This window comes from Heterodontus francisci, chromosome 29, assembly GCF_036365525.1.
Source record: "Heterodontus francisci isolate sHetFra1 chromosome 29, sHetFra1.hap1, whole genome shotgun sequence".
Lineage (NCBI taxonomy): Eukaryota > Metazoa > Chordata > Chondrichthyes > Heterodontiformes > Heterodontidae > Heterodontus > Heterodontus francisci.
The window spans coordinates 57603429-57675517 of record NC_090399.1 but is presented as its reverse complement, the minus strand read 5'-3'; the positions used below and the strand labels follow the sequence as shown (position 1 = coordinate 57675517).

The 72089-nt window shown below is 47.5% G+C and overlaps 1 protein-coding gene across 1 annotated transcript; it reads left to right on the top strand.

Annotated features, from left to right (window-relative positions):
- The first annotated feature begins 24270 nt into the window (after positions 1 to 24270).
- Positions 24271 to 35446, top strand: LOC137345863 (probable G-protein coupled receptor 139). Its single transcript, XM_068009111.1, has 5 exons — positions 24271 to 24375; positions 30274 to 30284; positions 32334 to 32410; positions 33099 to 33976; positions 35378 to 35446. Exons 1-5 carry the CDS (start codon positions 24271 to 24273, stop codon positions 35444 to 35446), a joined length of 1140 nt encoding a protein of 379 aa, XP_067865212.1.
- Positions 35447 to 72089: the final 36643 nt, after the last annotated feature.

The following is a 72089-nucleotide window of genomic DNA, read 5'->3' as shown; positions in this document are numbered from 1 at the left end:
ATGGTGAGCTGATCCTAACAGACCAGCAATAAAAGCACAGATTACTGGGTGATGCTAAGTTGGTGGATCTCAGCCGGAGCATTGACCCGGTTGGCAGACTCTGTAATTGGCCTCAGTACCCAGGTACTACAGAGGGGAAACTCACAGTTGCTGCTCCCGATCACTACAACCTGCTGCAGAGTGTGAGAGTGAGGACAGGATCGGGAATTCCTTCAGTCCCTTTTCCCCACACTGACTGTGCAGTCTCACAGGTGAAGGATGGTGAATTGGGAGCAATACTGGAGGTGTCTGTGGAATCAATCCCCAGACATGAGTCAGTTTTTCAAAATATGTGGGGAGGAAATGGGAGTAAAAGGGTTTTAAACAGGTTTATTTAATTTTATTAATACTGCAGCTTTCATAGAGATGGGGATGTGAGAACATGCATTAAGTAGATGTGACAAGTGGTGAAATGATCCATTGTCAGTAACTGGGTGTCAGTCTGCCTCAGTTGGGTGTTGAGTGAACAAGTTGTGGGTTGATGTCCCACTCCAGTCTATACAGTCCAGCACTGGGGGAGTGCTGCTCTGCTGGAGGTGTCATGTTTTGGATGAACCATTAACTGGAGACCCGACTGGGACATCATTTGAAGAGCTGGGAGTTCTCCCGGTGTCCTGAACCAACATCACTCTCACAACCAACATGACCAGAAACTCCCCATCCTGTCAAATCTCATTCACTGTTTGTGGGACTTTGCTGGGAGCAGATTGACTGCAGAGTTTCCTATAAAACAGTGTCGGCTCTTCAGAAACAGTCCATGGTCTGTGAAACTCTTTGGGCCCTTCTGGTGATGGGAAAGGTTCTATATAAATGTCAGATCTTTCTTTTCTCTGTCTCTGGTCTCAGATAGTGGGTGTGGTGGGGTCCACTCTGAGGAAAAGCCCTTGGGCTGCCCTTCAGGACAGAGAGTGAGTCTGTACAGGTCAGGGGGAGGGAGGGAGGTGCGGGGTTTTATTAAATACAAAAGAGCTAAGGTTGATGTGTGGTCCAGAGTCAGTCCCAGTAACACTGACAGACTCAGCTTCATGTTTTCTCATTGTTCTCCCTCCCTCTGTGTACAGAAACATCACTCAATTCATTCTTCATTTTGGATTTTAGGCACATGCGGAGTGATTGGAGGAGAGTGTCGTCATGGTGGCTGTAACACAGACCAGGAGTCTGTCAAAGGGCACTGCCCCAATCATCTCCAATGTTGCGTACCGAAATAGTGAAAGATCCAGAGAGGGATTCCCACCAGCCCGAGCTCTCCAAGTTCTCACTGAATGAAACCTTTGTTCCTGGGAAACAGGCTCTGTTTGATTGTTTAGGTCCTGTAACCCCTGACCCTGTATGACTGCTGTCTGAATAATGGGCTGTGCTCAGAAATAAAACTTACTGCATTGATCACTGCTTCATATCTGTGTCTTGTTTCTCTTTCGGATCAGTGTGTGTGAGGACAGGGTGTTTGAGGGTGGATTGAGGTTGGGAGAAGATGTGGGAATTACAGGAAATGGGAAGAGGAGATCACTGCAGGGAATCTCTGAATGTTCAGAATAACACATTCAGAAAGAGACTGAGATAAGACAGGGGTCCCAGAGTGACAGCACTCTGACCCTTCGAGATTCAAGATATCTCACTGAAATGAGTCTGTTCAGCCAGATTGGAAGCTGATATACTGGCCATTATACCCCAGGCCCCTTACATTTTTGTTGAGGTGGCCTTTATTCCCCAGTTCCCCATTTATTAGCATTGCATCAAATAACTTTATTCAAATCAAATAAATAAAACAAAACTCAAATTAAAATGGCATTTTCAGCATTGATGATGCTTTCCAGCCCCTGCGGTGCCCACCGGTCACAAAAGGCCTCAAGCAAACCGGCGGACTCCGCACGCTCCTGCTCCAGGAAAACCCGGGTGTGAACATAACCTCGGAAGAGGGAGAGGCAATCCCGGAGGGCAGACCCCTTGACGGCCTGCAGCCTGGACCTGTGAATTGCCACCTTGGCCATACCCAGGAGCAGACCGACGAGGAGATCCTCTTCCTGGCCCAACCCCCTCCGCACCGGGTGTCCAAAGATCAGGAACGTGAGGCTGAAGTACAGCCAAAACTTTAGGAGTAGCCCCTTTAAATACTCAAAGAGGGGCTGTAACCTCACACACTCCATATAAACACAGAACACTGACTCGTTCAGGCCGCAGAAGTAACAGGTGGCCTGGGAGTCCGTGAACCTACTGAAAACTCTATTGCACGGGACTTCCCTGTGCAGCACCCTCCACCACAGATCCCCGATGTAAAGGGGGAGGACTCCCGTGTAGACAGACCTCCATCAGGGTTTCCCATCGCTGCCAAATGGCAACACAGATCACTACAGAGTGTCCGGGTGGCAGACGAGGGCGAGCAAGTGGAGAATGTGCAGCAGCAGGGTTTTGGGGCCTTGATCTGATGAACAGTTCCAGCCGAGCGGGGGTCAGCTCAGTCGGGAGTGCTCCGCATTCATGAACCCCCTCGTCACCCACATGAGGGGTGTCTTGGAGGTTTCAGCTACTCCTCCACCTGCCGGTCCATCCCCAGACCCGGCTGCCCAGACAGCCGAGGCACTCTCCGCCAGCGGGGTAGCACCCTGACTGGAAGTGACAGTGAGGTGTTTATGCAGCTGGCGCAGGAGGAGGTCTTGGAGGGCCAGTTCAGGGTGGAGTTCCAGGGGACGGCTGACTGTGTCTTCTGGACCTTGGACGGGGCGTGGTGCCAAGTCTGCAAAGGGCTGGGGCATGTTTGTAAGAACTGTTCCAACCTCCCGGCCACCAATTCCATCTCGGCGGCCCAGTGTGGCGCCACTGCACCTCCTCCCACTCCCCCCCCACCCCCCACACATCCTACAGACACCACCAGTCGGTTCCGGAGGCTGTGCTTTTCACAGCCTTTGGCGGGGAGGGGGGTGTCCGTCCGAGTGGAAGGAAGGCGCGGAGGAAAATTAAACACCAAGAAGCGCGTCCCCTGGACACCATGACACAACCCGAGCCTGAGCTCAGCCCAAGGCCCGATCTCAGGGATCCCACTTGCCTCAGGCCCAGGGTGACTTAAAAAAAAGGAGGGTGCGGAGGCAGAGGCCTCTGATGACATGGAGGTCTCTGAGCCTCCGTGCACAACTGGGAAAAAGAGGAGAAAGCACCCCTCCACTGAGGTAACTCAGGGCCCTGAGGTGCAAGGCCCAACTGTTGGAGGGGAGCTGTCCTGGTTCGGGTCCCCAGGTTCCCACTGCCATCACCAACATCAAGGCTGCAAAGTCTGGGCAGGAGCTCCCTACGCCTCAGGATGGAGGGGAGGAGGAGGCCCCTGACAATGAGGCCCCTCCTGGGGGAGCAAGTGGAGCCCTTCTTGTGGTTGGGGAGCCTGGGGACGCCTCCCATTCTGCCACTGGGTCGGGTGCCCTGACTGGAGGAAAGGGCGAGGCCTCTCCACGGCCCTCCTAGCCAAAATCCTCCACCAACCAGGAGACACCCGACCCGGTTATAATTGACAATGCTGCCCCATCTGCTGGGTCTGTGGCCACTGGCGGGGCACGAGATGGCCTCCTCTGTCTGCCTCTGGTCTCGGCTCCGGCTGGATTTCAGGAGTCGGGAACCTCCATCTCCCCTGGACCACACGTTGGCCTGGTGTCGGAGGTGGAGGGGGTTCCTGAGCCGCTGGCGCCCATAGGCTCCAGTTCCATCCTAAAACCCAGAGCGGACTCCTCGCCCATCGATCCTGGAGGTGGGATCATGACGGAGGCGGGACCAGCTGGCACGGCCAGGATATCTGCCCCACAGTGTGTGCTGGGTGTGTCGGCCGCTGGTGGTGACGACCCGGAGGAGGATGGGGACTCGAATTGGGGCACGGAGGACGATCTTGAATCCATCGCCAGTGAGGCAGTGGAGTCCCTCGTGCCTCCTACCGAGTCTCCTTTCATCCCCACAGCGGAACTCCGGGATTTCTTCGCGGCATGCAGGAGTTGCTGCAATAAAGTTCAGCTGGCCCTTGGCCGTTGGTCGAATCCGGCACTGATCATCCAGTCCGCTCGTGCTGTCCTCAAGAAAATGGGGAAGGTCGCGGGTGTGAAACTGGTTGAGAGGTGCCGGTTTAATGTGTTCCTCAATGGGTTGCTGGGGTGGTGGAAGGTCAGGTGCACTTCCACTCCCTCCTCACAGTGAGGTGTTGGTGACGGTTTTTAAGTACCTTTGACATGAAGATAACCATAGCCAGTCGCAACATCAATGGCAGCAAGGGGTCTCACCGTAGATTTCACAATCTCTCAGTCCTCAGGGAAGGGTGATTTGCGGTGAGCTTTCGGCAGGAAACCCACATCATTCTGGGAGACAAAGCCACCTGGCTCCGGGAGTGGCAGGGTGGGGTTGATGTGAGTCACCTCACCCCTATTTCCAGTGGGGTGACTATCTTGTTGGCCCCGACTTTTCAGCTGGAAATCCTGGGGGCGGTCAAGGAGCTCATGCCGGGCCACTTGCTCCACCTTGCCATTCGCCTGGGTCGTGTGCCTCTCCACTTAGTGAGCATGTATGTGCCCAGTCCCGGCGCATTGCAAGCACGCTTCTTTGAAGAACTGTCCACTCTTCTGAGCTCCATCGATGGCAGCGAGTGCATCATCCTCGGAGGGGATTTAAACTGCACCCTCGAAGTGTGGGATCGCTCCAGTCCCCAGCGCGGCCAAGCATTGGTGGAGAAGTTGAGGGAACTGATCAGCTCCCTCAACTTGGTGGACGTCTGGCGGAATCTCCATCCCGACTCCAGCGCCTTCACGTAGAGGTCTGGAGGAGGAGGATCCCGAATCGACCGCCTCTACATTTCTCAGGCATACGTCTCCCACGTCTCGGCGGCCTCTATGCGGCTGGTGCCGTGTTGGACCACCACCTGGTGTGGGTGGAGTTCACTCCGCTCAGCACACAGGCGGGGTCTGCGTACTGGCATTTAACAACTGGCTGCTGGAGGACAAGCAATTCTGGCACTCGTTCTGACGACTGGAGAAGGAAGCAGGGGGGCTTCCCCTCCTTGAGGCTATGGTGGGATGTGGGCAAGACTCAAATCCATGTCTTCTGTCAGGGGTGCGTGAAGGGGTCGACCAGGAGGCGGGAAGCCGAGATCGGGCACCTAGAGAGGGAGGTGATTGACTTGCTGTCCCACCTCGGTCATGCCGTCGCGGACCCGGCCCTGTGGCAGGCGTATGAAGAGAAGAAGGGCGAGCAGGGGGACCTGCAGCACATAGGATCCCGAGGTGCGTACGTGAGGTCTCGGATCCAGATCCTGGAAAATTTGGACCGCACCTTCTTCTACTCGCTGGAAAAATGGCGGGGGGTCCGTAAGCAGGTCGTCGAGCTGCTGGCCGACGATGGATCCTCCATCGGGAATCTGAAGGGAATGGGCCTCCTGGTCCATACCTATTACAGTGCATTGTTCTCTCTGGTTCAGTCCAGCGAGGACGCGTGCAGAGTTTTGTGGGAGGACCTGCCGCTGATCAGCCTGGAGGGAGCCAAAGGAGTGGAGGCTCCGCTCACGTTGGCGGAGCTGACCAGTGCCCTCCACCAGCTCTCGAGGGGCAAATCCCTGGGGCTGGACGGGCTGACCGTGGAGCTTCTCAGGGCATTCTGGGACATCCTGGGGAACAATTACGTGCGGGTCCTGGTGGAAAGCCTGGCGACTGGGGAGATGTCTCTCTCGTGATGCAGGGTGGTCATGTCCTGCTGCCGAAGAGGGGCGATATCCGCCTGCTTAAAAACTGGCGTCCGGTCTTCCTCCTCAGCATAGATTATAGGTTCCTTGCCAAGGCTATGTCTGCCCGCCTGGGTTCCGTGCTGGCCCACATGATCCACCCTGACCAGTCCTACACGGTCCCTGGCCGGTCCATCCAGGACAACATCCACCTGGTCCGGGACGTCATCCATCGTTCCCAGAGGGCTGGTCTGGCGGTCGCCTTTCCTCGATCAGGAGAAGACGTTCGACAGGGTGGATCACGAATGCCTTTTTGGCACTCTGCACGCATTCGGACTTGGGCCGCATTTTGTGGCCCGGGTCCGACTTTTATACGCCGCCACAGAGTGTCTGATCAAAGTTAACGGGTCCTTGATGACGCCCCGTCACTTTGGGAGAGGAGTGCGTCAGGGATGCCCCATGTCCGGACAATTGTATACCATCTGCGTGGAGCCGTTCCTGTGCCTGCTTTGCAGGAGGTTGATGGGATTGGCTCTGTGCGAGTCGGCCACGCGGGTCGTCCTTTCGGCTTACACTAATGGCCTGCTCCTCGCGGTCACAGATCCCGTTGACATGCGGAGGATGCGCGACTGCCAGCAGACCTTTTCTGCCGTGTCCTCCACAAAGATTTGGGAGGAGTTGACACCCTTTGCGTGGAGCACCAGGCACCTCCTCTATCTGGGAGTCCACCTTAGCCCCGCTGAAGAAGCCTGGCCGGCAAACTGGCAGGAGTTGGAGGCGAAAGTCACCACTCGGCTGGGGCACTGGACAGGACTGCTCCGAGTGCTTTCCTACAGGGTCCGTGTGCTGGTCATAAACCAACTGGTAGTCTCGATGCTGTGGTACCGGTTGATCTCTTTGGCCCCGCCCCCTGCATTCGCCACCAAGATCCAGAAGAAGCTCATCGATTTCTTCTGGGGCAAGAGGAAACACTGGGTCTCTGCCGCGGTCCTGAGTCTCCCGATTGAGGAGGGCGGCCAGTCGCTGGTGTGTGTCCGCACCCAGGATGCGACTCTCCGCCTTCGGACCCTGCAGCGATACCAGTACGTCGAGCGTCCTCCCAGATGGTGTGTACTGGCGACGTATTTTTTCCTCCAGTGTCACTGCCTTCAAGACGACAGGCAGCTCCCGACAGAGACCATTAGCCGCTGCTGTCTGAGGGAGTTGCCTGTCTGTTATCGGGATCTATTCAGAGTCTGTAACAGGGTTGCCTGAAGTCAGGGCGCTCCCCCGCCGGCAGAGGAGAGTGCCTCGGCTGTCCGGGCAGCCGGCTTGAGGGACGAACTGACGAGTGGAGGAATAGCCGAAGCCCCTGGGACTCCCCTCACTGCGGGTGTCGAGGGGGCCCGGGAGCGAAGAGTGCTCCCAGCTGAGCTGACCCCCTCTCGGCTGAAAGTACGCATCGGGCCCAGGCCTTGAAACCTCCTCGGGACCCGGTCCCGCATAACCCGAGCCTCCTCTCGGAAATGCCCTCTGTGCCATTCCAAACGGCGGGGAGGGGTTTCCTCTATGGGCTGCTCCTGCATACTCTCTACTTCCTCGCCCTCGTCACCCAGCCGGACATGCCCTGGCGGTCTGCGTTGCCATCTGGCGGTGAGGGAAAGCCCCGATGGAGGTCTCTATATGCGGGAATCCTCCCCCTTTACATCAGGGATCTGGGATGGAGGATGCTGCACAGGGCAGTCCTGTGCAATAGGCTGTTAAGCAGTTTCATGGACTCCCAGGCCGCCTGTAATTTCTGCGGCCTGGACGAGTCTGTGTTCCACGTGTATATGGAGTATATGTTTGAGTATTTGAAGGGGCTGCTCCTCAAGTTTTGGTTGCCCTTCAGTCCCATGCTCCTGATCTTTGGGCACCCCGTGTGAAGGAGCGTGTGCCGGGGGGAGGATCTCCTCATCGGTCTGCTCCTGGATCTGGTCAAGGTGGCAATTCACAGGTCCAGGCTGTGGGCCTTCGGGGGGGGTCCGTCCTCCCCGATTGCCTGCCCCTCTTCCACGGTTACGTTCACGCCCGGGTGCCCCTGGAGAAGGAGCATGTGGTGTCCGCCGGCACACTTGAGGCCTTCCGGTGGGCACCGCAGGGACTAGAGTGCATCATCAATGCCGAGAATGGTATTTTAATTGGAGTTTTTGTTTTATTTATCTGTTTTTAGTAGTTATATTAAAATGTATATAAAGGGGGCCTGAGGAAAAAAAATCCCCCTCAACAAAAATATAAAAGGGGCCTGAGGTGGAAAGGCCACCTCAACAAAAATATAAAAAAGAAAAAAAAAGAAAAAAAATGGGATAGATACAGAGTAAAGCTCCCTCTACATTGTCCCATCAAACACTCCCAATCCAGGTGCAGCATGCGTTAGATACTGACTAAACTCTAGATGTGGTCTCATCAAGACCCTACATATAAATGTAGTAAGAATTCTTTACTGTAATACTCCAATCCCCCTGTAATAAAGGCTAACATACCATTTGCTTTCCCAATTGCTTGCTGTATCTTCATGTTAAGAGATTTGTGTGCAGGGCCCCCCAGGTCCCTCTAAATATTAACATTTCCCAGTCTCTCACCATTTAAATAACATTCTGTTTTTCTATCTTTCCTTCTGAATTCGATAACTTCACTCTTCCCCACATCATATTCCCTCTGCTGTGTTCTCGCTCAATCATTCAACCTGTTCCTCATTGCAGCCTCTTTGTATCCTCTTGAGTTCTTTCGATAGCGGGGAGTGCATCATCCTCGGGGTGGATTTTAACTGTACCTTTGAGGTGGGGGATCGCCCAGTCCCCAGCGCAGCCAAGCATCGACTGATCAGCTCCCTCAACTTGGTGGACGTCTGGCGGAATCTCCATCCCGACTCCAGCGCCTTCACATGGAGGTCTGGAAAAGGAGGGCCCGGAATCGATCGCCTCTACATTTCGCAAGCGTACAACTCCCGCATCTCAGTGGCCTCCATGGGGCTGGTGCCGTGTTCAGACCACCACCTGGTGTGGGCGGAGTTCACTCAGCTCAACACACGGGCGGGGTCCGCGTACTGGCACTTAACCGGCTGAGGACGAGAGATTCCGGGACACATTCCGTCGATTCTGGGCCGACTGGAAAAGGAAGCTGGGGGGCTTCCCCAACTTGAGGCTATGGTGGGATGTGGGCAAGACTCACATCCGTGTCTTCTGTCAGGAGTACGCAAAGGGGTCGACCAAGAGGCGAGAAGTCGAGATCGGGCACCTAGAGAGGAAGGTGCTCAACTTGCAGTCCCACCTCAGTCATGCTGTCGCGGACCCGGTCCTGTGGCAGGCGTACAAACAGAAGAAGGGTGCGCTAAGGGCCCTGCAGCTCATAGGGTCCCAAGGCGCATACGTGAGGTCGCGGATATAGATCATGGATGGCTTGGACCGTGCCTCACCCTTCTTCTACTCACTGCAAAAATGACAGGTGGTCCATAAGCAGCTCGTTGAGCTGCTGGCCGACGACGGATCCTCCATCAAGGATCCGGAGGGAATGGGTCACCTGGTCTATACCTATTAATGTGAATTGTTCTCTCCGGATCTGTCCAGTGAGGACGCACGCAGGTTTTTGTGGGAGGACCTGTTGAAGGTCAGCCCGGAGGGTGTCAAATGATTGGAGGCTCCACTCACATTGGCGGAGCTGACCGACGCCCTCCACCAGCTCTTGAGGGACAAATCCCCGGGGCTGGACGGGCTGGCCGTCGAGTTCCTCAGAGCGTTCTGGGACGTCCTGGATGAGGATTACGCGTGGGTCCTGGGGGAAAGCCTGGCGACCGGGAAGATGCCTCTCTCATGACGCAGGGCAGTCATCGTCCTGCTGCCAAATAGGGGCAATCTTCGCTTGCTTAAAAACTGGCGACCGGTCTCCCTCCTCAGCACGGATTATAAGATCTTTGCCCGGGCTATATCTACCCGCCTGGGCTCCATGCTGGCCCACATGATCCACCCCGCCCAGTCCTACACGGTCCTGGGCAGGTCCATCCAGGATAACATCCAACTGGTCCGGGACCTGATCCATCTTTCCCAGAGGACCGACAGGGTGGATCACGAATACCTTTTCAGGACTCTGCACGCATTCAGACTTGGGCCGTATTTTGTTCCCCGGGTCTAACTTTTATATGCTGCCACAGAGTGTCTGGTCAAAGTTAACGGGTCCTTGATGGCGCCCCTTCGCTTTGGGAGAGGAGAGCGTCAGGGATAGCCCATGTCCTGCCAATTGTATACCATCTGCGTGGAGCCGTTCCTCTGCCTACTTCGCAGGAGATTGATGGGTTTGGCTCTGCGTGGGCCGGCCATGCGGGTCATCCTCTCGGCTTACGCCGATGACTTGCTCCTTGCGGTCACCGATCCCGTTGACTTGCGGAGGATGCGCAGCTGCCAGCAGACCCTTTCTGCTGCATCCTTCGCAAGGATCAATTGTGAGAAATGTAGCGGACTCCTGGTGGATAATTGGCGGGTGGACTCCCTACTGGAGGAGTTAACACCTTTTGCATGGAGCACCACTCACCTCATCTGTCTGGGAGTCCACCTTAGCACCGCTGAGGAAGCCTGGCCGACAAACTGGCAGGAGTTGGAGACGAAAGTCACCGCTCGGATGGGGCGCTGGACAGGACTGCTCCGAGTGCTTTGCTCCAGGGGCCGAGCGCTGGTCTTAAACCAACTGGTGGCCTTGATGTTGTGGTACCGATTGGTCACTTTGACCCCACCCCCTGCACTTGCCACCAAGATCCCAAAGAAGCTTGTCGATTTCTTCTGGGGCAAGATGAAACACTGGGTCTCTGCCGCGGTCCTCTGTATCCCGATCGAGGAGGGCGGCCAGTCGCTGGTGTGCGTCCGCACCCAAGCTGCGACTCTCTGCCTTCGGACCCTGCAGAGATACCTGTACGTTGAGCATCCTTCCAGGTGATGTGTGTTGGCGAGGTATTTTTCCGCCGGGGCACTGCCTTCAAGACGACACGCAGCTCCCGGTGGAGTTCGTTAGCCACGCCTCCCTGAGGGAGTTGCCTGTCTTTTACCGGGATCTATTCCGAGTCTAGAACATGGTCACCTCCAGTCAGGCAACTCCTCTTGCCGGTAGAGGAGAACGCCGCAGCTGTCAGGGCGGCCGACACCGGAGACGACTGACGGGCCGAGGAATAGCAGAAGTCCCTGGGATGCCCCTCACTGTGGGTGCCGAGGGGGCCCAGGAGCGCGGAGCACACCCAGCTGAGCTGACTCATGCTCGGCCGGAAGTGCTAATCGGACCCAGGCCTTGAAACCCTCTTCGGGAGCCGGTCCCACACAACCTGAGCCTCCTCTCAGAACTGTCCTCTGTGCCATTCCAATCGGCGCAGAGGGGTTTCCTGTACGGGCTGCTCCTGCACATTCTCCACTTCCTCGCCTAATCAGCTGGCCGGACACGCCCTGGCGGTCCGTGTTGCCATCTGGCGGCGAGGGGATACCAAGTGGAAGTCTCTCTACACGGGAGTACTTCCCCTTTACATCGGGGACCTGGGATGGAGGATGCTGCACAGGGCAGTCCCATGCAATAGGCTTTTAAGCAGTTTCACGGATTCCCAGGCCATCTGTAATTTCTGTGGCCTGGACGAGTCTGTGTTCCACGTGTATATGGAGTATATCTTTGAGTATTTAAGGGGCTGCTACTCAAGTTTTGGTTGCACTTCAGTCCCACGCTCCTGATCTTTGGGCACCTGGTGCAGAGGGGCGTGGGCCGGGGGAGGATCTCCTCGTCGGTCTGCTCCTGGATCTGGCCAAGGTTGCAATTCACAGGTCCAGGCTTTGGGCCTTCGGGGGATCCGTCCTCCCTGATTGCCTGCCCCTCTTCCGTGGTTACGTTCATGCCCGGGTGTCCCTGGAGAAGGAGCACGTGGTGTCCGCCAGCACACTTGAGGCCTTCCACGACCGGTGGGCATCGCAGGGACTGGAGTGCATCATCAATGCTGAGAATGGTATTTTAATTTGAGTTTTGTTTTATTTATCTGTTTTTAATAGTTATTTTAAAATGTATATAAAGGGGGCCTGAGGAATAACGTCCCCCTCAACAAAAACATAAAAGGGGCCTGGGGTATAAAGGCCACCTCAACAAAAAAAAAGAAAAAGAAAAAAATGGGATAGATACAGAGTAAAGCTCCCTCGACATTGTCCCATCAAACAGTCCCAATCCAGGTACAGCATGCATTAGATACTGACTAAACTCTAGATGTGGTCTCATCAAGACCCTACATATAAATGTAGTAAGAATTCTTTACTGTAATACTCCAATCCCCCTGTAATAAAGGCTAACATACCATTTGCTTTCCCAATTGCTTGCTGTACCTTCATGTTAAGTGATTTGTGTACAGGGCCCCCCAGGTCCCTCTAAAGATTAACATTTCCCAGTCTCTCACCATTTAAATAATATTCTGTTTTTCTATCTTTCCTTCTGAATTCGATAACTTCACTCTTCCCCACATCATATTCCCTCTGCTGTGTTCTTGCTCAATCATTCAACCTGTTCCCCATTGCAGCCTCTTTGTATCCTCCTCACAGATTACTTTCCTATCTAACATCATATTGTCAGAAACACTGGGTCCTCTCATCTCCTCTCATTGAGATAGATTGTAAATAGTTGAGGTCCAAGCACTGATCCTTGCAGTACCCCACTAGTTACAGCCTGCCAGTCTGAAAATGACCTGTTTATTCCTACTCTCTGTTTTCTGTCCATTAACCAATTCTCAATCCATGGCAGTTTATTACCCCAATCCCATCACTCCTCATTTTCTGTAATAATCTCTCGTGTGGCACCTTATCAAATGTTTTTTTAAAATCCAAATGCACTACCTTCACTGGTTCCCCTCATGTACTCTGTTAGTTCTAACCTCAAAAACTCAAACACGATTTCCCTTCATAAATCTGTGTTGACTCTGCCTAATCCTATTGTGATTTTCTTACTGCTCTGTTACCATGTCCCGAATAATAGATTCTAGCATTTTCCCGATGACTGATCAATTGGCCTATTGTTCCCTGTTTCCTTTCTCCCTCCTTTCTTGAATAGTGGGATATGTTTGCTACTTCCCAATCCACTGGGACCATTCCAGAATCTGGGAAATCTGGGAGAACAAAACCAATGCATCCACTATCTCTGCAGCTACCTGTTTTAAAATCCTCAGATGCAGGTTGTCAGATCCAGGGATTTGTTAAATTTTAGTCCCATTAATTTCTCCAGTATATTTCTTTGCTAATACTAATTTCTTTAAGTTCCTCATTGTCACGAGACTCTTGGTTCCTCACTATTTCCAGAATGATTGTTGTGTTTTCTAACATGAAAACAAACACCAAGTATTTGTTTAATGTCTCTGCCATTTCCTGATTCCCCATTATAATTTCTCCTGTCTCTGCCTCTAAGGGGCCAAGGTTTACTTTTACTAATCTCTTCCTTTTCACACACCTTCAGAAGCTTTTGCAACACGTTACTATGTCTCTTGTTAATCTCCTCTCATGTTCTTTCTTTCTCTTTATTAATTTCTTGGTGATCTGTTGCTGAATTCTAGACTCCTCCCAATTCTCAAGCTTACTACTCTTTTTGGTAACATAATCAGCCTTTTGCTTTTATCTAATACCATCTTTACCTTCTCTTGTTAGCCATGGTTGGACGACTTCTCCAGTGGGTTTTTTATTCATTATGGGAATGTATATTTGTAGAAAATAATGAACTAATTCTATAAATGATTGTGTGGCAAAAAAAATAAAGATCCCATTCATTTAAATGAATAGACCACACTCAATAACAAAAATTAGAAGTGGTGCTGCAACTCACTCCTACTACCAATGTAGTTTGCTTTGTTCAGATTTAATATCTTTCATTCTGACTTAACTAAATCAATCTCCAATTCAAGAAAAATTGTCATATTGTGATCACTCTTCCCTCGAGGATGCTTTATGACAAGGTTATAAACTAACCCTTTCTCAATGCACAATACTTGATCTAAAATAGCCTGTTACCTATTTGGTTTCTCGACATGCTGATCTAGAAATGTATCTTATATACATTGCATGAACTCCTCCTCCACACTCTTATAGCAAATTTGGTTTGCCCAGTATATGCAGAGTTTGCAAGTTCTCCCTGTGACTGCGTGGGATTCTTCCGGGTGCTCCGGTTTCCTCCCACATGCCAAAGATTTGCAGGTTGATAGGTAAATTAGCCATTGTAAAAAAATTGCCCCTAGTGTAGGTAGGTGGTAGGAGAATTGTGGGGATGTGAGAGGGAAAATGGGATTAATTTAGGATTAGTATAAATGGGTGGTTGATGGTCAGCACGGACTCGGTGGGCCGAAGGGCCTATTTTGGTGCTGTATCTCTCTATGACTTTATATATGAAGATTAAATACCCCCATGATAACCGTATTACCCATGTTACATTCACCTCTAATTTTCTTATTTATAATCTGCCCGAAACTGTAGCTACAGTTAGGGATTGATAAATTGTTCCCACCTGTGTTTTCTGCCCCTTGTTGTTTCTTACTCCACCCAAACTGATAATACTTGTTAATTTTCTGAGCTCCACTCAGGTGTTAACACACAGCTGTCTGTTTCTCCATAAGAACAGTCTGTTTCCACTATAAGCCAGTTCAAAATTAAATTGTAACAATGTATCTCTTGATCTCTGGTCCTGAATGGCTGTATCCCTGGCATGGAGAATTCACTCTTTGACTCAGACTTTATAGCTTGCGGCAGTGACTGCAACAACTACCGTGGAATCTCCCTGCTCAGCATAGTGGGGAAAGTCTTCGCTTGAGTCGCTTTAAACAGGCTCCAGAAGCTGGCCGAGCGTGTCTACCCTGAGGCACAGTGTGGCTTTCGGGCAGAGAGATCCACCATTGACATGCTGTTCTCTCTTCACCAGCTCCAGGAGAAATGCCATGAACAACAGATGTCCCTCTACGTTGCTTTCATTGATCTGACCAAAGCCTTTGACCTCGTCAGCAGACGTGGTCTCTTCAGACGACTAGAAAAGATTGGATGCCGACCAAAGCAACTAAGTTTCATCACCTCATTCCATGACAACATGAAAGGCACAATTCAGCATAGCGGCGCCTCATCAGATCCCTTTCCTATCCTGAGTGGCGTGAAACAGGGCTATTTTCTCGCACCGACACTGTTTGGGATCTTCTTCTCCCTGCTGCTCTCACATGCGTTCAAGTCTTCAGAAGAAGGAATTTTCCTCCACACAAGATCAGATGGCAGGTTGTTCAACCTTGCCCATCTAAGAGTGAAGACCAAAGTACAGAAAGTCCTCATCAGGGAACTCCTCTTTGCTGACGATGCTGCATTAACATCTCACACTGAAGAGTTTCTGCAGAGACTCATCGACAGGTTTGCGGCTGCCTGTAATGAATTTGCCCTAACCATCAGCCTCAAGAAAACGAACATCATGGGACAGGACGTCAGAAATGCCCCATCTATCAATATCGGCGAACACACCCTGGAAGTGGTTCAAGAGTTCATCTACCTAGGCTCAACTATCACCAGTAACCTGTCTCTCGATGCAGAAATCAACAAGCGCATGGGAAAGGTTTCCACTGCTATGTCCAGACTGGCCAAGGAAGTGTGGGAAAATGGCGCACTGACACGGAACACAAAAGTCCAAGTGTATCAAGCCTGTGTCCTCAGTACCTTGCTCTACGGCAGCGAGGCCTGGACAACGTACGTCAGCCAAGAGCGACGTCTCAATTCATTCCATCTTCGCTGCCTCCGGAGAATCCTTGGCATCAGGTGGAAGGACCGTATCTCCAACACAGAAGTCCTCGAGGCAGCCAACATCCCCAGCTTATACACCCTACTGAGTCAGCGGTGCTTGAGATGGCTTGGCCATGTGAGCCGCATGGAAGATGGCAGGATTGCCAAGGACACACTGTGCAGCGAGCTTGTCACTGGCACCAGACCCATCGTCCGTCCACGTCTCCACTTTAAAGACATCTGCAAATGCAACATGAAGTCCTGTGACGTTGATCACAAGTCGTAGGAGTCAGTTGCCAGCGATCGCCAGAGCTGGCGGGCAGCCATAAAGGCGGGGCTAAAGTGTGGCAAGTCGAAGAGACTTAGCAGTCGGCAGGAAAAAAGACAGAAGCGCAAGGAAAGAGCCAACTGTGCAACAGCCCCGACAACCAATTTTATCTGCAGCACCTGTGGAAGAGTCTGTCACTCTCGAATTGGCCTTTATAGCCACTCCAGGCGCTGCTTCACAAAGCACTGACCACCTCCAGGCGCTTACCCATTGTCTCTCGAGACAAGGAGGCCAAAGAAGAAGAAGAAGACAGCAAGAAACCATTCAATGGAAAAGCTATTCAAGACAACAGTCTTGGCAAAAGGATTTAATGGATGGGTCACATCACTGCATCTGGGGAGACTTTAAGCCCTCTCTCACAATCCTGTAACTGGGAGATCCCTATAATCCACCTGTCATATTCCTGTATCTTGTGAGGTCCCTCTAAACCCTCTCTCACAATCCTGTATCTGGGATGGGCTGTCTAACACTTCTCTCACACTTCTGTAACTGCAGAGCCTGCTCTAATCCCTCTCTCAAATTCCAGTATCTGGGGAGATACATCTAACCCCTCTCTCTCACTCCTGTATCTGAAGAGGTCACTCTAACCCCTCTCTCTCACTCCTGTATCTGGGTGGATCCTTCTAATGACTCTCTCAGTCTCCTGTATCTGAAGAGGTCCCTCTAACCACTCTCTGATACTCCTGTTTCCTGGGAGGTCCCTCTAACACCTCTTTCACACTCCCGTATATGGGGCAGGCCCTCTAATCCCCCTCTCACACTTCTTCATCTGGGGAGATGTAGGAACTAAGGCTTTAACAACTGCCATGTAAAACCTGTTGAATGAATCTGTGCAAGAAGAAGAACATGGAGAGACAATATAGAATAAAGGGTACAATTCTAAAGGGGGTGCAGGAGCAGAGGGACCGAGGTGTATATTTGCGTAAGTCATTGAAGGTGGCAGGACAGGTATACGATATCCTGGGCTTTATTAATAGGGGTATAAAGTACAAGATCAAGGAAGTTATGTTGAACTTGTATAAGACACCAGTTCGGCCTCAGCTGGAGTATTGCGTCTAATTCTGGGTGTGCACTTGAGGAAAGACAGGAGGGTATTGGAGAGATTACAGAAAAGATTCATGAGAATGGTTCCAGGGATGGGTAGTCATAGAGTGATACAGCACTGAAACAGGCCCTTCAGCCCACCGAGTCTGTGCTGACCATCAACCACCCATTTATACTAATACTACATTAATCCCATATTCCCCACCACATCCCCACCTTCCCTCTACCACCTACCTACACTAGGGGCAATTTACAACAGTCAATTTACCTATCAACCTGCAAGTCTTTGGTTGTGGGAGGAAACAGGAGCACCCGGCGGAAATCAGTGCGATCACAGGGAGAACTTGCAAACTCATAGACTCATGGAGAGATACAGCACTGAAACAGGCCCTTCAGCCCACCGAGTCTGTGCCAACCAACAACCAACCATTTATACTACAAAGTGATTCCTGACAACGCTGGCTGCCACTGATGTTATCAGGCTGTGCCGCGGTGCACACATGCACAGATGGTCTCCTGCTCTCTGCGCATGCGTTGCACTCCGGCTTGTCAGGACTGGTCAGCGCACGCTTGAATGGTATTACAAAGATGAAGTAGGGAATCTGCAGCCCGTTTTACACCCTGCCTGATATTTATTCCCATTGACTTCAATAAGAAAATACAATTGAGAGAGGTTTAAACCGGTCTGTCAATTCGCTGTTACCTGCTTTACAGTAAAATTAATTTCATGAGTGTTTGTACGGCGTTACCTGGTGCAAAGTGCAATTGAATTTCATCCTATCAATGATTGACATGTTGCTATCAAATTCCTGTCTGCAAGAATGGAGCGAGGAAGTTCGTCCAGAAGCAAAGACAGTTACTTCAGACCTCCTGATCGAATGTGGTACTTTCAACAGATATTTTGTACAGGTGGTGTATGTGGGGAGTCCGCCGAGCTTCTACCAGCAGAGTTATAATGGCCGCTTCGACAATCCTGAAAGAATCTCCTGCGGTACAACATCAAACAGGAGAAATCAACGAAAAAGAACAGTCAGAATCAAACTAGTAGATAACAAATGGAATGGTGGAGACCGAAGGTGTCAGAGAAAGGAAGAGATATCCAGATTCGGGATAAAGATAGTGTCACAATCCTGTGTTTTTCTTTCTCCTCGGGAAATATTGTGGTGCGCCTTTAAGGGTGTAAAGAGATCAGTGTATCTTTAAGATCTCTCCAGAAGCACTGTGAGTGAAAGTGCATTCTGGTAGCCAAGCTACAGCCATGCAGAGAGGGAGAACAGAGAATCAATATATCCATTTTGACTTTGAAACTGGCTGGCAGAGAGAGACAGTTGACAGACTGGTCCAGCATGGGAAGGAAATAGGAGAGCTCTCTCCAAGTCCATTTAAACCTGGGTAGTTTCTCTCTTGAACTTCTTTGAGCCAAGTTAATTCCTTAAAGAAATAAGAAAAGAAAACGTTTTTTTCTCTCACCACAAATTATTGATCTGCTCTGTTCATCGCTGGTAAAAAGAGTTCAATAGTGTTTGGGGCGGCACAGTGGTGCAGTGGTTAGCACTGCAACCTCACAGCTCTAGTAACCTGGGTTCGGTTCTGGGTATGGTTCTGGGTACTGCCTGTGTGGAGTTTGCAAGTTCTCTCTGTGACCGTGTGGGTTTCCATCATGTGCTCCGGTCTCCTCCCACAGCCAAAGACTTGCAGGTTGATGGGTAAATTGGCCATTGTAAATTGCCCCTAGTGTAGGGAGGTGGTAGGAGAATGGTGGGGATGTGGTAGGGAATATGGGATTAATGTAGGATTAGTATAAATGGGTGGTTGTTGGTCAGCACAGACTCGGTGGGCCGAAGGGCCTGTTTCAGTGCTGTATCTCTATATGACTCTAATACTACAACTGTTAAACTGAACTGTTGAACCCCTATCTCTGGAAGGGCCCTTTTCTCATGGACCTTGGAAGACTGCAAATGAACTTGGACTCTGTTGAATTGGAAGACTGTTCGTCAGAAGCATAATCCACAAAGATTTTATTGTTTTTCTATTTTTTTCGTGCAGCTAATTAAAAAACAAACAACTGTTAGTTCGAATACATGTATGCAAATGTGGGAGTTAGATTTTTAAATAAGAAGTTATAAGGTCTTTAGATATTAGTTTATCTTAATAGTGTTTAAGATTTCAGTTTTTAAATAAATAGTTAATTTGTTGATATCTAAAGATACCTGGTTTGGTTCGTCTCATTTCGGGATTACTAGATTGTTTCAATTTGGATGCTGCTTTCTTGGATTTGGAATGCTTAAAGATATATGATGTGACCTGTGGAGTGACGGGACTGAATTAACAGTGTGTTGCTCCAACCGCAATCAGAAGCATATATTTTAAGACCGCATTTGTTGACAACGCGAACGGTAGGTGGCGCTGTTTTGGCACATGTGCAAATACAGCATGTGCCACGAAAACGTCACAGATTGCGAGTGGAGCAGCTGCCAGGACTAAAGATGGCGCTGCTCAAAGAATCACACAGAGGCGACCTAACAAACACGTGGCAGTATACAATGGCAGGAGTGAGAGAGCAGCACGGGGGACGGGGAGAGCAGCGCGGGGGGCGGGGGGGTGGGGGGAAAGAGAGGAGGGAGGGGGGAAAAGAGGAGGGAGGGGTGGGGGTGAAGGGCGGGAGTGGGGGGTGGGGGAGAGTGGGGGGGGGAGCAGCGGAACGGAAGAGGAGTGCCTTTTCCTGTGCATGCGCCAGAAACACAACAGCAAAAGACTTACCGGCCAGTCCCTGGACCCGGCGACACCAAGGTCTTCGCACGCTCGCTTCCCGCAGCTCTCTACGGCCTCTCGCATCCGGCCCTCTCCATTCAGCCGTTCCCTGCAGCTGCGGATGCCCAATCCAGTTGCTTCTCCCCTACTTCTCCACAGTACTTCAGGCATTGCAACTGTCTGGTCCTTGCATTTTGCATGCTCCCTCTCCCCACCCCTCCCTGCTCTCCCCACCCCTCCCCCCTCTCCATCTACTCCCCTACCTCCAACCCTCCCTCTACCCCCCCTACCTCCACCCCTCCCTCTACCCCCCTACCTCCACCCCTCCCTCTACCCCCTACCTCCACCCCTCCACCACAGTTGAATATCTGAAGTGCAGTTGCAAAGTCGGGGAAATAGCATGCAAAACAAAGCCTCAACAATTCTGGGGTTAATTATTGAGAAGTTTTATTAAGTTCATTAAGCATCCGAGGAACTGCTGTGCATGGATACATGAGTGTTGTGTTTCCAGCATTCCCGTTAGACAGACAGGCCGAGTCTCTGCTATACAGAACTAAAGAGATTGTTCCTGGAGAGCCTTGTGGTGAATGAACGCTTGGCTCTCTATTCCACTACTGTATTGTCCATTTGAAGAAGGCAAAGTCACAAGAGTCTGAGCTCAGTCTATTCTTGGTGAATGTTCCCCAAACGCATCCCAATGTGCATTCCCAATTCATCCATAAATGCAATGTTCCTTTCCACATCGTGATGAGCTCCGCAGCATGATCCAGTTGCCTTCGTTGCTTGAATGCTGACCTTAAGTCTCAAGGATTGTTTTCTCGACGGCATGTTTTACATGAAAAGAAATAAAGCAAATCAGAGTCAGAGCTTGCCTCCCTCCATCCACTGAAATTACTGTTGCGCACACCTTTTTAAGTTCTGCAGTGAAGGCACCAATTGATAACGTCGCCAATGAAGCACTTATTACCCACCTCAGATGCAGGAATCAGCACATCCTTGCGTCCTCTCCTGCACTGCCTCCTTTGCTGGAATGCCGTCCTTCAGTGTCAAGGATTGTTTTCTCAAGGGCACATTTTACACGAAAGGAAATAAGGAAAGAACATCAGTGTCAGAGCTTCCCTCCCTCCAATGAAATTACTGTTGAGCATGCTTTGAGTTCTGCGGTAAAGGCATGTACTGATAACACGGCCAATGAATCACTTAGTACCCACCTCAGCTGTAGGAGGCAGGATGATGTTATTGCCCCTATCTCGTGATGGTTCAATGCTGCTCTCTGGGAAAACATGAATGATGTGAGGGTGCTGGAAAAGAAGCACATTTCTTTTGGGCTATGAACATAAAGCTGGCCATTTAGCCCAGCAGTTCCCTGCTAGTGGTTATGTTACTCGTGCGTCTTCCCATCCATTCCCATTTAATCCTGCCTACTACTATCACCAGTTGTGTTCACAGCAAGAGCATTCATATTTCTGCTACCACTGGGCACGGCATGCTTGTTTCTTTTAATGCTCAGTCTCTTCTTGCTGAATGTTCCCCAAGTGCTTGACCCCTTTGGACGCCCTCTCTGCTTGACAGGCAGCAGCTGGCAATTGTGGAGTCTCACAAGGCTCTGCATGGTTGTTTCAAAGGCGGATGGGGAAACAGGTGGCTGTGTGCCCATGTGCACTGCTCTGATGGGTGTAGGAACAGGTGGCTGTGTGCCCATGTGCACTGCTCTGATGGGTGTAGGAGCAGGTAGCTGTGTGCCAATGTGCACTGCTCTGATGGGTGTAGGAACAGGTGGCTGTGTGCCCATGTGCACTGCTCTGATGGGTGTAGGAACAGGTGGCTGTGTGCCCATGTGCACTGCTCTGATGGGTGTAGGAACAGGTGACTGTGTGTCCATGTGCACTGCCCTGATGGGTGCAGGAACAGGTGACTGTGTAACAGCAAGGAGAGGGTACCGCAGGTAGGAGAAGTGGAGCTTTGAACAGGCAGGCATATGTATGGTCCATCAGATCATTAGGCCAGGGGGTGAGACGCTCAGGATCCAGGGTTTGTGACACGTGACTGATGTCCAGCGCGTGGCCACCTCCATCCGAAGGTGCTTCCGGGCAATTGTTGGGAATAGTAAATGGCTCCATCTCATCAGCCAGTCCTTGCTGCCAGCGGAGAGTCTGTTGCCGCAGCCAGTCCAGTCTCCTCACGGGAAACATGAGATGAGATAAGAAATACAGAATGCACTCCATTAAAACGTTACAAAAACGAAAGTGACCGTTAAGACGGTAGGTTGCAGCACATGTACTGCCTGCACACAGCAACTCACAACAGGGACTGGAGAACATGCGGTGGCCCAGACAATGGAAATGTTTTCAGAGCAACTTACAAAGGCAGAGCAACTTACCTTGGAACAATCTCCTGTGTCAAATAAAAATGAAGCAAGTCTCCAAAACGAATAAATAATTCAGATAAAATGCGAGAAAATGCCCGACGAAACTTCTCCTCCTTCCACTTTCAAAAAGTCGCGCTGAAGCTTTGACGCATGCGCAGAGGCCAACCTGGCGCGTTGCCCGAGGAAGACGACGTAACGCGATGACGTCATCTGCGCATGCGCACAACGGTCCTGGCAAGCCGGACAGCAGCGCATGCGCAGAGGGCATGAGATTGTCTGCACATGTGCGCACCGTGGCGCATTCTGATGAATTCGGCGATGATGTAGCGTTGTCATGAATTACTTTGATATTTTAATTGGGGGCTTTGTCCTGAGTGGTTGTCACATATATATACAATGCTACCACTGGGTGGCGCTGCAGTAACACATGCGCAAATGCAGCACGTGCCACTAAAACGTCACAGTCTGCGACTTCAGGCAGCTGCCAAGCCGAAAGATGGCATTGCTCAAATAACTGAACAAAGGCAACCTAACCTAAACACATGGCAGCACACAATGGCAGAAGGGGGAGGGAGAGCGAGTGAGTGAGGGGGCGGGGGGGGAGTGGAGTGGAGTGGAGTGGGCCGGGGGCTGGGGATCGATAGGGAGCAGAGCGGAGAGGGCCGGGGATTGGGAGGGTGCGGAGCAGGACGTGGAGCGGGACGTGGGAGGGAAGCGGAGCGGGACGGGGCGGACGGGAGCGGGACGGGGGGGTGGAGAGCGGGAGCGGCACGGTGGGGGGTGAGCGGGAGCAGGACGGGGGGAGCGGAGCGGGGGGGTAGCGGAGCGGGACGGGGAGTCGGTGAGCGAGTGACCGGGCCGGTGACAGGGGCGAGCGGAGTGGCCGAAAGAGTGGAGGCGACGGAGAGAGCAGCGAGGGGGGGGTGGGGGAGTGGAGCAGCCGAAAGAGCGGATCGGCTGGAGAAAGCGGCTGGGGGGGGTAGCAGAGCGGAGCGGCCAAAAGAGTGGAGTGGCCAGAGAGAGCAGCGAGGGGGCGGGGGTTGGAGGAGTGGAGTGGAGCGGCCAAAAGAGCAGAGTGGCCGGAGAGAGCAGCGAGGGGGGGTAGCGGAGCGGAGCGGCCAGGGAGAGCAACGAGGGACGGTAGCGGAGCAGAGAGGCCAGAGAGAGCAGCGAGGGGGGGGGGGTAGTGGAGCGGAGATGCCAGAGAGAGCAGCGAGGGGGGCTAGCGGAGCGGAGCGGCCAAATGAGCAGAGCGGCCGAAGAGAGCAGCAGAGGGGGCGGGGGGGGGGGGAGCGGAGCTTGACACATGGGTGAATACCCGTTAACGTTGCATTGCTGTACACGTAAAGTGCATGCGCAGAGGCCAACCAGGCGCATTGTCCAAAGATGTACTCGTCACGCGATGACGTGATTGGAGCATGCGCTAAACAGTCCTGGCGAGCCGGTACGCAGCACATGCGCAGAGAGCAGAAGACCCTCTGCACCTGTGCGCACCTTGGCGCAGACTGATGTCGTCAGTGGCCGGCTGCGTTGTCAGGAATCACTTTGATATTTAATTGGGGGCTCGTCCACAGTCAAATCATATTTTAATTAGGTGGCTCACATCTGGGATCAGAAACAGACTAATTTGGAAGGCTCGTGTTTGGAATCATATTAATTTCTCTTGTGTCTGTGATCATATCAATTGGAACCTCGATTGTTGGACTCTAAATCTCACACCAATTACGAAGAAATAAAATGAACCAGGTCTCTTGTATAATAAGGTACAGTCTATATCATAGTAATGGCATTCGCAGTTGCAGCAGAGTTTTTTGGAAAGCAGAGTGTTCCCCTCAGTGACTTGATAACTTTACCTAAGAACAAATTAAAAGAACTGGCGGCAAGATTGGGGTTATAATTTAAATTAGGTGTCAAAAAAGCAGAGATAATTGACATAATAGCCCAACATCTGGAATTAGAGGAAGAAGAAGTAAAAGAAGAATTCAAGGAACAAGAAAGTAGTGGGTCAGAGGGTGATGCAGTGGTATTGGCTAGGATTCAGTTAGAAATGGAAAAAACTTGAGGCTGAAAAAGAAATGAAAAGGCTTGATTTGGAAAAAGAGGAAAGGAAGAAAGAGAAAGCATTTGAGAGAGAATGTAAAAGAGAAGAGATGGAATTTAGGCCAGAAGAGATGAACTAAGACAAAAGGGTTGTCTTATATCCAGGGAGAATTCAGGTCAAGAAGAATCTGAAATTAGCTCAGGTCCCAGCGAAGAGTTCTTTAAATTTATTCAATCCCTCCCTAAGTTCTGAAAAAATACCCAAACAGATGAAATGACTGAAGGAAGTTGGACACTGCTTATGCAAAGCAGGTTGGTAGTCAGAGCTCGTGATGTTTATGCAATGCTTCCTGAAGAGGCTTCTGCAGATTATGAGATGGTAAAAAAGGCTATTCACGCTGCATATGAACTAGTCCCTGAAACTTACTGTCAGAAGTTTCGGAGCTTAGGAAATTGGCTAGGAAGACAAATGTAGCATTTGAGTGGGTGAAGCTAATTAATTTTGATCGTTTGACGCGGGCGTTAAAGATGGAAACCACATTTGAAACCTTCAGGAGTTGATTCTCTGAGAAGAGTTTAAAATTCAATTCCTTCAGTAGTGAGGTCTCATGTAAATAAACTGAAAGTTTTGAAAGCTAGGCAAGCAGTGGAAATTGATGATTTTGAGATTGTGAATAAGCCAACCTCTTTTGTCCATCACCTCCATAAACATGAGGATGGAAAGTGGAAGACTGAAAGGAAGACATAAAGGAACAGCTGGGATTGCCCCAGGATAACCTCCTCCAGTCAGAAAGGAAGGTGCTGAGGGTAGAAATGAAGTTTGCAAGCCACAGTGTTATCATTGCTACAAAACAGATCATCTTCGTTCAGAATGCTAGAAATTGTGAGGTAAACCCATTGGACGTGTTGGGATATGCAAAGCTAGTGTAGAGGTAATGACTCTGACTGAGAGCATAGCAGACCAGGCTACAGCTTTAACAACAGTTTTAAAAGCAGGTATTAAATTAAAAGAAGTGCAGAGGTTCAGAATAAAATACCCGAAAGTTATAATGAATTTTTGTCAATGGGATTTGGAATGCTTAAAAATGTATGATGTGACCTGTGGAGTGACGGGACTGAATAGACAGTGTGTTTCTCCCACCACAATCAGAATCATATATTCAGATTGGGGGCTTTGTCCTGAGCAGTCATAACATTAGCGAGAAAGACAGACATATTTGGGGATATTGATAGGGAAGCACTCAGGCACAGGGTTAGAGGTAGACAGATTGAGTGAGAGAGAGAGAGAGAAACAGATAGAAACAGAGATGCAGATTTAGTTGTTTAAATAAAGAAACAGGTAACGAGATTCAGGGATATATTTAGAAATAGAAACATATAGACATAGAGAGAGAAGGATCTAAGGAAGGAGAGAGAGATGGAAGCCCATATTCTCCTCGCCCAATATTGCTGTAGGTTCTATGCATACAATATTTGCACAAAGCCGGACAGAAAATGTGCCAAATCTGTTGTACAACAAAATGCCTGATGATTGTGTAAGGAAAGCTTTAATCAGACTACCTTAATATCAGTTAATTGTATAAGTTTGTTGATTTAATTTCATATTCCATTAATAGTAACCTGTAACATTTGCCTGTTACGTGTCAGTTAGTTTAGATCAGTGACCATTGATGCATTGAATTGCAACTAACTTTAAAGTTAGGGTTAGTTTAGTATTTTATTTTGGTTCCTGGGACGTGAGTGTCACTAGTAATTAATGTTCATCGTTAATTGTCTTTCAGAAGGTGGTGGGGAACCACCTTTTTGAACTTTTGAAGCCAAAGCAAGCAAGTCCAGTAGGCAGGCCATGCAGGGGCAGGACAGGGAGCGTGGAAGGTCTGATAGGCTAAACTGCATTTAATTTAATGCAAGAAGCCTTACAGGTAAGGCAGATAAACTCAGAGCATGGATCAGTACATGGGATTGTGATATTATAGCTATTACGGAAACGTGGTTAAGGGATGTGCAGGACTGGCAGCTCAATATTCTGGGGTACCGATCCTTCTGACGTGACAGAGGTGGAGGTAAGAGAGGAGGGGGAGTTGCACTATTGATTAGGGAGGACATCACAGCAGTACTTAGAGAGGATATCCTGGGGGAATGTATAGCGAGGCCATATGGGTGGAACTTAGAAATAAGAAAGGGGTGATCACTTTGATGGGATTATACTATAGGCCCCCCAATAGTTAGAGGGAATTGGAGGAGCATATATGTAGGAAATCACAGATAGGTGTAGGAATTATAGGGTGGTAATAGTAGATGATTTTAACTTCCCTAATATTGACTGGGACTGCCTTAGTGCTAAGGGATCAGATGGGGAAGAATTTGTTAAGTGTGTCCAGGATAGTTTTCTGAAGCAGTATGTGGATGGCCCTACTAGAGAAGGGGCTACATTCGACCTCCTCTTAGGAAATGAGGATGGGCAGGTGGTTGATGTGTCTGTGGGGGAGCACTTTGGGACCAGTGACCATAACTCTATTAGCTTCAAGATAGTTATGGAAAAGGATAGGACTGGCCCTCAGGTTGAAGTCCTAAATTGGGGGAAGGCATCAGACAGGAATTCTCAAAAGTTGAATGGGAGGCTGTTTACAGGTAAAGGGATGTCTGGCAAGTGGGAGGCATTTAAAAGTAAGATAGGAAGAGTTCAGGGCCAACATGTTCCTGTTGGATGGAAGGGCAAGGCTGTCAAGTTTAAGGAACCTTGGTTGACGAGGGATATTGAGGTCTGGTCAGGACAAAGAAGGAGGCATATGTCAGGTATAGGCAGCTGGGATCGAGCGAGTCCGTCGAGGAGTATAGAGGATGTAGGACTACACTTAAGAAGGAAATTAGGCAGGCGAAAAGGGGCCATGAGATTTCCCTGGCAGATACGATAAGGAGTATAAGTATATTAAGAGTAAAAGGGTAGCTAGGGAGAGAGTAGATCCCCTTAAGGATCAGTGTGGCAATCTATGTGTGGAGCCACGGGAAACGGGCGAGGTCATAAATGAATATTTCTCGTCCGTATTTACCTTGGAGAAGGTCATGGAAGCTAGTGAGTTCAAGGGAGGGAACACTGATATCCTGGAGCATATCAACATTACAAAGGAGGAGGTATTGGAGATTTTGAAGCGCATTAAGGTGGCTAAATCCCCAGGGCCTGATCAGGAGTATCCTAGGATGCTTTGGGAAGCAAAGGAGGAGATTGCTGGGGCCCTGGCAGAGATCTTTGTATCATCGTTAGCCACGGGTGAGGTACCGGAAGACTGGAGGAAAGGTCATGTTATGCCTTTATTTCCGATGGGCAGCAGGGATAAGCCAGGGAACTACAGGCCGGTGAGCCTTACATCAGTGGTGGGAAAGTTATTGGAAGGGATTCTGAGAGACAGGATTTATATGCATCTCGATAGACATGGTCTGATTAGGGATGGCTTTGTGCATGGGGAATCATGTCTCACGAATTTGATTGAGTTTTTTGAGGAGGTGACCAAGAGCAAGGCCTTTGACAAGGTCCCACATGGTAGGCTGGTCCAGAAGGTTCAAACACATGGGATCCAGGGTGAGCTAGCAATTTGGATACAAAATTGGCTTGGTGATAGGAGGCAGAGGGTGGTAGTGTTGGGTTGTTTTTCAGATAGGAGGCCAGTGACCAGTGGTGTGCCGCAGGGATCAGTGCTGGGCCCTCTGTTGTTTGTCATATGTATTAATGACTTGGAATTGAATGTAAGGGGCATGATTCGCAAGTTTGCGGATGACACCAAAATTGGTGACAGTGAAGAAGGTTGTCTAAGGTCACAACAGGTTATAGATCAACTGGGAAAGTGGGCAAGAGAGTTGCAAACAGAATTTAACGCAGACAAGTGTGAAGTGATGCATTTTGGGAAGTTAAACCAGGGCAGGACATATATAGTGAATGACAGGGCCCTGGGGAGTGTTCTTGAGCAGAGAAACCTTGGGGTGCAAATACATAGTTCCCTAAAAGTGGCAACACAGGTAGACAGGGTGGTGAAGAAGGTGTATGGCATGCTTGCCTTCATCGGCCGAGGCACTGAGTACAAGAGTTGGGACGTCATGTTACAGTTGTACATAACATTGGTTCAGCCGCATTTGGAGTACTGTGTGCAGTTCTGGTCGCCGCACGACAGGAAAGATGTGATTAAGCTAGAGAGGGTGCAGAAAAGATTCACAAGGATGTTGCCTGGTTTGGAGGGCTTGAGTTATAAAGAGAGATTGGAAAGGCTGGGTCTGTTTTCACTGGAGTGAAGAAGGCTGAGAGGGAACATGATAGAGGTATGTAAAATTATGAGAGGCATAGATAAGGTAGATAGCCAGAGTCTGTTTCCCATGGTCGGGGTGACTAAAACTAGAGGGCATAGAATTAAGGTGAGGGAGGAGGTTTAAAGGGGATCAATGGGGTAAATTTTTCACACAAAGAATAGTGGGTATCTGGAATGAGCTGCCAGAGGAGGTGGTGGAGGCAGGAACAGTAGCAACATTTAAGAGGCATTTGGACAGGTACTTGAATGAGCAAGGCATAGAGGGATATGGAATTAATGCAGGCAGGTGGAATTAGTATCGATAGGCATTATGGTCAGCATGGACACGGTGGGCCGAAGGGCCTGTTTCTATGCTGTGCGACTCTGACTCTATGTGGTGTAAGTACAGCAGCAATGCTGTTAGGCAGGGAATTCCAGGATTCTGACCCAGCAACAATGAAGGAATGGCGATATTGTTCCAATACAAGTTGATGTGTGACATTGAGCAGAACTTGCAGGTTTTGGTTTTCCCATCTGTCTGCTGCCCTTGTTATTTTAGGTGGTAGAGATTGTGAGTTGGGAAGGTGCTATCGAAGGAGCATTGGCGAGTTGCTGCAGTGTCTCTTGTAGGAGGTAAACACTTCTACCTCTGAGTGCTGGTGATGGAGAGAATGTAAGGTAATGGACGGGGTGCCAATCAAATGGGCTGCTTCATCGTGGGTAATTTCAAGCTTTTTAAGTCTTGTTGGAGCTGCACTTATCCAGGCAACTCGGGGGTATTCCATCACACTCCTGATTTGTGCCTTGTAGATGGTGGACAGGAATTGGAGAGTCAGGAAGTAAGTTAGTCGTCACAGAATTCCCAGTCTCTGACCTGCTGTAGTAGCCACAGTATGGCTGGTCCAGGCAAAATTCTGGTCAATGGTAAGCCCCAGGATACTGATGGTGCAGGATTCATAATGCCATTGAACAACAAGGTGCTGTCTTGTTGATGTTCATTGCTGGGCACTTGTGTGTCACGAATGTTACTTGCCACCTATCAAGCAAGCCTGAATGTCGTCCAGCTCCTGCTGCATGTGGGCACAGACTGCTGCAGTTTCCGAGGAGTTGCCAAAAGATACTGAACACTGTACAATCATCAGCGAACATTACCACTTCAAATTTTATGTTGAAGAGGGCTGGCCTGTGACACTACCTTAGAAACTCCTGCAGGGATGTCATGGGACTGTGGTGATTGTCCTCCAACAACCACAACTACCTTGCTTTGTGCTCGGTATGACTCCAACCAATGCAGAGAATTCTTCTGGGTTCCCATTGATTTCAGTTTTGCTCAGGGACCTTGATGCCACACTTGGTCAAATGCTACCATGGTGTCAAGGGCAGTCACTCTCAACTTAACTCTGGAATTCAGTTTTGTTTCATGTTTGGGTTAACGTTCTAATGAGGTTTTGTAATTTATGTAAATATAATGAAAAGACAATCCAGTGCAAAGTGATGCATATATTTCAGAGAAATTGAATTAGTTGATAATAAGTTCTGCAGAGTGAAATATATGTGAATACACCATCCTCTTTAGAAGTGGAAGATTGGTATGTAATGGTACTGCAGCTAAAGGCCTGCTTGGGTCTGGGAAAAATCCCGGCCCGATCCCGACAGAACCACATCGGACCCGAGCCCGACCCGGCCCGAGTCCTTCTATTTTCTCCCGAGCCCGACCTGACCCGAGCCTGACCCGACCACCGGAATGTTCACTTTCTCCAGTTGACAGCATTCATTTTACATCCATAGTGCACTCACTGTACTTCCTACTGTTGGATGGATGGAATAGAAGAAAGCTGCAGCATGAGTGTGATGACATCATAGAGACACTGACTCACTCACTCACTGCGCAGACTCAGAGTCTGTGGAGTCCGGATGCATGTTTCCCTCCTTGACCTCCCAGACTCCCAGCTCAGGCTTTTCAAATTTTGAGCTTATTTACTCAACTTCCCTTTTCCTCCCAGCAGAGCAAAAGGTAATACTGTGTGTGTCTGACCCGGACCAGGCCCGACCCCAGCGCGAAAGCCAAACCCGGAAGAGCGACCTCTGGTCCTGTCAGGTTTGGGTCGGGTAGCAGGCCTTTAACTGCAGCAAAGACACACTTATAATTAGAGATTCTCTTGGTGAATGGTAACCCTATGTAACAAGATTGAAACTATCTATAATACAACAATGCAGCTGAATTGTATGAAAAAACTTGTTATTGATAAGCAACAAGGTATTAAAATTGTCTGTATATGAAGTTATGTTATGCATTTTAGTTTTAGTTTAGAGATGCAGCACTGAAACAGGCTCTTCGGCCCACCGAGTCTGTGCTGACCATCAACCACCTATTTATACCAATCCTACACTAATTCCATATTCCTACCACATCCCCTCCTGTCCCTATATTTCCCTACCACCTACCTATACTAGGGGCAATTGCTAATGGCCAATTTACCTATCAACCTGCAAGTCTTTGGCATGTGGGAGGAAACCGGAGCACCCGGAGGAAACCCACGCAGACACAGGGAGAACTTGCAAACTCCACACAGGCAGTACCCAGAATTGAACCCGGGTCGCTGGAGCTGTGAGGCTGCGGTGCTAACCACTGCGCCACTGTGCCGCCACTGCTGAGGCTTTCCGAAAGTCGGATCAACCGATATCCACCATTGGGCCGAAGGGCCTGTTTCGGTGCTGTATTCCCTATGATTCCTTGAAATGGCATTGTGTTTGAGTTCCCGACTTAACCCGCAAGGTTTTCTCATCAATACTGCTTTTAAGTGTATGCTTAGGTACGGGATGCGTAATTCCGTGAAACTTGACCTTCAATCTTTAAGAACCTTATTTATTTTGGGAGTTATTAAAAATACACCTTAAGGGGATTTGCAGAGTAGATGCTGGGTGTTTTTGGGGCAGAGCAAGTGTCAAGAATTGGAGCTGCAGTCTCAGAATGAAGGGTCGGTCATTTCGGACTGTGATGAGGAGAAATTTCTTCACTCAAAGAATTGTGAATCTTTGGAATTCTCTACTCCAGAGAGCTGTGGATCCCCCATTGGTGAGAATATTCAAGACACAAATCCACAGATTTTGTTGGATATTCGGGGAAACAAGGGATGTAGGATAGTGCGGGACAATACAGTTCAGGTAGGAGATTGGCCATAACTGCGTTGAATGGTGCAGCAGACTCGAAGGGCCGAATGGCCTACTCCTGCTCTTGTCCTTATATTAAGTACACATCTAATATCTCTAACATTTTCTGAATACATAGTGGAAGCAATAACTTCAAATGAAATCATTTTTCTTAATATTGTGTGTTTTACCTGCGTATCATTTCCTGCCATTCTGCTGTGCAGAGCACCTGACATAAAGAACACCTCTCAAATGGAAATCAGGTAGTTGTTCAGGAAAGGCAGCTATATGGATAGTCCTAGAAAAGAAGCTGTAATATCATGATAGCTTGTGTTTTGACCATTTTGTAACCTTGTTTTATTTAATCTTTAATTGTTCTACAATGAGCCGATCTTCTCTAACTGTTACACCAAATGATGTAAACTATCATATTTTCTCCAGCATTACTACTGGAACAAACGGGCTTCTCCTTGGGAATTTTCCATCTGATGTGTTTGGGGGAGGAGGTATATTTACACAGGGATGCCAGATAGACCAGACTGAAGGAGCGATGCTCTCTGCCCCACCCACTGGTTTCTGGTGTGTTGTATTCACATACAGAAGTGAAAATATCTCACTTTTACAAATGATTAGTGCTGATGGAAGTTAGGTTTTTTTTCTCAAATGAAGCTGGGACAACTGACCCAATGGTATTGCTAACAGATGCGGACACCTACTCATAGTTTTAGATGCTTCTCTTAAGGTTTCAGTGACATTGTGACGCTGCATAAAATAAGACATGTCAAGATGACTGACTGTTGCTTTTCCCTAACTGGCCTCACCAGTCAAATTCCACCAAACGTTTTGGTAGACCCTGACCCAACTGCCTGACAAATGTCTTTGCGAATTGGCTTCTTATTGTCTTGGCTCTCAGAGGTGCAGATGCTGAGCTGCTAAAGCATCTGAAGATAGTGTGCATTCTAGCTCAGGCTAGGACATTGAAGAACAATGGTCAGCTGTGACGGAGAACATAGCCCCACATCATCACAGACATGATGCATTTTCACTGTCATGTGACTGATTGGGTATTTTTCATCAATGGACACAAAGGTCACAGAGGGTCACCTCAATTACAGCCGCCACTTGCTTCATCACTTCAGCTGCCATTAAACTATTGAGCAGGTGCTTGTCTTCTGCATTACTTGGTGGCCAACTCATGGCTGCCTCGTGGGTTACCTTTTCCTTTCAAAGCCTCCTGTCACCTCCTAGTGCCTTAATTCTTCAGCATTGCTAAAAAAAAATCTGAAACTTTATAGATAACTTCGGAAATGTTCTCTCCCATTACGGCACTGTCTTTAATTGTTCCCATTTCTTTCAATTTGAGAAAAACACTTCCTGCTTCTATTGCAAATGTGCCCCGAGACCTGTGTAAATTCCCATCTGGAGTTCTGCTATTAGCAGAATTCATAAAACAGGATGTTAACAACATAATTCCAATTGAATCTCTCCAATAGGCGAACTCTCCAAATACATCAGCTAAACTAAAAGAGGAAATTATATATCAGAGATAGAAAAAAGATGGATGACAGAAGCTGAGTGATAAATAAAAAGGGAATGAGTTGACTGACAGAAAAAAGATGTACCACAATTAATATATTTTATCAACCTATTAATTTCTCTTTTCCTATCTTTATTGCAGCTAATTTATTAACAATTGTGATTCTCTCCCGTGGAAAATGCGGTCTCTCCAAATGTATCAGTCGTTATATGGTGGCCATGACAACAGCAGATCTACTGGTCCTAATATTTGAAGTAATTCTGTATGAGATTAAGGAGATGTATTTCACAAATTCATTTCTGGATTACACCTCCATCTGTCGTCTTCAATTCACCTTCAGTTTTATTTCCATTGATTGTTCTGTCTGGTTAACAGTCGCTTTCAGCTTTGATCGCTCTGTATCCATCTGTTACCAGAAACTGAGAAACAAATACTGCACAGAAAAAACTGCACTTGTCGTTATAGCAGCGGTGTGTGCACTTTCCGTTTTAAAAAACATTCCATTTTACTTTGTAAATAAACCTGGAATAATGATTGATAACATACCATGGTTCTGTGTTGTAAAATCTGCATTCTATATTTTGCCCTATTGGATGGCTTACTTGTGGCTTAACACTATTTTAACCCCACTTGCTGCATTTTTCTTAATTTTGTTCTTCAATGCTCTGACCATCAGACACATTGTAGTGACCAATAGAGTCAGGAGGGGATTCCGGGAAAAGAGCAAAGATCCAGAGATAGAGAGCCGCAGAAAGTCCATCATATTACTGCTCGCTATTTCGGGCAGTTTTATCTTGTTATGGATTCTAATCTCCATCTGTGATTTTTCTGTACAATTTACGGAAAATCAATTTTACCAAAGTGATTACAATGACCCTTTCACCATCATGGAACAGACCGGATTCATGCTCCAGCGTTTGAGTTCCTGCACCAACACGGTTATTTATGCAGTGGTACAGACCAAGTTCAGAGATGAGTTAAAGAATATTATTAAATATCCCTTTACCCGGATGATTAAGGTAAATAAATTACATTAATCGGAATGCGTTAAATTTATCTCCCCACCCACCCACCCCGGATTGGTCTCATATCATACACAATTATCTGCCGTTTAAATTGGATCTGTCCAACCACTCTACAGAGGCATATTGTTCCTGCTGTTTAATATACTACTGAAAATCAAGTTCTCTATTTGCCCTGGCGGAACTGTGGCCAGCAGAGCTGTCAACAGATTTGGAGAGACTCAAAGAGAAATGTGAGGGTAAATGTTTATGTTTACCATTTAAAGCTCTTTACAAAGTCTGACATAATCTCAATGAGTATTTAATGTCCAGAAAGTAAAGGTAATGAACTAACTTATTCTGTTTACACCAATTTCTAACTGGTCAAATATTTACATAAAACCAATCCAGGTTTGGAAAGAATTAAATGTATAAGTAAATTTGTGCGGCATTTTTGAAGAATTTACCTTTGTATCGGCTGCTTTAATGTTGTCATTGTATACAATAGGTTCAATTCAGCTTCACTCAAACAAATACTGTTCTCCCTTTTTTAACACACTATTGGTCTGATTGTTCAGTTTGCTGCAACTAGTTTGCTTGATGGATGAACCAGTTCACTCAGTTCAAGAATCTGATTGTTGTGTGATTTGCTCAGCTACATATCTGCTTGGCTGCTTTTTGAATTTTAGTGATGAATTATTTAATTTCACGAAGCTTCGGGTCAATTAATATGATTAATATCATTTTCAGATCACAACAAATTGCTCTTGTTGACATACAGAAAGGACAGTGACAGATTTCCCCAGTGGTGTGCCTTGGGCTGTTGAATCATCTAACATCGTGAATACAAGAAGCCGGGCAGGAGATGGTAAATATCCAAAAGGGATTCTGCCAAATGCTATTTTTCAGGCAGTTAAATGGGCATAAATTCAGATGAGTTCATTAGCGGTGTGTTTCTCTTGCTCCAATCGTCCTCTGCTCACCAGGCAATCCAACAGCCCCAGCGTAGGAACAGGAAATATATTCTGGAACATTTAAAATATTATCTGGAACATTTTAACTCCCTTGTTTGATGAGAAAATATTGACAGTTTTATTGCAGTAATAAAATATTTACAGCACTTTTACCATGAGACATGCAATCTTATTATTTTCCAAAACATGAAACAACTGTAGCTATCTAAGTTACAACCACTGTTCATTTGGTTTATTAAAACTCAGTCACTGTGACAATTATACATAAAACAATATAAATGTCGTGTCACTCTGTTACATTACAAAGATAAGGAAAATCCTGGGAACTCACAGGATAGACAATAAAAATCTAAACCTATTCCCAGGTTCTTTTGTGATGAAGTTAAACTGATGCGTTCCTGCCAAGAAGTGAAAATAGTTTTTGTCATGATTTTTCTGATCCAAGCTCTCCATAACTTTGAGCTCCTCTCATCAGATCACCACTCTGTCTTTTACCTTGTCCCACTTTGTGTAAATGGAACGGAGATCAATATAGAAGATAGAGAATATAGTCTAATTCACGCTCCCTGGGCAACACAGAAGGAGTCGAGACCAAATGTAATCTTGAAGAGAAGCAGAGTTAAAGATTTCAAAGATTAATGGAGCATAAAATCTAGAAATAATATAACCCCAGTTTGAAAGTGTTACATTGTGCTCCTATATTTCATGTCTTGTTATAAGTTCTGAACTCTATATTTATCTTGAAATACCTGGAATGTGTAATCGGACGGATTGTAAAACCGGTGTTGAACCTGAACGCACGTCATTGCACCAGGTGTGTTAGGTTTCAGTCTTGAATGTTTCCTATATATTTTGTGCAGAGATTAATTTAACAATTACTCTCCCACATCCCCCCACTCCAAACCCATTTCCTTCTCATAACGATTCCGGTGAAATTAACTTCAAAGGAATGAGACAAAACAGATTGGTTGTAAAACCTGGTCGTTTTAGTCTATGGTCCAGCGCAATTTCATCCGTTACAACCCTGTCTTGCCTGGATTGTCAGTCTGAATTCTTTTTTGTGATTTTCTGTGCTGCATTTCTCTGCACATCTGTGTCAAAAGCGTTTTGTTTTCTTCATTGGAAAAACTCTCTTCAATATAATACTTGAGAACTGCAACATTTAAGCTATTTGGTGTCTATAGTTTTAAACAGATGCCGAGCAAGACATTGTGATGACAAAATGTTAACTATGAAACAAAAGGAAAACATGACAATAAACGAGCTGGTTTTCTCCCAGAGTATCTCACCTTTCACCAGTAATTAAACTGAATAGCATGAGATCAATATACTCCCCAACTTTTACCGTCAACTTCTAACCTTGAGGGCTTCGGGCCTAGGATGGGTGCAGCGCTAAGAAAGAGAATTCGGATTAGATTTTAGCTTCAGAACCAAAGAATCAACCCATCCGTTCACTATAACTGCAATTCATCCCGTTCTCCAGTCCAAGATGGAAATGATCATTCCTCACAGCACCAACCTCTTCAGTTTGCCCTCCTGAGAATCCATTCCTACTCCAGATGCTCGCGTCTCCATGTTGCCTTTCAGTATTTGCAATTATTTTCACCCACTAGACGCCGGATCTGAGATGATCAAACACAAAATGTAAAACTTAAATAACTATAATGGTGCCGACCTTCGACTGACGGAGGGTGAGGTGGTTGGGGGGATGCGGGAGGAATGTGGCTGAGAACCAACAGGGGAAAGTCCAAACTATGCAGCCCAGAAAAGGTGCCCAGTGAGGAACAATTACCACAGGTTATTAATAATAAAGTGAAGAAATCCCTCAGCAACGTGAGTGTTACAATAGGACAATGTCAGAGCAGTAATGATATTAACAGTCATGTATGAGAACAGCCTGCTAAATTACTGATCAGTGAGAGCAGGGACCAGGAACAGGCACACAAGGGAAAATAAACACATATAAATATAAGGAATGGGAATTGGAGCACACCATTCAGTTCACTATAAAATTAAATTTGATGGAGATGAAGAGGTCTTTTCTCAAATTCTCAAATCACTTTTCACCTTTTTGTTCCTACACTAAGTAAATTTGAAATGTAAAATCAGTTCAAAATCAGCTCATGGGCTGAATTATCATCAGAAAATCATCCAGGCAGAGCATTTCAAGGTCTAAAATCTATTTCTAGGTGAACATTATTTATTCGGTGTATAATCAATGTAAGGTCACATAAGGCTTGTTTCTGTAGGTGTAACATTAGTATAAGATTATAAAGGGGGAGTTTCTGTCGCTACATAATCAGTATCAGATCCTGCAGCGGATGTTTTTGGGAGCGGTACAATCAGTACACGGTCACAGTGAGGACAGTGTCTGTAGCGGTACAATCAGTCCAGCATCATCCCGGCTCTACTTTCTGTAGGTTCAAGACTAGACACGGGCAGCTCTTGGTGTCTAATCAAAACCGATTGTTCCCTGACAACACAGAGCGATCGCCGGTGTCAACAGTGCGTCCGAACATCTGCCAGCATGAAACGCGTCACCACGTAATGACATCTGACGTAATGGCGTCCGAGTGGTGACGCCCACACCCCAACTGCTCCAGGGCCGTGATTCCCGCCTGATTCCCCCAACTATAACCCAGTCGCCACCGCACTCGCCGCATCAGTGGCGGCTCCCTGCTGTGGCCATGTACCCGCTGCTCCATCCCGCCGCTCCTCTCTGCTCGCTATCCATCCCGCCGCTCCTGTCTGCTCGCTGCTCCATCCCGCCGCTCCTGACTGCTCGCTGCTCCATCCCGCCGCTCCTCTCTGCTCGCTGCTCCATCCCGCCGCTCCTGTCTGCTCGCTGCTCCATCCCGCCGCTCCTGACTGCTCGCTGTTCCATTCCGCCGCTCCTGACTGCTCGTTGCTCCATCCCGCCGCTCCTGACTGCTCGCTGTTCCATTCCGCCACTCCTGTCTGCCCATTGCCCCATCCCTCTGCTCCTGACTGCTCGCTGCTCCATCCCGCCGCTCCTGACTGCTCTCTGCTCCATCCCGCCGCTCCTGTCTGCTCGCTGCTCCATCCCGCCGCTCCTGCCTTCTCGCTGCTCCATCCCGCCCTCCTGTCTGCTCGCTGCTCCATCCCACCGCTCCTGTCTGCTCGCTGCTCCATCCCGCCGCTCCTGTCTGCTCGTTGCTCCATCCCGCCACTCCTGTCTGCTTGTTGCCCCATCCCTCCGCTCCTGTCTGCTCGTTGCTCCATCCCGCTGCTCCTGTCTGCTTGCCGCTGCACCCCGCCACTCTCTCCCGTGCGCTGCTCGCTTCCTGCCCTCTCTTCTTGTACCCCTTTCGCTCGCTGCACCCACCCTGCTTCTTCTCCAGGTGGCGAAGCGGGGAGCGAGCTGCGGGTGGGAATGGTGAGCAGACGAGCAGGTGGGAGAGGTGGGATTGAGCTGCGGGTGGGAATGGTGAGCAGACGAGCAGGTGGGAGAGGTGGGATTGAGCTGCGGGTGGGAATGGTGAGCAGACGAGCAGGTGGGAGAGGTGGGATTGAGCTGCGGGTGGGAATGGTGAGCAGACGAGCAGGTGGGAGAGGTGGGATTGAGCTGCGGGCAGTTAGAAATGGCAGGATGGAGCAGGAAAGGGAAGCGGCGATGGCCGGAGTGGGCGGCAAGCTGAATACGGCAACTAAGACGGCGATCATGGGAGGGAGTGAGGTACTGTCAGGGCGGTATACTGGGCAATCGCGGCCATTGAGGGGTGGGTGGGTTTGGGTTCAATTTATTATTGTGTCAAATTGAGCAGCACCGTTTTTATTACCGGCAGCTGCCTGAGACATCACAGACAGTGACGTTTCCATCGATGAGGCTGAATTTACACATGAGACTGTACTCCGTCACCTAGTGTTTTGTCTTTAACAAGCACAGCCTAATGAGTATGATATCGAGTGGGTCCTTTCCCGACTGTTCTATGAAAAGACATTGACTAAACTCAGCCTGTGTTCCCTGGAGTTTAGAAGAATGAAAGGTGATCAAATTGAAACATAAAAAAAAGACTTAAGAGGCTGGACAGAGTAGATGCTGATGAAATGTTTTTCTTTTTCCCCCTTGCTGCAGAATCTAGAAAACTGGGTCACAATCTCAGTATAAGTGGTGAACCATTTAGTACTGTAATGAAGAGAAATTATTTTCACTCAAATCAGTAAAGTATCAGATGGGGTCCTAAAGGAAGTGGCCCTGGAAATAGTGGATGCATTGGTGGTCATCTTCCAAAATTCTATAGACTCTGGAGCAGTTCCTACAGATTGGAGGGTGGTAAATGTAACCCCACTATTTAAAAACGGAGGCAGAGAAAAAACAGAGAACTACAGACCAGTTAGCCTTACATCAGTAGTGGGGAAAATGCTAGAGTATTATAAAGGATGTGATTGCAGAACACCTGGAAAGCATAAACGGGATTGGGCAAAGTCAGCATGAGTTTATGAAAGGGAAGGCACGTTTAACAATTCTGGAGTTTTTTTGAGGATGTAACTGGTAGAATAGATAAGGAAGAACCGGTGGATTTGGTGTATTTGGATTTTCAGAAGGCTTTTAATAAAGTCCCACATAAGAGGTTAGTGTGCAAAATTAAAGCACATGGGATTCTGGCATGGATTGAGAATTGGTTGACAGACAGAAAACAGAGAGTAGCAATAAACAGGTCTTTTTCCAGGCGACAAGCAGTGACTAATGGGGTACCGCAGGGATCAGTGTTGGGGCCCCAGCTATTCACAATATATATTAATGACTTGGGTGAGGGAAATAAATGTAACATTTCCAAGTTTGTAGACGACACAAAGCTGGGGGCGGGGTGGGGGGGTGCGGGGTGGCGGGGAGGGGAGTGGCGGGGGGAGGATTGTGAGCTGTGAGGAGAATGCAAAGAGGTTCCAATGTGATTTGGACGAGTTGAGTGAGTGGGCAAATGCATGGCAAATGCAGTATAATGTGGATAAATGTGAGGTCATCCACTTTGCTTGTAAAAACAGAAAGGCAGATTATTATCTGAATGATGATAGATTGGGAAAGGGGGACGTACAACGAGACCTGGGTGTCTTTGTACACCAGTCACTGAAAGCAAGCATTCAGGTGCAGCAAGAAATTAGGAAGGCGAATGGTATGTTGGCCTTCATTGCAAGAGGATTTCAGTACAGGAGCAAGGATGTTTACTACAGTTATACAGGGCTTTGGTGAGACCACATCTGGAGTATTGTGTGCAGTTTTGGTCTCCTTATCTTAGGAAGGATGTTCTTGCCTTGGAGGAAGTGCAAAGATTCACAAGGCTGATTCCTAGGTTGGCAGGACTGACATATGAGGAGAGATTGTATCGACTAGGCCTACGTTCACTCGAGTTTAGAAGAATGAGACACAATCTCATAGAAGCCTATAAAATTCCAACAGGACTAGACAGACTAGATGCAGGGAGGGTGTTCCCAATGGCTGGGGAGTCCAGAACCAGAGATCACAGTCTCAGGATACGGGGTATGCCATTTAGAACCGAGATGAGGAGAACTATCTTCACTCAGGGGGTGGTGAACCTCTGAACTTCTCTACCACAGAAGGCAGTGGAAGTCCAGTCATTAAATATATTCAAGAAGGAGAGAGATATATTTCTCAATGCCAAAGCAGGAGCAGAGTACTGAATTAGACGATCAGCCATGATCTTTTTTGAATGGCAGAGCAGGCCCACAGGGCCGAATGGCCTACTCCTGTTCCTATTTTCTATGTTTCTATGTTTATCAGTAAGTGTTCAATCAGTGGACTGTCATACAGCTTCTACTTTCTGTAGGTGTTAAATCAGTGAAACATTATGCAGAGGATATGTCTTTGTCGGTGCACAACCAGTACAAAAGCATGCAGGGGATTCAGTAATTCGATATAAAGGAAGAAGGAAATTTTATGCACAAGCCATATATTAGACAAAAAATGAGCAAAAATGATGCAAGAGTCACATTCATTAATATCAGTTCAAAATCGTACAGATCGGTTCAATGAAATTTAAATGGGTTGGATTCTATGAGGGTCGATGATCCAATCAGAAGGGCAGTGATTTAGAATATAGGAACACAAGAAACAGGGGCAGGAGTAGGTCATTTGGCCCTTCGAGACTACTGCGCCATTCAATAAGGTCATGTCTCATAACTAACCTTAGGTCCACCTTATCGTAAAATTTCCATATCCTTTATTTCACGTAGTATACAAAAATCTATCGAACTCCATCTTGACTATACTCAACGATTGAGTATCCACAACTCTCCGAGATAGAAGATTCCAAACACTCACAACCTATTGAGTGAAGAAGTTTCTGTTCATCTCAGTCCTAAATGGCTGACCTCTTATTCTGACTCTGTAAACCCATGTTCTACATTGCAGAGCCAGGAGAAGCATTTCCTCCATGTACCCTGTCAAGCCCCTGAATATTTGTATATATTTCAAATAGATCGCCTCTCACCCTTCTGAACTCCAGGCAGTGTAGGCCTAGTCTACTCAAGTTTTCCTCTTTAGATAATTGCCTCACTGCAGAAATCATTCTAGTGAACTTTTTTGCACTCACTACAGAGCAAATATGTCCTTCCTGAGGTAAAGTGAACATAGCTACACAGAAGGAGGCCATTCAGCCTCTCATGTTCGTGCCAGCTGTCTGCCAGATTAACTCACCTCGTCCAACTCCCACACCTTTCCCCACAGCGCTAAAACGTTCTTCTCTTCAGATCATTGTCCAATTCTCTTTTCAAAGTCATGATTCAATTGCCTACACCACACTCTCAGGCAGTGCGTTCCAGACCCTAACTACTCACTGCATAAACAAGTTTGGTTTTTTTTCTGTCATGTCACAGTTGCTTCTTTTGCCAATTATCTTCAAACTGTTTTCTCTGGTTCTCGATCCTTCTGGCAACAGGAACACTTTCTCCCTATCTATCCTGTCCAGACCCCTCATGATTTTGAGCACTTCCATTAAATCTTCTCTTAATCTTGTCTTCTCCAATTTTCTAATCTGTTCCCATTTACGTACCTGTGCATATGTTTGCAGTCTGCTTTATGCGTCTTGTTTGTTTACTCTCTGTGGGAACAGAATTTTGGGGAACAGAATAATATGGGGACATTTAAGGTGAAATAATTAATCAATCGTGTACTACTAACAAACTAACCTCGGAGCTGCAGAGACAGATTATCAGAATTGACTTCATAGTTTCGGGGCTGCACAGACAGCTTATCAGTAGAAGAAGTATTAACAACCAAAAACTAACAGGACAGCTGCAAGCTGCTTCATAGAAGCCCATTGTATAGCAATCAGCCTAACGGTCCAAGGAGATAGGGGGGATGAGAAACTGCTAGAGGGGAAGGTGACAAGGCATTACCCCAATCAGGCCATGACACCAAGAAACTACAGAGTTTGTAAACCAATTGGGAACATAAAGGGGGTGTCACTGATTTGTATGAAGAACTATAAGAAAGGCTTGATTTCCCTGCTCAGGAAAGGAGAGGAGAGAAGAGCCCAGGTGTTGTTGTTGTTTGCTTTGCTGATGATGTAACCATTTCGTACTGCAATAAAGTTTCTTAAAGCTACAGTCGGACTTCGTCTCTCTTTGTGTAACTACTCGGATCCAACACTCTCACATTCTCTTTTCTCTTTGCTTATCAATGTATAGGCCCTCCTCTGAGGAATTTTGAAATCTTCCCAATCCTCAGGCTTACCACACTTTCTGGCAACATTGCCAGCCTCTTGATTTGATCCAATACCATCTTTATGTTCTCTTGTTAACCACGGTTGGATCACCTTTTCAGTTGGGGATGCGCCTTAAAGGAATGTATATATTTGTTGCAAATTATGTATTCAGTTTTTAAATGCGAGCTCTTGATTTTCTACTGTCATAACTTTTAATGTAATATCCCCATCATCTTTAGCCGACATAATTTGCTTTGTTTAGATTTAAGATGCTAATTTCGAGCTTAACTAAATCATTTCAACTCGGGAGTGGATCACCCATTGCAAGAAGACACTGGAAACAGCAGTGGAGAGCTCTTAAATAGGTTTTATTTTAGAACGTTTGAAACACGATTGAAGTGACTTTTAAAAGATATTTTAAATAATATGACTTTTTATCAATCACTGACTGACTTCTTTGATATTTCAATGGAAAGGATTGACAAAATCGAAGCAAATTTTAAAAGATCTTTAAATGAATATGATTTTTTAATAAATATTTAATGGGCTTATTTGTTGTTTCAATGTGAAAGACTCTTTAGGAAGATTGGACTGACTTTTAAAAAATATATCTGATCTTTTTAAATCCTGATTTCATACTTATGACAAATCATGTGATGGAGAGGACAATTCGAGTGGTGAAATCACATTTCCAGTGACTGGACAGGTCAGGGGCCTCTTTCCAGTCCTCTCCTGTTAAAGTGTAGAGGATTCTGGTGGCCTGTTACACATTGCACAACTTTGCCCTGCAGGAAGGATTAACACTCCACCCCTCAGATGAAATTCCACAGGAAATTGATGAAATGGAGGATCCCCACATGTATGTCTTTGGAGCTGTGCCTCGTGGTCCACATGAGGAAGCCACACCTGCAGTGGCCAAGGTGGCTAGAGAGCAGCTTGTGGCTGATGCTTTGGACGTTAAGAGTAGCATCTTCCCCGTACCGTCTTGTACCGAATATATGGCCAGCAGCAGATAATTCATCACTAGAGTTCTGCTGCCCAGAAGCTGTATCCATTACAGGTGCACCTGCTGGCTCATACTTAGAGTCAGAGTCATTGATGGCATTGAAGAAGGCCATTTGGCCCATCGAGTCCATGCCAGCTCTCCACGGAGTTATCCAGTCTGCCCTCCACGGAGTTATCCAGTCTGTTCCACTCCCAAGCTCAATCCCCATAGCCCTGCAAGTCTATTTCTCTGAAGTAGCCATCCAACTTCCTCTTGAAGTCATTGATCATCTCCGTTTCCTCCAGCCTTGTGGGAAGCCAATTCTAGCTGATTACAACCCACTGCATAAAAAAAGTACATCCTCATATTCCCCCCTGAATGTTTTTGTCCAAAACTTGCAAGCTGTGTCCCCTAGTTCTTGTATCATTTGTTAATGGGAACAGTTTTTTGTTGTCTAACCTATCTAAACCTGTCATAATCTTGTACACTTCTATTAAATCTCCCAGCAATCTCCTTTGTTCTAAGGATACCAAACCCAGTTTTTTTCCCCCAAACTATCCTTGTAACTAATGTCCTCCATCCCTGGAACTATTCTGGTAAATCTCCTCTGTAAACTCTCACGGGCCCTCACATTCTTCCTGATGTGTGATGACCAGAACTGGACGCAGTACTCCAGTTGGGGCCTAACCAGAGCTTTATAAAGGTTCAGTATAACGTCCCTTATTTTGAACTCAATGTATCTATGTATAAAGCCGAAGATCCCATGTGATTTACTAACCATTTTCTCATTATATCCTGCCACCTTCATATGTCTATACACATGCATCCCCAGGTCCCTCTGTTTCTGCACATTCTTCAGAACTGTGTCATTAATGTTAAATTGCCTTTCCTTATTCCTTGTGCCAAAAAGCATCACCTCACACTTGTCAGTATTACATTCCATCTATCACTCTCTGCCCATTCTGCTCGCACATCTGTGTCCTGTTGCAGGCGGTTCTCCTCACTGTTTGCCTCACCTACAAGTTTGGTGTCGTCAGCAAATGTTGAGATTCTGTATCCCAAGATCCAAGTCATTTAGATATAGCACAAAAAGCAGTGGTCCTAGCACTGACCCTTGGGGAACACCACTGTCTACCATCCTCCAGTCTGACTCGCTTCTGTCCTTACACCATTTTTTTATCCATTTGTACACCAACCCTCATATTCCATGAGCCTCAATTTGGTAACCAGACTTTTATGTGGTACCTTATAAAATGCTTTCTTAAGCTCCATATAAACATCATCCACAGTATTCCCTTCATCAACCTTCTCTGTTACCATCAAATAATTCAACTGGATTAGTCAAGCAGGATCTGCTTTTCACAAATCCATGCTGGCTATCCTTAATTAATTCGAACCTCTCCAAGTGCCCATTGATATGTTCCATGATTATTGTTTGTAAAATCTTACCCACCACTGATAGTAAACTAACTGGCCTATAGTTGCTAGGACTGTCCTTATACCCTTTTGTGAATACGTGTGTCACATTTCCCCAATCCTCTGGTACCTCCCCCATATCCAGGGAAAATTGGCAGATTATGGCAAGTCCTTCCACTATCTCCATCCCCATTCCTTTAGCAACCTGCGATGCAAGCCATCTGGCCCAGGTGGCTTAACAACCCTAAGCACAGCCAACGAATTTAGTACCTCGCCCTCTTAATTTTTATCCTATCCATTGCCTCTACTCTCTCTGCTTCTACCGATAACTTTTCAGCCTCCATTTCCTTAGTGAACACTGATAGAAAGTACTCATTAAGTATATTATCCTTGTCCTGCGCCTCTAACCACATATTACCCTCTCTGTCTGAATAGGCCCCACTTCTCCTCTTACTACTCGCTTCCTATTTACATGCCAGTAGAGGTTCTTTGGGTTCCATTTTATGTTGACTGCCATTCTATTTTCACACTCTCCCTTTGCCAGTCGTATTTCCCTCTTCACCACCACTCAGACCCTCCCCCTCCCACCTGTCTGCTTATTTGATATGGCCTGCCTCTCACTTAATGAGTTCTCCGACATGCATCATACACCCTCTTTTTTTGTTTCGTCATTTCTATCTCCCTGATTAACCAAGGAGCCATATTCTTGGTTCCCCTATCTTTCACCCTTGTCAGAATGTTCCTAGCATGTACCTGAAGCATCTGTTACTTATAGATAAACCATTGTTCTGATACAGCTCTTCCTGCTGTAATTGGTTCCATTCTGCCCTGGCTAGATCCCTTCTCATTGCATTGAAATTATCCCTCTTCCAATCTACCTGATTTTGTTCCTTGATTTTCTGCATTAATAGTCTAAACCTTATGATACGATGATTACTCTTACCTAAGTGTTCCTCCAAGACACTTGGCCTACCTCATTCCCCAGCAGTAGATCCAGCAATCCCTCCTTTCTAGTTGGGCTGAGAACACACTGCTCAAGGAAGTTCTCCTGAGCACATTTAAGGAATTTCTCCTTACCCTTTACTCTAAAATTATCTCAATCGATATTTTGTTAATTAAAACCCCCCAATATCACCACTTCATAGCTCTTGCACATCTCTGTGATTTTCCCACAGATTTGCTCCTCTATCTCTCTCCCATTTTGGAGGTCTGTATAATACCCTGAGTAACGTGATCATACCCGTTTTGCTATTCAACTCTAACCAAACGGTTTCTGCCCTTTCCCCTTCAAGGACATCCTTCTTTTCCAGCACAGCAATGTATTCTCTAATCAGGAGTGCTTCCCAACCTCCCTTTTTTCCCTTCCCTATCTTTTCTGAATACGTTATATCCTTGTATATTAAGTGCTCAGTCCTCATCATTTTAAACCACGTTTCTGTTATTGCTACAACATCATATTCCCCTATTGCTATTTGTGTTTGTTGCTCGCCAATGTCATTTGCCACACGTGTGTGTTATACACATGCATTGTAATCCTGTCTTTGCATTTCTTGTAGTCATTCTCTGTCTATTCCCATCTAATATGGAACTACTCCCTTCTCGAGTACTGTCTAACTCTCTCACTCTGACCTGACTTAATACTTTGCTATTTCCCACTCCGGTGCTATCTGTCCCTTCCAGTTCTCTGTGCACCTTGGTGTTCATCTCCAATATTATCTCCTGGTTCCCACACACCTACCAAGTTAGTTTAAACCCTCCCCAACAGCATGAGCAACTCACCTGCAAGGAAATATGTGCCAGCTCTGTTCAGGTGCAACCTGTTCACCCTGTACGGGTCCCATCGACTCCAGAACTGGTCTCAGTGTCCCACGAATCTTAAGCCCTCCCTCCTGCACCATCTTTCCAGCCACATATTCTTCTGCACTGTCCTCCTATTTCTGCACTCAATTGCATAAGGTGATGGAAGTAATCTGGAGATTACAACTTTTGAAGTCCCACTTACTAATTTCTAACCTAGCTCACCAAACTCTTTCTGCAGCACCACATCCCCCTTCCTACCTATGTTGTTGGTAACAATGTGGACCATCACTATTGGCTGTTCACCCTCCCCTCTCAGGGGCTTCTGAGGTTCAAGCCATCAAGAGCAATTCGATTGGTGTCATTTGTATTACTGCCATACCAGCTACATACAACTCATGTGTTTTTATTGGTGTCTGTTTAAGGTCACTTTCAGCATCCTGAATGAGATGGGTCAGCTGTGTAGCAGTCAACACGCCAGGAAGGTTTTCAATAGAAAATTCCAGCTGTTAACAAAGACTTAATTTCACCCCCTCACCTGCAAGGAAATATGTGCCAGCTCTGTTCAGGTGCAACCTGTTCACCCTGTACGGGTCCCATCGACTCCAGAACTGGTCCCAGTGTCCCACGAATCTTAAGCCCTCCCTCCTGCACCATCTTTCCAGCCACATATTCTTCTGCACTGTCCTCCTATTTCTGCACTCAATTGCATGTGGTACTGGAAGCAATCTGGAGATGACTACTTTTGAGGTCCTCACCCCCTGATAATAACATGTCAACTCCTGTCTGTTTACCTCCAGAGCAGGGTTGTCTAGCCTTTTCACATGGGGGCCACATTACAATTCATGTCTTATATGGCGGGCTGGTGAGACAATTTTAGAAAGATAAAGGCATTAAAAATTTATCTTACTGCCATTCAAAACAACAATGTGTATTTTTGTGAAGAAGCTATAAATGAGATGAATTTATTGACTTACTTTCTCACAACTATGTTGGACACTGAGTTAGTGAGATACCTGGCATTTTTCTGTTTGCACAAGTAGTCAATGTTTGCCCGCACACTTGCTGTAGTATTCCAGATAGATTTCCATCTGTCAGGAATGATCTCTCTCTTTCTCTCTCACACTGTTTATCTCTCTCACTCTCTGTTGTTCGCCCCCTTCTGTGTCGTCCTCGCTCTCTGTGTCCCCCCTTTCTCTCTGTCCCCTTCATCTCTCTGCCCTCTCTTTGCTCTCTCTGCCCCTCAATCTCTCTCGTTCTGTTCCCACCTCACTCTCTGTCTCTGTTCCCCTCTGTCACTCTACCTCGGTTCCCCTCTGTCACTCTCCTTTGTCTCTCTTTCTATCTCTGTCCTCCTCTTTCTCTGTTCCCTCTCTCTCTGCCTCCTCCCCCCCTCTCCCTGCCCTTCTCTCTTCTCCCCCTCTGTCCCCACCATTTCTCTCCTTCTCCCACCCCCCCATCCCCCAGTATCTCTCTCACTCTCTCTCTGACAGTTGCAGGGAGCAGGAGTGCTCAGCACAGCAGTTTTATGGTTGGTCAGATGTTTAAAAATGTACTGTCACTTTCGCTGTTGACAGGTGCTGACATTGGGAACAGGAGTTTCTCAAATTCAGGCAGATTTGAGGTTTTCCGGTGGGCTTCAAAAAACAAGTTGAATCCAACCAGAAAATCCCGAATCGACCCAAAGTTGGAAAACTGTTGTTCCCGATGTCAGCACTTGTCAGCTGTGAAACTGACAGCACGATTTTTTAAAGCCTGTCTGAAAGAAGAAGTCAATGGAAAATTTCTCATTTCTGAAATACATCTGTGGGCCGAATTCTGGCCTGTGTGACGTATGTTAGGCACACTTATCCACAGAGTCTGTCATATTGAGCCAGCATCGTATCCTTCAGTCTGGCAATGAACAACGTCTTCCACAGAAGTCTCAACATGGGTCACATGTGGTTCACGTGTCACTGAAGCCCACGGAGCAAGTATTTGAACTATTGGAGGTCTCTCACCACCCGACAGTTCTGACCGGTCGATCACACATCCCCCAGTAATCCCATGACATCAGCTTTATGGCATTTATTTGTGACTCACTCAGAGCAAGAGAGACCGGGAGTTGGAGAGGTGGAAATCTGAGTGTTGTCGCATGATTGCAGACCCCCCACCACGTTAGCATCCTGAAGGTATAACATGGGGACCGGAGTAACAGCATCACTTCGCCTGCCCTCCCACTCAAGGTGTACACCCTCCTGCTTGTTTGGATGCAACTCCTTCCCTCCTCCAGCTCAATTAGAGTTTCACTTTCCTCTGTGATCTGTGGCTCAGTGCCTTCTCTAGACCCACTTTCAACACCGTCAGCTGCTGCCACCACCTTCCAATATCTCCAAAGACAGCGATGCATCTGTCAGAAGAAAACATTTGCAATGGTGCTGCATATTCATTTGTCACATCACAGAAGCTTGTATGTTCATGTGTGGTTTAAAGATACAGCTAGTGACACTCACCTTGCCTCATTCCAATGTCTACTCGGCCACCAGTCAGTAACATTTTAGAGGGTCTGGGGAGCAGGGAGAGAGTGGGGGTGCGAGAGGGGGTCTGGGGAGTGGGGAGAGAATGGGGGGGGAGAGAGTGGGGGGAGAGAGTGGGGGAGAGAGAGTGGGGAGAGAGTGGGGGGGAGAGAGGGGGTCTGGGGAGTGGGGAGAGAGTGGGGGGGAGAGAGTGGGGGGGAGAGAGTGGGGGAGAGAGAGTGGGGAGAGAATGGGGGGGAGAGAGGGGGTCTGGGGAGTGGGGAGAGAGTGGGGGGGAGAGAGGGGATCTGGGGAGTGGGGAGAGAGTGAGGGGGAGAGAGGGGGTCTGGGGAGAGAGTGAGGGGGAGAGAGGGGGTCTGGGGAGTGGGGAGAAAGTGGGGGGGAGAGAGGGGGTCTGGGGAGTGGGGAGAGAGGGGGTCTGGGGAGTGGGGAGAGAGTGGGGGGGAGAGAGGGGGTCTGGGGAGTGGGGAGAGAGTGCGGCCAAAGACCTTGCTGGTGGCGGGTGCGCTCTTTTCCCGCTGCCCGCTCCCGACCCCCGGCCCTGGCCCGCTCGCTCCCTCCCCTCCCCTCCCCGGCCCGCTCGCTCCGCTTCCCTCCCCGGCCCGCTCACTCCCCTTCCCTCCCCGGCCCGCTCGCTTCCTCCCCTCCGACTATTGTGTGCTGCCATGTGTTTAGGTTGCCATCGTGTGATTATTTGAGCAGCCCCATCTTTAATCGTGGCAGCTCCCTGACATCACAGACTGTAACGTTTTAGTGGCAGAGGCTGCATTTGCACATGTGCCATTGCAGTGCCACCTAGTGGTGACATTGTCAGCAAACGCAGCCAGAAAGGTTTGGGCAGGTCTTTTCCTAATATTTCAGAACCTTTGCCGATAGGCTTCAGGGACTAACTCGTATGGATTTAAGAAAGTAGTTTTAATCTGTTCGTAATCGCAAGAGCTTTCTTCTGGTAACATACCACTCACAGAAAGTGTCTGTGTGTGTCTGAGTGAGAGTGCATATGAGTTTGAGAGTGTGTCTGTCTGTCTGTTGTGTGAGTGACTGTATTTGTGTGTGAGTGAATGATTGACTGTCGGTCTGTGTGTGTGGGTGTAGCTGTGTATATGTTTAACTATGTGCATGAGTGTCTATCTGTTTATCTGTGTGTGTAAACATGTGTTTGATTAGCTGTGTATGTGTGTGTGAGAGAGAATGAGTTGTCTGTAAGATTGTGTGGATGTTAGGAACAGAGGAAAAGTCCCTGTACACTGTCCCATCAAACACACCCAGTGCAGGTACAGCACCGGATTGGCTGGGCAATTTGTGGAGCACTTACTGTGTGTAATCAGCTGTACCTGTGGGAGCAGCAGCTCGAGAGGAGAGAACTGAGAGCTGAGAACTAACAAGTACAAACTATGACACAAGTGTGGAACTGAGTAAAGGACCTGTGAGTTATTTTGGAGAGGACAGGTTGGATAAACTCGGATTGTTTTTACTGGAACGATGGTGGTGAAGGGGCGACATGATAGAGGTTTACAAAATTATGAGTGGCATGGACAGAGTTGATAGTCAGAAGCTTTTTAGCAGGGTGGAAGAGTCAGTTACTAGGTGACATAGGTTTAAGGTGCGAGGGGCAAAGTTTAGAGGGGATGTGTGAGGCAAGTTTTTTTACACAGAGGGTGGTGAGTGCCTGGAACTTGCTGCTGGAGGAGGTGGTGGAAGCAGGTACAATAACGACATTTAAGAGGCATCTTGACAAATACATGAATATGATGAGAATAGAGGGATACAGACCCCGGAAGTGCAGAAGATTTTAGTTTAGACAGGCATCAAGATCGGCACAGGCTTAGAGGGCTGAATGGCCTGTTCCTGTTCTTTGATTTATTTAGAGATACAGCACTGAAACAGGCCCTTCGGCCCACCAAGACTGTGCCAACCATGAGCCACCCATTTATACTAATCCTACGTTAATCTCATATTCCTACCACATCCCCACCTTCCCTTAATTCCCCTACCTATACTAGGGGCAATTTACCTATCAACCTGCAAGTCTTTGGTTGTAGGAGGAAACCGGAGCACCCGGCAGAAACCCACACAGTCACAGGGAGAACTTGTAAACTCTGCACAGGCAGTACCCAGAATCGAACCCGGGTCGCTGGAGCTGTGAGGCTGCGGTGCTAACCACTGCACCACTTGCTGGTGAATTGTTTTGCTTGGACTGTTGGGGGAGGGAGGAGATGCCGGAAGATCCAGGGGTGGGGCTGAAAGATTCTATAGGGGGCCTCTGTATTTGCTTTTGTGTTTTCCTCCATCTTGCACTAAGGGGCCTCCCTCCCCACCCCAACTGTGTGGCTCGGGACGGCTAGAGCCGCCCGGGTGAAGAAGCTCCCTGTAACAAGAGCAGAAAGGGGAAAGAATCGGGGGTTCCAGCCGACCCCGGTGAAGAACCCTCCACTGACCAGAAGACTGGACTTTGTGTTCTCTAAAGTAAGGTGCTCCAACCACCAATTGAAGAGAAACATCCTCAGCATCCTCACAACACCCTTCCACCACTCAGCTACCTAATCTCTACTCTCCTCTGCTTTTCCTTTTCACGCGAATTCCCCTCTACCCCCCACCCCCCCATCATATTGCTTTAGTTTAAAAAACTGTTGTTTGCTTTATTCCTTCGAGGTGTGCGTGGCTCTTGGACCCATGGCAAGCCCCTCTTCACCGGTGGCGGGGCCTTCCCGCATGTATGCTGCTGCGGCTGCTGTAGCTGCACCTGTTACCCTGTCACCATTTGCACTAATAACACCAAAGCATGGGGTCAAGAGCTACATCCAACCCAATATGTCAATAGAGGCATGTGTGAGAGCAATGGCTGAGGTTGTCGGCTCTTCAGCCATTGTTGCTGCTTCTAAAAAGTACGGGAAGGCTGTGTTTTTCAAGTTATTTATGCAGCTGGTGTGGGAGGAGGTCACAGATTTCCATTTCAATGTAGAGTTGCAGGGGATGACCTACCACATCTCTGGACCTCGGATGGGGTGTGGTGCCATGTCTGCAAGGGGGTGGGGCATGTTCATAAGAACTGCCCCAACCTCCCGGCTGCCAACTCCACCTTGGCGGCTCAGGGTGGCACCGCTGCACCTCCTTCCACTCCCCCTACACCTCCGAAAGACATCACTCAGTCGGTTCCAGAGGCTGTGTTTTACACCTGAGCCTGGGCTCAGCCCAAGGCCTGCTCCCGTGGAATCCACCTGCCTCAGGGCTGGGCTCAGGCCCAGGGTGACCAGGCAAAAGGAGGGTGCGGAGGCAGAGGCCCTTGATGACATGGAGGTCTCTGAGCCTCCGTGCCCTAATGGGAAAAAGAGAAGAAGGCACGCCTCAATGGAGGTAAAGCAGGGTCCTGTGGAGCAGGGCCCATCTGTTGGAGGGGAGCTGTCTCCAGGTTCAGGTCCCCAGGTTCCCCCTGTCACCACCACCATCAAGGCTGCAAAGCCTGGGCAGGAGCTCCCTGGCCCTCAGGATGGAGGGGAGGGGGAAACCCCTGTACATGCAGCCCCTCCTGAAGGTGCAAGTGGAGCCCTGCTTGTGGTGGGGGAGCCTGGGGATGTCTCCCTTTCTGTCACTGGGTCGGGTGTCCTGAATGGACAGGAGGACGAGGCCCCAAAGGGTCGGCCCTCCCAGCCGAAATCCACACTCAACCAGGACATACCCGACCCAGTGATAGTTGAAAATGATGCCCCGTCTGCTGGGCTTGTGGGCGCTGGCGGGGCAGGAGATGGCCTCCTCTCTCCACCTCCGGTCTCGGCTCCGCCTTGATTTCCGGAGTCGGGAACTTCCGTCACCCCTGGACCACTCATTGGCCTGGGGACGGAGATGAAGAGGGTCCTGAACCGTTGGCGCCTACAGGCTCCAGTCTCACAGTAGAACCCAGAGAGGACTCCTCCGCCATCGATCCTGGGTGTGGGATCGTGACAGAGGCGGGACCAGATGGCTCGGCCGGGATGTCCGTTCCACAGTGTGTGCTGGGTGTGTCGGCCGCTGGTGGCGACGACCTGGAGGAGGATGGCGACTCAATGTGGGGCACGGAGGACAATCTTGATTCCATCGGCAGTGAGGTGGTGGAGTCCCTCGTGCCTCCCACTGAGTCTCCTCTCATCCCCACGGCAGAACTCCGGGATTTTCTCGCAGCATGCAGGGGTTGCCGCAATAAAGTTCAGCTGGCCCTCGGCCTTGGGTCGAATCTGGTGCTGGTCACTCGGTCCATCCGTACCACCCTCCAGAAAGCGGGGAAGGGCGTGGGCATGAAACTGGTTGAGAGGCGCTGGTTTAAAGCGTTCTTCAATGGGGTGCTGGGGGAGTGAAAGGCCAGGTGCACTTCCACTCCCTACTCACAGTGAGGTGTTGGTGACGGTTTTTAAGTACCTTTAACATGTAGATAACCACATCAACATCAACAGCAGCAGGGGGTCTCACCGTAGATTTCACAATCTCTCAGTCCTCAGGGAAGGGAGATATGCGGTGAGTTTTCTACAGGATACCCATATCGTTCTGGGAGAACTTCTTTGACGACGTGTCCGCTCTCTTGAGCTCCATCAATAGTGGCGAGTGCATCATCCTTGGGGGGGATTTTAACTGTACCCTTGAGGTGGGGGATCGCTCCAGTCCCCAGCGCAGCCAAGCATCAGTGGCGAAGTTGAGGGAACTGCTCAGCTCCCTCAGCTTGGTGGACGTCTGGCGGAATCTCCATGCCGACTCCAGCGCCTTCACGTGGAGGTCTGGAGTAGAAGGGTCCTGAATCGATCACTTCTACTTTTCACAGGCGTACGTCTCCTGCGCCTCGGTGGCCCCGTTGGGCTGGTGCCGTGCTTGGACCACCACATGGTATGGGCGCAGTTCACTCCACTCAGCACACAGGCGGGGTCTACATACTGGCACTTAACAACTGGCTGCTGGAGGACAAGCGATTCCCGGACTCGTTCCGTTGATTCTGGGCTGACTGGAGAAGGAAGCAGCAGGGCATCCCCTCCTTGAGGCTCTGGTGGGATGTCGACAAGACTCACATCCGTGTCTTCTGTCAGGACTTCAGGACTACACGAAGGGGTCAAGCAAGAGGCGGGAAGCCGAGATCGGGCACTTAGAGAGGGAGCTGCTCGACTTGGACTCGCCGTAGCGGACCCGGCTGTGTGACAGGTGTACAAAGAGAAGAAGGGCTCGCTGAGGGACCTGCAGCTCATAGGGTCCCGAGGCGCGTATGTGAGGTCGCGGATCCAGATCCTTTCTCTCCCTCGATCAGGAGAAGGTGCTCGACAGGGTGGATCATGAATACCTTGCGGGACTCGGCTCGCTTTCGGACTCGGGCCGCATTTTGTGGCCCGGGTCCAACTTTTATACGCCGACACAGAGTGTCTGATCAAAGTTAATGGGTCCTTGACGACGCCCCGTCGCTTTGGGAGAGGAGTGCGTCAGGGATGCCCCATGTCCGGCCAATTGTATACCATCTGCGTGGAGCCATTCCTGTGCCTGCTTCGCAGGAGGTTGACGGGTTTGGCACTGTGCGGGCCGGCCATGCGGGTCATCCTCTCGTCTTACGCTGATGACGTGCTCCTCACGGTCACAGATCCCGTTGACTTGCGGACGATGCGCGACTGCCAGAAGACCTTTTCTGCCGTGTCCTCCGCAAGGATCAATTGGGAGAAATGTTCCGGACTCCTGGTGGGTCAATGCCGGGTGGACTCCCTGCTGGAGGAGTTGATACCTTTTGCGTGAAGCACCATGCATCTCCTCTATCTGGAAGTCCACCTTAGCTCCACTGAGGAAGCCTGGCCGGCAAACTGGCAGGAGTTGGAGGCGAAAGTTACCACATGGCTGGGGCGCTGGACAGGACTGCACCAAGTGATTTCCTACAGAGGCCAAGCACTGGTCATAAACCAACTGGTGGCCTCGATGCTGAGGTACTGGTTGGTCACTTTGGTCCCGCCCCCTGCATTCGCCACCAAGATCCAGAAGAAGCTCATCGATTTCTTCTGGGGCAAGAGGAAACACTGAGTCTCCCGATCGAAGAGGGCGGCCAGTCGCTGGTGTGTGTCTGCACCCAGGCTGCGACTCTCCACCTTCAGACCCTGCAGAGATACCTGTACGTCGAGCGTCCTCCCAGATGGTGTGCACTGGTGATGTATTTTTTTCCACCACTGTCGCTGCTTTCAAGATGACACACAACTCCCGGCACAGACTATTAGCCGCGCCTCTCTGAGGGAGTTGCCTGTCTTTTACTGGGATCTATTCAGAGTCTGGAACATGGTCGCCTCCAGTCAGGGCACTCCCCCGCTGGCGGAGGAGAGCACCTCGGCTGTCTGAGCAGCCGACCCCGGGGACAGACCAACGGGCGGAGGAGTAGCCAAAGCCCTGGGACGCCCCTCTCTGCGGGTGGCGAGGGGCTTGGGAGCAGGGAGCGCTCCTGGCCGAGCTGACCCCCGTTCGGCCGGAACTTCTCATCGAATCCAGGCCCTGAAACCCTTCTCGAGAGCCGGTCCCGCATAACCCGAGTGGCCTCTCGGAAATGCCCTCCGTGCCATTCCAATCAGCGCGGAGGGGTTTCCTGTACGGGCTGCTCCTGCACTCCCTCCACTTCCTCGCACTCGTTAGCCAGCCGGACACGCCCTGGCGATCCGTGTTGCCATCTGGCGGCAAGGGGAATCCCCGATCGAGGTCTCCCTACGTGGGAATCCTCCCCCTTTACATCGGGGACCTGGGATCGAGAGTTCTGCAGAGGGCAGTCCTATGCAATAGACTTTTAAGTAGGTTGACGGACTCCCAGGCTGCTTGTAATTTCTACGGCCTGGACGAGTCCGTGTTCCACGTATATATGGAGTGTGCGAGATTGCAGACCCTCGTTGAGTAATTGAAGGGGCTGCTCCTCAAGTTTTTGGCTGCACTTCAGCCCCACGGTCCTCATCGTTGGGCACCCGGCGCAGAGGGGCATGGGCCGGGAGGAGGATCTCCTTGTTGGTCTGCTCCTGGGCCTGGCCCAGGTGGCAATTCACAGGTCCAGGCTGCAGGCCGTCGGGGGTCCGTCCTCCCTGATTGCCTGCCCATCTTCCATGGTTACGTTCACGCCCGGGTGTCCCTGGAGATTGAGCATGTGGTGTCCGCCGGTACGCTTGAGGCCGTCCGTGACCGGTGGGCACCGCAGGGACTGGAGTGCATTGTTGATGTCGAGAATGGCATTTTAATTTGAGTTTTTGTTTATTTATTCAATTTTAATAAAGTTATTTTCAAAATATGTATATAAAGGGTGCCTGAGGAATAAAGGCCCCCTCCACATAAAATATATAAAAGGGGCCTGGGGTATAAAGGCCACCTTTAAAAAAAAAACTGGGTTAGATACAGAGTAAAGCTCCCTCTACACTGCCCCATCAATGTGCCTCACCCTTCGAGAACATCTATATAACACAACAGTGCGGATATTTCTGCTGGTGTTTGCGGAACGAAGTCACAAATTTTGTGCCGATTTTGAGCTACTTCTCCTACCCTGTGGACCCGTGTTTGGAGCAAGGTTTAAATTGTCTGCTCCACATTCACAGGGCCCCCTCACGAACAACAGAGAGAGGGGCCTTCTAAAAAAAAGAAAAAGAACGGGATTGGCTGGAGTGTTTGGAGCACTTCTTGTGTGAAATTAGTCAAACCAGCTGCACCTGAGCAGGTTGTGGGAGCTGGAACTGGAGAGGAGAGCGCAGAGTGGAGAGAGCAGAGTGGAGAGAGCAGAGTGGAGAGAGCAGAGTGGAGAGAGCAGAGTGGAGAGAGCAGAGTAGAGAGAGCAGAGTAGAGAGAGCAGAGTGGAGAGAGCAGAGTGGAGAGAGCAGAGTGGAGAGAGCAGAGTAGAGAGAGCAGAGTAGAGAGAGCTGCATTCACTGCTTCAACTGTGGAACTGTTGCACTTTACTCAAGGACAAAGGTGGCCTGCAAGTCATTTTGGAAAAAAAAAATGGCTGGACACAGAGTAAAGTTCCCTCCACTCTTTCCCATCAAGCACTCCTGGCATAGGTGTAGCATGTGATAGATACAGAATAAATCTCCCTGTACAGTGTTTCATTAAACACTCCCAAAGCAGGTACAGTAGGTATTAGATACAGAATTTAGGCACCTCTAAACTGCCCTTCAAACACTATGAGGTGAAGAGCAGAGCAAAACTCCCTCTACACTGCCTTATCATCCACTCGCAGGGCAAGCAAAGCAAGGAGTGAGATACAGAGTAAAGTTCCCTCTACACTGGTTATCATACATTCCCGGGCAGGCAAAGCAATGGGTTAGGTAGAGAGTAAAGCTGTCTCTACACTGTCCTCCTATACAACAGTCCATGACATGCACTGCATGGGGAGCTGCAGAGTAAAACACCCTCTACACTGTTTTATCATTCCAGGTCAGGTACAGCACTGATTAGATACAGAGTTACATACCCTGAACACTGTCCCCAACAAACACTCCCAGAGTAGATACAGCACATGTTAGATACAGATTAACGCTCCCTCTACACTGTGTCTGTTAATCCTTCCAGAGCAGGTACAGCCCGGGTTAGGCACAGAGTAAAACTCCTTCTTCACCGTCCCATCAACCATTCCAGGGGCAGGGATTGTGTTAGTGTTTGTAAGAGTCAAAGAGGACGGAGTCAGTTTGACCAACATTTATCTGGTGACACCTTTGTCTCATCCAGATCGAAATGTTGGACAGACAGTTGGAGAGAGTGACGACACCCTGAGTTCAATGGAGGAGGTGGGGAATGTCATTTATCTTCTTGTGGAAGCTGGCCCCATGCATCCAGCTGGTTAGTGTATATATAATGATCAGGAGAGCAGGGACAATGTCCAGCTTTACATCAGACAATGACAGGAGGAGGAATCATTGGATGTGACACAAGTCCCTATATTCCTCTTCTATGTATCTGGAAAATGCTTAGTTCCCAGTTACAATGGAGAAGAAAAATATGTGAAGACATTGGGAGGTGAGGGACATTGAATAGTGGGACCTCACATGAAGAAGTTGGGATGTAACATTTATATTTTTATTTTATATTTAGAGATACAGCACTGAAACAGGCCCTTCGGCCCACTGGGTCTGTGCCGACCAAGAACCACCCATTTATACTAACCCTACAGTAATCCCATATTCCCGACCACCTACCTACACTAGGGGCAATTTATAATGGCCAACTTACCTTTCACCTGAAAGTTTTTGGCAGTGGGAGGAAAGCGGAGCACCCGGTGAAAACTCACGTGGTCACAGGGAGAACTTGCAAACTCCGCACAGGCAGTACCCAGAATTGAACCTGGGTCCCTGGAGCTGTGAGACTGCTGTGCTAACCACTGCACCACTGTGCCGCCCCCTGCACCACAGTAACGGATAATATTTGGAGACTGTGCTCCCTGTCTGCGGTGTCGTTATACGGGAGCTCGGGCCGGGGACACGGCCATCACACGATTGGGTTGATCCTGTAACCTGTGCTCCCAATCCAGTGAGACTGGAACAGGAGCAGAGCCTGGTCATGTGACTCTGTAATACCACCAGTGGGCGGGGCCTGAGCTGGCTGCTGTGTGATTGGCTCCTGGCTTCCGTTGTGATGTCACCTGGAGACAGGTTTTAGCCCCTGGTTACAATTCATCAGTTGTAGTTCCCGTGGGCAGGAGCTGGAGTTGGCAGCTGGTACATCAGACATGGACAGGAGGAGGGATCGTTGGACATGATACAGGTCCCGATATTCCCCTTCCATGTGTCTGCTACATGTTTAATTCCCAGGTGTAAATGAGAGGAGAAAGGGGTGGATCCATGTGATGCTGTCCTAGGATTCCCAGGGTGTTTGGGCCTTCTCCCAGTTCATGACTTGCACTGTGACAGTCGGGATACATTGTAGTTTGTGGAGTGGGAATTGGGGTGGTTGGTAGGGGGAGCATTGGGGAGATTGAGTATCGAGGTGATGAAGGCTGGATTCGGGTTCAAGCAGCAGAGAGGGTGAGCAGGTAATGTTTCAGAGGTGATAGACAGCAGGCTGGGAATGGATTGGGTGTGGGGGGAAGAAGCTGAACTCAGGGTCAAACAGGACACCGAGTCCACATCTCTGGGCTTAGCCTGAGGTGACAGTGCAGAGACTGATAGAGTCAATGCTGGGATTGTGATGGTGAATCTGGGAGTGAAAGAGGACGGAGTCAGTTTGGTGACAGTTAACTGAAGTGAATTTTGGTTCATCCAGATCTCAATGTTGGACAGAGAGTTGGAGAATGACAACACCCTGGGGTCAATAGAGGAAGGAGAGAGTGTCGATGGTCTATTGTGGAAGCTGGCTATGTGATTCCTGATGATGTCACAGATTGATATCATATAGAAATATAATGATCAGGGGATTAAGGACAATGCTCAGGATTATATCAGATATGGAATGGAGGAGGGATCGTTGGTTGTGATACAGACCCCTATATTCCTCTTCTATGTGTTGGAAATGCTTCTTTCCCAGGTTCAAAGGAGAGGAGGAAAGGGTGGAGCCTCGGACTGCAGTCCCTCCATCACTGGGATTCTCGAAGCTTGTCCTGGGGAAGTGGATGGAGCATCTGTGTCTACAACATGGAGAGACATTGTAATAACAGGGAAATGAGGGGGAGGGGACTAACCCTGCCTCCCAGTTAATGTTTCTCCAGGTGGGAACCATTTGCAAGGGGACATGAGGAAACTGTCAGTAACCCTTGTGGCTGCTCCCCTCTGATCGGGTCTCCTGAGAGGGACTGGCAACAAAGTGAAGCAGCTCTAAAATAGTAAATAGATATTTTCACCCACAGGAATTTATTAGATATGTGGGTATGAATAAAAACAGCAGTCAGAAGTCTCCAGTCCAAAAATAAGTGACTGATGGCTGTAAAGACAAAGTACTAACACTTTTCACAATCCATGAAACACTAAAACCAGCCTCTCAAACTCTAGAATGGAGCAGATCCCATTCCTTTTTCAGTACAAACATCTTCTTTTCCCTATTATTCCTCTTCCATCCCTGGGGAAAGTTCTGTTTTATTATTCTACATTCAAGTTTTAGATTATTGCCCCAATGATCGATGAGGTTCAATGTTGGATTCTGCACGATATCAGGATGGATCAGGACATCCCTGGAGACTGGAGAACCCATCGTTATTCTGTCACTTTCTCTTGTACACATACTTCTATAGATACTGATAGGAACAAAACATTCAATGGAAAAACTATTCAAGACAACAGTCTCAGCAAATCGTACATTCAGCCTCTGGAGATATGTCGCTGTATTCTCCAATTCTACATTGGGATTTCCTGTGGTTACTGTTGGAATATTGCAGTTGTGTCACATCAAACCTGAGGAATTTTCCACCTTTGACCTCTTTAAATCTTTTATTTCTGATCATCTTTGAAGACCAGGACTGTCCTTCAGATGCCATGCATTTACTGACAGCACATTTACAGGACTGCACAAGAGACAAGAGAATGATGGGTCTGAAACTCATGTCTTAAACTTAAATAAAGGTAATTACAAGGGTATGAAGACAGAGTTGGCTAAAGTGGACAACTGGGAAAATAATTTAAAAGGTAAGACCCTCGAGAAGTGGCTGCAGATGTAAAGGAGCTATTTCATAACTCTCAACAAAGATACATTCTATTGAGAAAGAAAGACTCTATGACAAGGATGCACCATCCGTGGATAACTAATGAAGTTAAAGATAGTATCAAAGTGAAAGAAAAGGCATGCAATGCTGCAAAGATTAGTGATAGGTCAGAAGATTGGGGAAATTTTAGAAACCAGCAGAGGATAATTAAAATCATAATGAAGAGGGAGAAAATAAAGTCTGAAAGTAAACTAGCAAGAAATATAAAAACAGACAGTAAAAGCTTCTACAAATATATAGAGGAAAGAGTAGCTAAAGTAAGTTTTGGTCCCTTAGAGAATGAGACTGGGGAATTAATAATTGGAAACAAGGAAATGGCAGAGACTTTGAGCAAATATTTTATATCTGTCTTTGCAGTAGAAGACACAAAAAGCAGAAAATGAAGAGGCAAAAAGAACTTAAAACCAACACTATCACAAGAGAAAAAGTACCAGGAAAACTATTGGAACTAAAGGGTGAACAGTCCCCTGGACCTGATGGTTTGCATCTCAGGGTCTTAAAACAAGGAGCTGCAGAGACAGTAGATGCATTGGTTGTGATCTTCCAAAATTCTCCAGATTCTGGAACGGTCCCAGCGGATTGGAAAACCACAAATGTAAAACATCTATTTAAAAAAGGGGAAGGGGCAACAGAAATCAGGAAACTATAGGCCAGTTAACTGAACATTTGTTCTTGGGAAATTGCTAGAATCCATAATTAAGGAAATAGTAGCAGGACATTTAGTAAATCATAATGCAACATTTAGTAAATCATAATGCAATCAGACAGAGTCAACATCTTTTTATGAAAGGGAAATTGTGTTTGAGAAATTTATTAGAGTTCTTTGAGTATGTAACAAACAGGGTGGATGAAGGGGAACTAGTAGATGTTGTGTATTTGGATTTCCAAAAGGCATTCGATAAGGTGCCCACATGAAAGGTCACTGCACAAGAAAAGAGCTCATGGTGTTGGGGGTAATATATTACCATGGATGGAGGATTGGCTAACTAACAGGAAACAGAGAGTCAGGGTAAATGGGGCATTTTCAGGTTGGGAAACTAACTAGTGAAGTGCCACCAGGATCAGTGCTGGGGCCTCAACTATTCAGGATCTACTCAGTGGAATGCTGACATTTATTGCAAGGAGGATAGCGTATAAAAGTAGAGAAGTCTTGCTACACCTGTTCAGGGCATTGGTGAGACTGCACCTAGAGTACTGTGTACAGTTTTCATCTCCTTATTTAAGGAGGGATATACTTGCATTGGAAACAGTTCAAAGAAGGTTCACTGGACTGATTCCTGGGATGAAGGGATTGTCTTTTGAGGAAAGGTTGAACAGGTTGTCCTGTACACATTGGAGTTTCGAAGAATGAGAGGTGATCTTATGAAGATTCTGAGGTTGCTTGACAGGGTGGATGTTGAGAAGATGTTTCCCCTCTTGGGGGAATCTAGAACTCGGGTGTTCAGTTTCCAAATAAGTGGTTTTCCTTGTAAGATGGAGATGAGGAGGAATTTCTTCCGTCAGAGGGTTGTTAGTGTTTGGAATTCTCTTCCCCAGCAAGCAGTGGAGACTGGGTCATTGAATATATTCAAAACTGAGTTAGACAGAGTTTTGACCTCCAAGAGGGTCAAGGGTGATGGGGTCAGGCAGGAAAGTGGAGTTAAGGCCACACTCAGATCAGTCATGATCTTATTGAATGGTGGAGCAGGCTCAAGGGGACAAATGACCCACTCCTACACCTATTTCTTATGATCTTATGAGTGTGATGTCACCACCAAACATATTTTCCCCTCACCTACACTTTCATTATTCTGAGGAGACCATTCCTTCTGCAACACTCTGGTCCACTACTTAATAACCCCCAATACCCTGTCCACTTCTCACAACAACTTCCCATGTAAGTACAGGAGTTGCAACACCTGCCCTTTTACCTCCTCTTTTCTCACCATCCAAGGCCCCGAACACTCCTTGCAATTGAAATAGTGATTTACATGTACTTCTTTCAATGTAGCATACTGCATTTACTGCTCACAATGTGATCTGTTCTTCATTGGGGAGACCAAACACAGATTCAGTCACCACATTACAGAACATCTCTCTTCAATCTGCAGCATGACCCTGAGCTTCCAGTGTCCTGTCATTTTAATTCTCCACATTGCTCTCACACTGACCTCTGTCCTTGACCTGCTGCAGTGTTCTAATGAAGCTCAATGTAAGCTCAGGGAACAGCAGATCATCTTTTGACTGGGCAGTTTACAGCCCTCCGGACTCAACACTGAGTTCAGCAATTTCAGAACGTAATCTCTCTCCCCTTTTTGTTTCATTTTCTTTGCATGTTTCGGTCTTAGTTTTGTTTTTCTCCTGTTTTTGATTTCAGACGACAGCTGTTCATTATTCTGTCATTTACAGCTCCTCTGTCATTGCATCATAGAGTTATAAAGCACAGAAACATGCCCTTCGGCCCATCGTATCCATGCTGGCCATCAAGCACCTAACTATTCTGATCCCATTTTCCAGCACTTGGCCCATAGCCTTGTATGCTTTGCCGTTTCAAATGCTGATCTCGATACTTCTTAAATGTTGTGATGGTTCCTGCCTCGTCCACCCCTTCAGGCAGTGCCTTCCAGATTCCAAACGCCCTCTGGGTGAAAACATTTTTCCTCAAATCCCCTCTAAACCCCCTGCCGCTTACCTTAAATCTATGCCCCCTACTTATTGACACCTCCACTAAAGGAAAATGTTTCTTCCTATCTATCCTATCAATGCCCCTCATAATTTTGTATGCCTTAACCAGGTCTCCTCCCAGCCTTCTCTGGTCGAATAAAAACAACCCTAGCCTATCCAGTCTCTCTTCCTAGCTGAAATGCTCCAGCCTAGGCAACATCCTGGTGAATCTCCTCTGCACCCTCTCCAGTGCAATCACATCCTTCCTCTAGTGTGGCAACTAGAACTGTACACAGTACTCCAGCTGTGGCTTAACCAGCTTTTCATGCAGCTCCATCATAACTGCCCTGCTCTTATATTCTATACATCGGCTAATAAAGGCAAGTATCTCATATGCCTTCCTCACCACCTTATCTACCTGTGCTGCTGCCTTCAGTGATCTATGGACAGGTACAGAAAGGTCCCTCTGACCCTCTGTACTTCCTAGGATCCTGCCATCCATTGTATATTCCCTTGCCTTGTTAGTCCTCCCAAAATGCATCATTTCAAACTTCTCAGGATTAAATTTCATTTGCCACTGCTCTGCCCATCTTTCCAGTCCATCTATAATCGTCCTGTTATCTAAGGCTTTCTCCTCACTATTTACGACACCACCAATTTTCATGTCATCTGTGAACTTACTGATCATCCCTCCTATATTCACGTCTGGACATTCATTCTGTTTCTTTACTTGTTCCCATTACAACTCCCTTTGTCCTTGCAACACCACTCTACTGTCATTTAATGTCTTCCATCTTCTGCCCTATTACAGAACTTCCCTTTTCTTCTTTTTCCACCCTCTCCCCAATTCACCTACTTAAAAACTATTGCACTTCTAATTTTTCCCAGTTCTGCTGAAAGGTCATCGACCTGAAACATTAGCTCTGTTTTTCTCTCCACATGTGCTCACTGACCTGCTGAGTATTTCCGGCATTTTCTGTTTCTATTTTATTAAAGGTGAATTGTATTTAACTAATTTGATTGAGTTTTATTGGTGAGATAACAGAGAGGGTTGATAATGGTAATGTGGTTTATTGGTGTAGATGCTCTTGCAAAAAAGGGTGAATAATGTGACACATAATAGACCTGTCAGCAAAGTTGAAGCCTGTGAAATAAAAGGGACATTGGCAGCATGGATAGTTGGCGGAGTGACAGGGAATGGGCAGATTAAATTTAACACAGAAAAGTGCAAAGTGACACACAGAAGAATGAAGAGAGGCAATAGAAGAAACAGGATACAATTGTAAAGGGGGAGCAGGAGCAGCAGCACCTGGGGGTAAATGTGTACATATTGTTGAAGGTACAGGTCAGGTTGAGAAAGTGGTTACTAAGGTGTAAGTGTTCCTGGGCTGTATAAATAGAGGCATAGAGTACAAACACAAAGAGGTTATGGTGAATCTTCATAAAACAAGAGTGAAATACTGTGGATGCTGGAAATCTGGAATGAAAACAGAAAATGCTTGAAACACTTCACAGGTGTGGCAGCATCTAAGGAGAGAGAAACAAAGTTAACATTTCTGACTTTTCATCGGAACCTTTAGAAAACACAGATTCAGCCTCAGCTGGAGTACTGTGTCCAACTGTGGGCATCACAGTGTAGGAGGAATGTCAAGACATTAGAGAGGGTGCAATAATTATTTACTAGAATGGTTCCAAGGCTGAGGGACTCAGTTACATCTATAGATTGGAGAAGCTGAGCTGTTCTGTTTAGAAAAGAGAAAGTTGATAAGAGATTTGATCCAACTGTTGAAAATAATGAGGAGTTTGGACAGAGTAGATAGGGAGAAACCTTTCCCATTGGTGGAAGGGTCGAGAACGAGAGGATACTGATTTAAAGTGGATGGGAAATGAACCAAAGGTAACTTACGGAAAAACGTTTGCAGCCAATAGTTAGGATCTGGAATGCACTGCATGAGAGTGTTGTGGAGGCAGAGTCATTAGTAGCTTTCAAAAGAGAACTGGATAATTATCTAAAGAGAAATCTGAAGACCCAACACAGACACGATGAGCTGAATTACCTCATTCTGATTCTAAATCGCAGTTTCTACATTCAGCCACAAGGTGGCACACACTCTCCCTAATTTGCATTGCAGAATTACTGAAATGTAACATGTATATTAAACCTCCAGTGGGTGCACCCACACACTTAATAGTAACACAACCTGATAACATGCACCTTGTGTATTAAAACATCAGGTGGTGCACACTCACCATTACTGCTGCTGTACACATACTGGGATGCACTGTGCTCAATCAGTGTCCCCTTCCATTCAGCCCTGTGCTTATTCTCACTCCTACCATCTCTCCGTAGCTGCAAGTCCCTGAATGAGTATATTTCATCATTCTCTGCATTGCTCCTGCTACTTTCCTCAAATCCTCTCTCACTGGATGAAAACAGTGACTCGAGATAAAAGGTTGTTTTTTAGACTGGAGCATGGTAGAAAGTGGTGTCCTGTCAGGGTCAGTGCGAGATACATTATATTTGTTTGTTATATATGAATATAAATGTCATGGATATTGGAATGCAGAGTAAAATTTGAACATTTGCCAGTGTTATGAAACTTGGAGTTGTAGCAAACAGTGAGGATGAGTCCAATCAACTGGAACAGACAGATCTGGAGTTTCATACATATCGGTCTTTGAAGGCAGCAGGACATATTGAGAAGTAATTATCAATGCTTATGGGATATTGGGCTTCATAAATAGATGTATTGAGGGCAGGGGAGGTGGCGTAGTAGTCATGACACTAGACTAGAAATCCTGAGGCCCAGGCTAATGTTCTGGGAACACGGGTTCAAATCCCACCATGGCAACTGGTGGAATTTAAATACAATTCACCAACCTGGAATTTTAAGAAAAAACTAACTTCAATACTGGTGACCATGAAACCATTGTCGATTGTTGTAAAAACCCATCTGGTTCACTAATGCCCTTCAGGGAAGGAAATCTGCCATCATTAGCCGGTCTGACCTAAATGTGACTCCATACCCACAGCAATGTGGTTGACTCTTAAACGCCCTCTGAATTGACCTAGCAAGTCACTCAATTTACCAAACTGCTAGAGAAAAGCCTAAAAGGAATGAAAGTGGACGGACCACCCAGCATCGACCTATACACTGGAAATGACAACGGCACACACAGCCCTGTCGACCCTGCAAAGTCCTCCTTAATAACCTCTGTGAGCTTGTGCTAAAATACCTTAGAGACATTGCCCCAGACACCACCATCACCATCACCATCCCTGGATATGTCCTGTCCCACTGACAGGACAAACCCACCAGAGGTGGCAGCACAGTGGTATACAGTCGGGAGGGGATTGCCTTGGGAGTTCACAACATTGACTCCAGACCCCCAAAAAGTCTCATGGCATCACGTCAAACATGGGCAGGGAAATCTCCTGCTGATTATCACCTACTGCCAAGCACCCCTCGGCTGATGAATCAGTGATTCTCCATGTTGAACACCAACTAGGAGAAGCACTGAGGGTAACAGGACACAAAATGTACTCTGGGTGGGGGCTTCAATGTCCATCACCAAGAGTTGCTCAGTAGCACCGCTATTGACCGAGCTGGTCTCAAGGACAGAGCTGCTAGACTGGGTCTGCGGCAGGTGGTGAGGAAACCAACAAGAGAGAAAAAGCTCCCTGACCTCATCGTCACCAATATACCTGTCGCAAATTTATCTGTCCATGATAGTACTGGTAGGAGTGACCACTGCACAGTTCTTATGGAGACAAAGTCCCATCTTCACATTGAGGATACCCTCCATCGTGTTGTGTGGCACTATCGAGGCATTTTGTTTAAAAAGTCAAATTCCATCTCCCTTTTGCTGTGTTCAGATTTCTTTTCCCTCTGGAAAAATTATAGATTTGCACGTCAATGTCTTTTAAGTTAAAAATATTCTAAAACACTAAGGAAAGATTACTGACCACATGGAAGTGCATAAGAATGATGAGATTGTAGTTTTAAATAGTGACTTTTTAGAATAATTAATCTGAAGGCGTCTACAGCCCCTGGTTTTCTTGCTGTCCTAAGTGGTTATAAATATCATCTTCATCCAACACTCTAAAATGTTGGTGTAGCATTGTGGGACAGCAGTGCTAGTTGTAGTTCAGTTGATAGCACTCTCGCCTCTGTGTCAAAAGGTTGTCGGTTCAATTTCCACTCCAGTGACTTGAGTGCATAATCCTGGCTGACACTCCACTGCCATACTAAGGGAGTGCTGCACTGTTGAAGTTGCTGTCTTTTAGATGAGATGTTAAACCCTGTCTGCCCTCTCAGCTGAACATAAAATTTGAAGAAGAGCAGCAGTATTCTTCCCAGTATCCTGGCAAATATTTATCCCTTGACCTACATCACTAAAATAGATTAAATGGTCATTATCACATTGCTGTTTGTGGCACCTTGCTGTGCACAAATTGGCCACTGCACTTCCTTCACTACAATTGACCTCACTTCAAAAATACTTCATTGCAGAAAGATTTGGGATGTCCTGAAGTCATGAAAGATGCCATATAAATGCAAGTCTTTTTCTCTTTAATGGGCTGTGCTGTGGGACAGTTTTGCACCCATAATAACCCATATGTTGAGTTTTGATTTCAGTGAGAAGCTAGTTCCTTCCCTATAGGGAGGGTCGGAAGATCAGAGGATGAATCACCCAAAGCAGTTATTTCGTGTCTTCCACAGTAGCTGGTTATATAGCAGGATTTCCAGTGGCCTGGGAGGCATTCCATTCAATTACAATTTATTGTCCATATGGAAGTTCATTTTGGGTACATTGTTCATTCATTAATATATGAATAATAACAAAAAAGTACCCTATCACAAAACGTCTAACTTGATAAAATATAAATGTTAAAAACTGTTTCCACTACTTTAAAATAATCAGTCAATGAGTCCCATCATGAGTGCATAACCTCATCCATTCATCAAGCTCCTGTTAAAAGTTCTTAGAGAAAGGCACAAGTGAGTTCAAGAACCGATTTGTCCTCCATCTGAGGGATTGCAGCCTTTTCCCTGAACGCATCTAACAGTAATACTGAGACAAGGGATGATTCTCACTGTTCATAACACTCTTTACTTTCATCAAAATTCTTCGAGAGGAGATTTTGTCAAGAAAGATCTACTTGCGAAATACCCTTCTTGCCTGGTTCAACGATTTCTGTACCCTTAAGGAAATCTCCATTCCTAAGACAACAGTACTAGGAGAGACATCCGAAAAGGATAGCAGTCTCAGTACAGCTGTATAGAAGAGTTTTATGATTGTGGGATCTACTCAAAAGGATTTTACCTTTCTGAGGTTGTATAATCCTGTAAATCCCTTGGCCACCACATCGCTACACTGTTCCCCCCCAATTCAACTTATCATCTACTTTGATACCTAGATACCTGTAGCTGGTGACTATTTCAATGTCCACATTCATGAATCTTCATGGGAACAATATCATTAACTGTCTTTTTCCTAAAGTCTAGAATTAGTTCTTTTGTCTTATTTTTGTTCAATTTAAGAGAATTGTCATCACACCATTTTACGAACCTCTCCACCAAGTTCCTGCAGTTTACTTTGTTATTCCTGATGAGGCCCACTAGTACTGTATAATCAGCATACTTCAAAATTTTTGTGTCGTCATGTTCTGATCAACAATCATTCGTGTAAAGGATGAAAAGCAAAGGTGAAAATACACAGCCCTGAGGAGATCCAGTATTCGTTAACATGGGATCTGAGTAAATCCCAGAGACTAACACCCATTGGGTCCTGTTGTAAAGAAAATCACTGATCCAAAGTAGGAGAGTAGGATTAACATCAAGGGTTTTCAGTTTCTCAATAAGCTTGAATGGTTGCATGGTATTAAAAGTTGAAGAGAAAACAGAAAAGGTGGTACGAGATAGTTTCCTAAACTATCTGTGTGCTGTTGGATCAAATGGACCAAGGTCAGCACAGCATCGTTCATTGACTAAGGTTGATGTGCAAATTGTAACTGATCGATATGTAAAACAAGAGGATCGAAAAGACGCTTTGGCACAATGCACTTGAAACACTTCATAACTATCAACGTAAGAGCAACTTGTCGGAGCATCAGCTACTCTTTAAATGAGCTGATGGAAGGTTCAGTGAAAATCTTTGATGAATATAAGGGAAGACAATATGGATTCCTTAAAGAGATAAATTCACCTCAGAAAAAATCTCTCCTGGATCTTAATGCTTAGCAAAAAGCACATTTATGTAGTTGGAAGAGTACACGCCTCACCTTGATAGACAAGTGATTGGTTGATGTTCCAGAGCTTTATGTTTAATAGGATTCTTTTTTTGAATCAAAGAGGTGGAAATAGAATTACCTAAATTTAATCAGTTACCATGGAAGCAATCAATCAATGGAAATTCAAACTCAGCGACAAAGGGCGGCACAGTGGCGCAGTGGTTAGCACCACAGCCTCACAGCTCCAGCGACCCGGGTTCAATTCTGGGTACTGCCTGTGTGGAGTTTGCAAGTTCTCCCTGGGTCTGCGTGGGTTTCCTCCGGGTGCTCCGGTTTCCTCCCACATGCCAAAGACCTGCTGGTTGATAGGTTAATTGGCCATTATAAATTGCCCCTAGTATAGGTAGGTGGGGATGTGGTAGGAATATGGAATTAGTGTAGGATTAGTATAAATGGGTGGTTGATGGTCGGCACAGACTCGGTGGGCCAAAGGGCCTGTTTCAGTGCTGTATCTCTAAACTAAACGAAACTATCACCATGCTGAATGGGATAGATTTCAAACAGATCTCGACAACTAAAAACTGGGAATCGATGCGGCGCTGTGGGCCATCAGCAGCAGCAGAATTGTATTCCACTACAATCTGTAACCTCATATCCCCCACTCTATCATTACTATCAAGCCGGGGGACCAGCCCTGGTTTAATGAAGAGAGCAGGAGGGCATGTCAGAAGCAGCACCAGACATACCTCCAAATGAGTTGTCAACCGGGTGAAACTACAAAACAGGACTACTTGCATGCAAAACATCAAAAGCAGCATGCAATAAGCAATCGCACAACCAACAGATCAGATCTAAAACAAAAACAAGAAATGCTGGAATCACTCAGCAGGTCTGGCAGCATCTGTGGAAAGAGAAGCAGAGTTAACGTTTCGGGTCAGTGACCCTTCTTCGGAACTGACAAATATTAGAAAAGTCACAGATTATAAGCAAGTGAGGTGGGGGTGGGGCAAGAGATAACAAAGGAGAAGGTGCAGATTGGACCAGGCCACATAGCTGACCAAAAGGTCATGGAGCAAAGGCAAACAATATGTTAATGGTGTGTTGAAAGACAAAGCATTAGTACAGATTAGGTGTAAATACACTGAATATTGAACAGCAGCAAGTGCAGATCTAAGCTCTGCAGTCCTACCACATCCAATTGTGAATGGTGGTGGACTATTAAACAACTAACAGGAGGAAGAGGCTCAACAAATATACCCACCCTCCATGATGGGGGAACCCAGCACATCAGTGTAAAAGACAAGGCTGAAGCATTTGCAATCATCTTCAGCCAGAAGTGCTGAGTGAATGATCCATCGCGGTCTCTTCCTGAGGTCCTCAGCATTACAGATGCCAGTCTTCAGCCAATTTGATTCATTCCATATGATATCCAGAAAGGCTGAAGGCACAGGATACTGCAAAGGCTATGGGCCCTGACAACATTCCGACAATAGTACTGAAGAGTGGTTCTCCAGAACTTGCCATGCTGCTAGCCAGCTTGTTCCAGTACAGCTACAACACTGACACCTACCCGGCAATGTGGAAAATTGCCCAGGTGTGTCTTGTACACAAAAAGCAGGACAAGTACAACCTGGCCAATTACCAGTCTACACTCGATCATCAGCAAAGTGATGGAAGGGATCGTGGACAGTACTATCAAGTGGCACTTACTCAGCAATATCCTGCTCAGTGATGCTCAGTTTGGGTACCACCAGGGCCACTCAGTTCCTGACCTCATTACAGTCTTGGTTCATGCATGGACAAAAGAGCTGAACTCAAGAAGTGAGGTGAGAGTGACTGCCCTTGACAGCAAGACAGCATTTGACCGAGTGCCCATGAGCCACAGTAAAGTTGGAGCCAATGGGAATCGGGGGAAAACACTCCGCTGGTTGGAGTCATACAAAACACAATGGAAGATGGTTGTGGTTGTTGGAGGTCAATCATCTAAGTCTCAGTACGTTGCTGCTGTGTTCCTCAGGGTAGTGTCCAAGGCTCAGCCATCTTCAGCTGCTTCATCAATGACCTTCCCTCCATCATGACGTCAGAAGTGGGGATATTCGCTGATGATTGCACGATGTCCAACACCATTTGCAACTCCTCAAATACTGAAGATGTCCGTGTTCATATGCAGCAAGACCTAGACAACATATAGGCTTGGGTTGATAAGTGGCAAGTAACATTCACGCCACACAAACGCCAGGCAATGACCAAC

Bases quoted from the DNA above. Each gene is read 5' to 3' on its own strand.
- LOC137345863 (XM_068009111.1), top strand. From the start codon at position 24,271: ATGACTGAAGGAAGTTGGACACTGCTTATGCAAAGCAGGTTGGTAGTC. The intron at 32,411-33,098 runs GTCAGCTGTGAC...TCTTTATTGCAG, and splicing joins TAGGACATTGAAGAACAATG to CTAATTTATTAACAATTGTG. The intron at 33,977-35,377 runs GTAAATAAATTA...TTCTGATCCAAG, and splicing joins CCTTTACCCGGATGATTAAG to CTCTCCATAACTTTGAGCTC.